This window comes from Schistocerca americana, chromosome X (assembly GCF_021461395.2).
Source record: "Schistocerca americana isolate TAMUIC-IGC-003095 chromosome X, iqSchAmer2.1, whole genome shotgun sequence".
Lineage (NCBI taxonomy): Eukaryota > Metazoa > Arthropoda > Insecta > Orthoptera > Acrididae > Schistocerca > Schistocerca americana.
The window spans coordinates 98,893,037-98,965,125 of NC_060130.1; positions in this window are offsets into that span (position 1 = coordinate 98,893,037).

Consider the following 72,089-nt stretch of genomic DNA (forward strand, 5'->3'; position numbering starts at 1 on the left):
ACAGCTGTTACAGTTCTATCATCGAGACGGTGCTTAATCGGCACATATTTTACTTGCATGTTGTGTATGTAGCAATTATCTACAGCTTCGAGTGCAACTGATACTACTGTGCAATCCAAGTTTCCAGTAATAAGTGAGAATTATTGCCTTTTAACCGAGAATATTTGCAGCTACTATTGAATACTGTTCTGAGTGTTCGCAGTTTTTACTATATTGTTCTCACGTCGAAAGATAGTACTGAAGTTTAAGAGACTCTAAAGTAACAATTTCAGGTATCTGGATTAGAACAACAGCTTCCCGTGAGTCCGCTTATCAGGGTTCAACTTACAGCCGACCATAGAGCCTTCCTCCTAAGCTCACTACCAGCAGTTAACTATGGACAAATAGAAAGCAGACCACTTAAAAGGTTCAGCTTTTGGGAGTGCTATAATCTTACAGTGTGAGGTGACGTACAAAACTGTAGCCAGAATCAAGGTGATGGCACAGGAACCTCCTAAGGAACGTTCAAGAGAATCCATTCATCATAAATCGTAGCGACTAAAGCGCGTTAGATTGTTGAGTGCAGGTTGTTGCCTTATTGCTTGTGGCATTCAGCAGTACGTCGTACCGTGGAGGTCATCAGAAGCAATTAGCTTCCAGCGTCAAGTACCCTGAGAGAGCAAAATATCTCCTATTTGAAGAAGAAGCGTGCGACTGCAGAAGGCTGAAAGTGATGAGTTGACGGAACGTGGAGGCGTACTACGCACACCTTTCTCCGCGATCGTTATGAGTTTTCTTTCACTCCCACTGCTTCCTACTTGTGTAACGCTTAACCCCGTTCACCGCTCTACTCCGCTATGACAGCTCTTTCTCGTCACTGCGCAAGCAAATGTCGCCGTATGGTCGATGGACTCTTCTTCCTGGTCAGCTGTCCGATACTCTAATCCAGGGAATGAACTGCGTTTACTACAGGGTGCCCAGCTCCTACTTCGCTTGCAAAATCAACGAAATTAGACGTGAACACTGTTGCAAGCGAGACATTGGATATGAAGAAAGGTACTGTTTCTTGCCACAGAACTGGAATTTACGTACTGGTTGATGCTGTGCTGTCATGTTGCATACTGTTTTGGTGCTATCTTAGTCTTATTAAAATGCAAATTTGTGAGAAACTAACTTCGTTATTAGGCAAGAAACTATTGCAATGGTATGCCCTTGACTTCCTCTGAGTTGATAACTGACACACGCCATCAGTCATTGGGGAACATATTTTAACGCGGAGTCCCAAGCACGGAGCAACGTGTCATTATTAACGTCCATAAAGCATAGCCACACGCGAAAGTAGCTCTGCATTACAGTAAAAATTCTAGGTGTTACTGCCGAGGGCTATTCGGAAAGTAAGGCCTGACCGTGCCCGAAATGCAAACCACAGTGAAAATCCGATGAAGCTGTGTTCAGCGGCGTCTCTAGTATGGCCGTCGATCGTGTCGCGTCGCTCTTTTCAGCGTAAAAGTGCCTGGAAAATAAGTGTCTACCGTCAAGTACGTGGGCCTGATGATCGATTTCGCCTGATGGCACGCAGCCCACATAACTAACCTGGATGCGTTTCCATCGTCATGACGATTCTTGGCCGCACTCTACAGAGGTAATGAGGATACTCCTGTAGCGTTTTCGATGGGAAGTGTTTGATCACTTACCCCTGAGTGTCATGTCTGCTCACACTTTGGCACAGACAACGAGCTGTAGACCTGCGTAGAGAATTGACGGAAAGCACAGGCGGCTGCCTTCTGTGACGAGGGTATTGGAAAGTTGGTACAACGCTACGACAGATGTCTAAGTCGAAACGGCGGCTATGTGGAGAAGTGGTTGGAAGGTGTAGCTAACTGTTGCAAGTAAAACATTTTTGATCTTCACAGTGGTTTCCATTTCGCGACCGGTTGGACCTTACTTTCTGAATAGCCCTCGTACTTCGTTTAGGATTGTACTCTGACACTTAACAAACATCTGTCGCAGAAAGTCAGTTCTACTTCACTACAGTACTGTTTAATGCAACCAAAGGTGATATACGGAACTTAGTTCCGTGCGCTGCTCTTTTAACCACACACAAAAATATCGACACAATTGTAGCTATAAGCGCGAGCGTGCATATTTTATTGCACATTGCTATTTGACCAGGAAATATAATAATATTTTTCTCACTTTCACCAACTTAATCTTTAGAGAGAGAGAGAGAGAGAGAGAGAGAGAGAGAGAGAGTAGATGTATACACATTTACTAATTTATGACTGCTGGAGCAGAACTGGATGGTAGCCAACGTGCGTCTGGAAAAAGGGCAAAGACCGAGACTTGTCGTTACGTGAAGCATTTCCGTCTGGTAACTAAAATAACATCTTACAGTTCGCCAGACCAGCTAATTTACCGCTGTTGCTACAGCACCTTTACCTGCACCTGGTGCAATCTTACTGTATCTACGTCTATGTTCTGATAAAAAGATGTAAATTATGCGGCGAACAGCCCGTTACCGGGCTACTAGTCTTACTAAAGTGCCTTTCTTCATCGCGGCATTAGGAAGGGGAGGTTGGCGAGCCCATGGCTCCGGCGGCGTTTAATCCCCAGTAATAACTAAAATAACATCTTACAGTTCGCCAGACCAGCTAATTTACCGCCGTTGCTTCCATGATGGCTTATTGGAAACAGGCTGAGTGGACCTGTGGTGGTCTGGAGGGGCTGGAATGAGGAAAAATCCCTGCCACTATATGGAACCAGTGCTGTGCCCGTCAGACGTCACGGAAACTGTGTTCGGATAATCACTGTGAATTGCATGTCAGACAATGGGTCGTACTGCATCGTAAACTACAGTTTCTTCTGTTTCATGTATAAATTGTGGTGTAGGTCCTGTATGATGTATAAGACCTACCAGGAAAGCCGTGCGTGTTAAAGCGCCGCTTCCGGGACGAGGTGGTGCGCCGGCGGAGGGTGGATGTGACGGTTGGCCTGGATGTGGTTTTAAAGCTGTTTGCCATACTCGACTAAATACCGGTCTGGACCCAAGATCCGCCTTAGTCACACGATTTGCAAACATTTAAAAAACTGTCGCTCATTTTCATATAAATAACACTGCACGCAGATAGTTGGGGTACACTCATCCCGTCCCGGGGGTAACAGAGTGGCAACAGGAAGGGCATCCGACAACCTCTTCAATAAACCGTGCCAAATCCGCTCATAACCGTACCAACCCTGCACCGATGCGGGACAAAGGCACAAGAAAAGGTAGTAGTCCTGTATAGTGTAAAAGAGCTAATTTTATAACCAGAACTCTTGCTTTGTATGGTCGACATTATTCTTCGACATATCTCCATACAGAGGGATACAAGTTATCTGTATTCTCTCTTGATTATCAGTCTACGAGTAGGACACTAGATGTCTTTAGCTTTAAGACGTTGTCTCAAGACTATTCACCGAGCGTTCATGCTTCGCACGCTGATCACTAGGCGAATACGTGTAATGGATTTTGCGCGGACTGATACAGAAACGTCAACAATTTACGCATCTCCGAACGCAATCCACTGTAGCTCTTCAGTGAAAGAGCAATTCGAGTGAATCACGGTATTAGTTCGGGACAGACAATTCCATTTATGTTTTTAGCGATTTCAGTAGTATCGCTCTGGGTGAATACCGAAATGATTCTTGGCGTTGAAGTGTAACCCAACGCCTTACGCAATCCTCGCGAACGTTCTGTGGTTGCCTCGTCTCTAGCTACTTTGTGGTATACGAGGTCACAAACATTAGCAGCTTCTATACTCAGTGTCTCTCTATATGATACGTGCCTGAGAACGTCAGGTGTGGTGCTCCTTCTAACAGTCTATATACGGGGCGTCCCAAAAAAACACCGACAAACTTTAGGGACAGGTTTCTTACACAAAGAAATCTTGTAAAAGGCCTCTAAAGCGCATACCTCAACAGATATGAACACTTGTTCGCCTTCAGTACTACGAAGCACATCTCTTCTACTGCAAGCTCATTGCTTTTCACATTTTGAGAAAAGCTAGTATGGATCAAAACAAGAACAAATTCTAGTAATCGTAGGCTCTAAAATGCGGACCTTAAGAGCTATGAGCACTTGCTCTGGAGAAGAAATGTGTTTCACACTAGTGAAGATTAGAAAGTATTGATAGCTCTTAACATATGTAGTTTGGATGCCATGTTTACTAGACTTTTTTTCTTGTTTTGGTCAATACTTCCTCCTTCAAAAATGTGGAAAGCAAAGGCCTTGCACAGGAGAGATCTGTTTCATCGTATCGAAGATAAACTAGTGCTTATACCTCTTAACGTATGCATTTTAGAGCCCACGCTTACTTCACAGTTTTTACTAATTTCTGTAAAGGAACCTGTTCCTAAGGTTAGTCGGGACACCGTGCATAGTTTCATCCTCGTTTTCGAATAGCCAATACTAATTTAGAACGATGCCTGTTAAGAAAATAAGAAGATAATATTAAACAGAATTCTTACTTCTCTGTGGAGGACACTGAGAACGAGCTGTTACACATACTATAAAAATGAAATAATTTAAAACTTTCCTTTTTTGACCATCAGCCTTCTACCAGGTTTGATGCCGCCTGCCACCACTTGCTCTCCTGGGCCAACATCATCATCTCATCCAGCGTCTCAATTATTTGTTGGATGTATTCCAATCTCTATTTTCCCGTACAAACTTTACCTTCTGCAGCTCCATTTTGTGCCATAGAAGTTATTCCTTCATTTCTAATATATGTCCTGTCATTCTGTCCCTTCTTATTGTCAATATTTTCCACATTTTTCTCTCCTCACTGATTCTGCGAAGAACCTCCTCATTCCTTAATGTTATCAGTCCACCTAATTTTCAACATTCTGCTGTATCACCACATCTCAAACGCATTGATTCTCTTCGTTTTTCCCGTTTTCCCACAGTACACGATTCACTTCGATACAACGTTGTGCTTCATATGTACATTCACAGAAATCAGTATTATAATATTTGGAACTGGGCCGACAATTCCAGATAATGCGTTAGCAAGCACATTAGTTTCAGAATAGACTCTGAAGAGTATATAGATTACCACTAAGGATAAAAAGCGTCTGCCAGAGATTCCCTATTGTAGACATGTCTTCTGTTACGGAATATACTCATTAACGCAGAAGCGATGTTGCATTTCAGTAACCATCGATTTTTGCTTTTGATGCGTTACGCGTTGCCTCACTGTTTTTGGGCAAACTTTTACAAAGGAAGCGGGTGGGATAATGACATCGGTTACGAGTTGTTTGGCAGGGTCAGTCACAATAGGAAGTTCACCTCTCTCTCTGCTCTCGTCGGACGCTGAGACCAATTTGGGAGCGATAACATCTCGAGAGGCGCTTGGCGCTTTCTCCTCGCCTGCTGGACCCACTAACTTGTGCTTCCTCCTTCATTACCATCTGACTCCTATGCTACGCGCATATGGAATTTATTATCTTAGCCTCAAGGCTGCTGAACGTAACTCAGCCGTTGAACTGAAGCTTAATTGCAACACTACAACGTCGTATTACGCATCGTGCTATTTGAAATGATGCATCAATACGTTCCTCCGACCAGTGAACTGTGTAACCCGACCACTTGCTGCGAGGAGACGGAACTTAAAATAGAATTTGGACCAACCATGGTGCCACTTAGAATTTTTCAAATAGCTGGTATGTCGCCGTTAATGATAGTGAAACGAAGTGCAGAAAGTGTACTACGTTCTACCTGGTATTTAAAAGTGAAACTTTGTATTTGGTCTCCGGTAATTATTCACAGAGTAACAAAAAAATCATTCAGCTACGTTGCGTAACTATGGGGAATAGAACAAATGGGGAGTAGAAGTCTGATGAAAAACTAAATAATAAGAAAATGAGATGATTTTCTTATCCTAGGACCAACTATCAAGTGATACAGAACCCTTCGGTTATTTTCCCGTATTTAAAAACGAGAATTCAAGTAAAAACGCACTGATGTAGACCTATATGCATCTTCAATCTTGTTTTTGAACTTATGGGAGATTGAAATGCCGCTGTATGGGAGAGAATCACGTTTGTTTGGAGCATTGTTGTACAGTTATTGATATAGTTTTGACACTGAGTCCGTAGCTAAAGACACAGCAATCGTCTACAGGAATCATAAAATATTATGAGGATTATATTGAGATCGATAAGCGAAAAGCGATCGAATCACTTATTTGAATGTACTATCTTCTATAAGTTAGTGACAAGAGACGAAGTTAGTTCCTCTCTTTCCCAGTGGCTTGGTAAAGAGCATACTTATCCTAGGACTTTTTTCGACTCGGAAATCGTATCAGCCATTATTGGGTTATTTACTGAAACTTCCTGACAGATTAAAACTGTGTGCTGGACCGAGACTCGAGACCTTTGCCTTTCGCGGGCAGATGCTCTACCATCTGAGCTACCCAAGCACGTCTCACGCCCCCTCATCACTGCTTTACTTCCGCCCGTACCTCGTCTCCTACCTTCCAAACTTCACAGAAACTCTCCTGCGAACCTAGCACTTATTGAAGAGAGGATATTGCGCAGACAGAGCTTTACCACAGCCTGGGGGATGTTTGCAGAATGAAATTTTACTCTGCAGCGGAGTGTGCGCTGATATGAAACTTGCTGACAGATTAAAACTGCACACAGTTTTAATCTGCCAAGAAGTTTCGTTTCAGCGCACACTCCGCTGCAGAGTGAAAATTTGAATCTGGTAATTATTTACTGGAACTTGCTTTAAGTAAGTACCAAACAAAGTCACTGACAAATGCGTTCAAGCAATTACAGCAAAAACCAAACAAATGTTTGCTGGACTGGCAAAATTAGGCGCAGCCGGGATGTAGAATTGTAACAGGAGTGTTGTATAATGAGATAGTACGTTTAGATATGGTGTACTGGATCCAGTAACGGATATAAGGAATTATATTTTTGTAATCTTTTAATTTTTTAATTCACTTTTAGTGCTATACTGAAACTGAGTGTCGGGTTGTGAATCCGGGTTTTGCCTGGACCCCACTGCGTACCTCGTACATTCCGTGTTCTTCAAATCCTTCCTTGCATACCAACAGGTATCATTAAGTACTAATGAGGGAGATGGAAGCTCTGCTGAATCATTGATGGCTGGAGCCCCAGTGCTGGAAGCTGGTGATGTTTGCCTGTTTTAAGTTTCCAGTACACGTAGCGTTCAAAGAAACTGCGTTGCTGAATGGTGCTACTTTCGGTTAAATACAAAACCCTATACAGTTATTTTCTCATGTGTAGTAAAACATACCCGAAAAATTATGGTATCGAAATCAGTTGTTGCTTTCACATTAATGAAAAGCAAATTCTTCGAAAATAAATATACTTCATCGTGGCGCCAACGAAAAAAAAAAGAAACAACCAGACAAAACATTCTGTTCCTGTGAAACACTATCTCATCTTGAAAGAAATGCTAAAATTTTAATAAGTTTTTCTAAGTTGGAGAAACTGTGTTTATTTGCGCAACAACTTGCTTCACAAGAAGCTGAATTACTTGACCTTCGGTATCTCAAAAATGTAGGTCAGTAGAGCTTAATAGGGTAGTGAAGAAATTGTTGAAACTATATTGGAAAGAATTTACTGTGTAATAAAACGAAAAGCGTGGTTTAAACTGGAGAGAATGAACAAGAATGCGTTTACAGGAAGAGTTTCGGAAAAAATACATGTTCTTGAAACGAGCGAAGCAGTGCAGTGATTTGGGGAAGAAGCTAAAAGTTAATTACTAAACAGACTCGAAGCATGAACTGACATAAAAGGAGACCATGAAGAATATTTGAGGAAAAATTAATGAGGAACAGGCGCAGAATAAAATAAAACGCCATTAAGGAAGTGTTAGTATTGTGTATAGGAACAGACAGTGGCAATGTCAATTACTGGTTTCCTCTGTTATATGCGAAGTCACATATTAAAGTCGATCAACAACCCCACTCTCGCTTATACAAATACTTTCAGCGCTGCTAGCTATTACTCTAACTCCAAAGGCGAACATCCATCAGCATTCGGACTTCAGTGCCCAATGTTCTGACCGCAAGGCTTTTCTTCAATTTTTGTAAACCAAAATGCGTTTGAAACGATTTGAATGTGGAGCAGACTATTCATGATGATAAAGATATATACGACAAGAATCACATTTGGCTGTTCACAGACGTTTCTTGCCCGTAAAGCGGTAAAATTTCCTCTGTCTAACGTCTCCGTGCATATAGTTGACGATAACTGTAAGGATTTATGAGAGATGGCACCATGATCAAGGCACTGCAGTCGTAATGTAACAGGGCTACGTCCCGTTTCCTACTGTTATGTGTCAATCACTTCCCGCGAATGTCGGGATTGTTAATACATACAAGTTGCGCTTAATTTTCTCTCCTGTTCTCACTCAGCAGAGCTTGTGCGCCGTATTTAAAAACCGTTATGTGAGGGCGGCGTTGAAAAATAACATTCTCATTTTGATAACGAATGCACGTTTGATATATGAGTAGTGTATAGAACAGTTATCACAAGAAGCCGTTTTCAGTCAGAAGTTTGCTTGGCTCAAACTCATTTATGCATTCATGAAATACTTTCATTTACGGAGCTCCGTGGTTCGTATATGTAACGAGCCCTCCTCCACGACAGTTATGACCAAGTAAACACTGAGATTTAACGAAAAAGACAGGCAGTTTTAGTGAGACATTGTAAGGAGGGGAGGGAATGGAGATCGCTGCAGGTGTAAATGATTCATTCTGTAGCCATCACAGTAAGGTTTTGGTGGCATATATATACATCTATAAGCCTGGGCCGACATACTGGGTGACAATTAATGAACTATATGAAATAAAATGGTCATAACTGCTGAACGGTTTGCGTTAGGACGTTCAAACTGCACGGTTGGCCACGGCGCTTAATCGGAATTAGTATGCGCGTGCACGGTTTGGCTTAGCGGCGAAGCCCACTTTCAGGGTTTGTCAATAACCAAAATTCCCGTATTTTGGGGACTGAAAATCCGCTTTTCGGGATCGAGAAGTCTCTTCACACTCAGTGGGTGACTGTGTGGTGTGGAATATTCAGTCACGGAATAGTCGAAGCGATATTCCTCGATGGAACGGTGACTAAGTAACGGTACTTGGAGGTTTTGGAAGAGGATTTCATCCCCATTATCCAAAGTGACCCTGATTTCGACAAGATGTGGTTCATGCAAGCCGGAGCTCGACCCCATCGAAACAGGAGAATGTTTGATGTCCTAGCGGAGCACTTTGGGGACCGCATTCTGGCTCTGGGGTACCCAGAGGCCTCTGTCACGGGTCTCGAGTGGCCGCCATATTCTCCGGATCTGAACACACGCGACTCCTTTTTGTGGGGCTATATTAAAGACAAGGTGTACAGCAATAACCCCAAAACCACTGCTGAGCTGAAAACAACCATTCAGGAGGTCATCGACAGCATCGATATTTCGAAACGTCAGCGTGTCACAAAGAATTTCGCTGTTCGTCTGCGCCACATCATCGTCAATTATAGCAGGCATATCGAACATGTCATAACCTAAATCAGAATATCTGTAGTGACGTTTACGTGTTGAATACAAACTCAGCCCAGGCTTATGGATGTTTCAAAAGTAAAAATAGACATAAATGTAAAACATACATAGAGATCCTGCAGTAGACTTGTGGGAAATCGAACGGTTTTCGTCGTTGATCGATTCGTCTGTGTGTGGCTCTACTGGCGCACTGACGCAGTGCCCACAACTGGCACGGAAGCGGCCCCAGCAGTGCCAAGTCGTAAGGCGGCCAACAGCATAGTCATATCAGCTTATTACTCCGCGCTACTTAATACTCTTTTTTTTTTCTTTCTGTCTCTCGTCTGCGACGATGCAGTTGTCGATTTATAGCTAATGCTCTCAGTGTATGAAACGTGCCAGCTTTTAGGAATATCCCATATCTAGTCGACACTATCGACGTGGCAGATCTTCGGAATCACCAGTCATTCCTCAAGAAGAACTGGGAGAAACAGGCTCTAGATTATTCCTGTGTGCCAATAAGTAATAGGTAGTGGTTACGCGTACAGTAGTGCATCGATAACAGCTTTCAAGGCTTTTGCGGATCATGAGGACACGTCCACCGGGAAAGCAATTCTTAAATAGCTGGACTTGAAATGTCAGACTCCACGATGCTATAATTTTGATGTTCCAAATAGGACAAATATGTTGTCGCTGTACCGAAAATAGAAAAATGCTGATTCTAATTACTGACAGTTGGATAAAATGTAAGTTATCGGCATTCATACCTGCAGCAAAAGGTGAAATCAATGTTGTATAGAGACAACACAGTCACAAATAAGAAGTACCTAATTGCGACTTCAACTATAACAGAACTAGCGTAAACACCGAGAGTATAAGATAGTAAATAAACCGACCAATAGGATAAATAGCAGCCTAATGTTTTCAGTGTCGGTTTGATACTGAAGTCGTCGGAGACAGAACGTTGTCCATAGTGCATAACCAAAAGAGAGTCAATATATTAATGATTTCTGACAAGAACCATCGCGGAATCTGTCTGAAATGATTTAGAGGAACCGTGGAAAAACTAATTCAGGAAGGCATAACGAAGATTTTGATCTCGCTCCAACCGAATACAAATTTCATGTCCTTCAATAAAAATGAATTACATTTAGATTGTAGAGTCCGTTTATTAGAGATCAACTGGTTCAAATGGCTTTAAGCACTATGGGGCTTAACATCTGAGCCGGCCGCGGTGGCCGAGCGGTACTAGGCGCTTCAGTCCGGAACCGCGCGACTGTTACGGTCGCAGGTTCGAATCCTGCCTCGGGCATGGATGTGTGTGATGTTCTTTGGTTAGTTAGGTTTAAGTAGTTCGAAGTTGTAGGGGACTGATGACCTCAAATGTTAAGTCCCATAGTGCTCAGAGCCATTTGAACCATTTGAACTTAACATCTGAGGTCATCAGTCCCCTAGACTGAGAACTACTTAAAACTAACTAACCTAAGGACATGACACACATCCATGCCCAAGGCAGGATTCGTACCTGCGACCGTAGCAGCGGCGCGGTTCCGGACTGAAGCGCCTAGAATATTAGAAGTCACTTGCTTAATTTAACAACGATGGTGGAACGAAGTCGGCCGGAGGAATCACCTCAGGATTTGCCTAAAGTAGAAGTAAGTTCTTATGTCATGGTTTGCTGGGAATCTTTCGGGAGGGGTGTTCAGCCGCGAGTTTGCCAGTTTTTTCAACCGGATGCCACTTCGACGACTTTATCTAACACGGTAATCCTACTGGAAAAAGGGACATCCGAACCACGTGTTGGCCCTGTATTATCTTAGCATCACTGAGTAGTGAAGGCTAGCCTACAGGCAGACTGAAAAATTACGGTGTCTGGTCGGGATTCGAACCCGCGAACATACAATCTTCATGCTCGCGTTTTACCGCTATACCACTCGTCCGAAGGGATTCACGGAATCGAAGGAATACCTAAATCAAACTGGCTGGTAGAGGGTTTGAACAATGTTCCTCAGAACGCGAGTCCAGTGTGTTAACAACTGCGGTACCTCGATAGGTCGTATAAACCTGCCGGGGGCCGAGGCGAAGTGTCACTTCCGATAACGGGCCGTGAAAAGGAACTTCATACATAGTAGCTTCTAATACTGGTTGACGACGAACACTACTGGACTATGGATATCGTAAACTGCAAGATTACTAGCAGCGATGTTATATTTTCATTATTCCGTGGATGTTAACATATGTAGTGACTTGATCAAGAACCTGTTATACTCATTACGGCTCTGTGCCCGCCGGTTACGAGAAACTGCTTGGAAGAGCGACTTTCTCTGTTCTCCGGAAAAGACGCGTTATGTTTTTACAGCGAGTAACGACATGCGACAAAAAGCTAATGTTGCCCGATAATTGTAGGCGTTCTACGTAACGAGTAGACGATAATGGAGCCACAAAGTACACACAGGGATATAGGCTTTTCCAGGGGTGATGGAAAACCCTGGCTGCCACGGAGTCCTGTTCCTGGTCCTCTGTTCACTTTTCCTTGGACTACCCTCATACAGGAGACACGTTACAAAAATATTGTATTTTCATATGATATAAGCGCCATTGTGGAAATTATACGATGATGTAACACAAGCGATTTAGCTAATAGAATGTGTCTGACAGAAAAAAGGCTACCTAACGCTGTGCGTAACATTATTGACACTGAACTCGTGCGAAAAACTCTAAACGAGTGTCCAAAAGGTAAACATGCTCGGAAAAAGAGAGATTAGAAGAGACATGATGAGCACTCACGATAAACAGTTATCATGGTTTCAAAAAATACAGGAATTGTACTATGAGTGCAAGGAAGGAGTACTCCATACTTCAAAAAGCCGGATTGTTACTGCATTTTCAAAAACAAAGCATTAGATTCTTGATGTCGCTACAGTATCTTTGTGAGCAGATGACTATCTCCTAGTAAAGTTTTCAACGTGATACCACAAATACGCCATTTGGTTGCAGACTTGCAGGCGAATTCCTGGAAGAAATGAATTTCGTCAAACAACGACCACATCGCGTATGATGCCAGAGCGCTTTTTCAAGGCTTTGACGGTAATTATAAGACATGAGAAACATTTTTCGTAGACAAGTACAATGTCGCCTAACTACTTCGCAACAGGACTAGCATTTGGGCTTAGCTACATAAGGAAACTGAATGAACCCTGCAAGACAAGAGTCTGCAGAGCATACAGCAACACCAACAGGGTATTATCACGAAAAACTGTCTATCGGAGAATTAGAGTGATTGATGTACACTAACCGATCAAAAGTACCCGCAAACCCCCGTGTTACGTGGAACTGACCACCAGATCGCACGAGAGGCGGATACGTCTATACAGGGTGTTACAAAAAGGTACGGCCAAACTTTCAGGAAACGTTCCTCACACACAAATAAAGAAAAGATGTTAATTTCCATGTTAGAGCTCATTTTAGTTTCTTCAGTATGTACTGTACTTCCTCGATTCACCGCCAGTTGCCCTAATTGAAGGAAGGTAATGTTGACTTCGGTGCTTGTGTTGACATGCGACTCATTGCTCTACAGTACTATCATTGTTGGTGATGTCTTGATTGGGCCCCATGTTCTTCCACCTACGCTCAATGGAGCACGTTATCATGATTTCATACGGGATACTCTACTTGTGCTGCTAGAACATGTGCCTTTACAAGTACGACACAACATGTGGTTCATGCACGATGGAGCTCCTGCACATTTCAGACGAAGTGTTCGTACGCTTCTCAACAACAGATTCGGTGACCGATGGATTGGTAGAGGCGGACCAAGTCCATGGCCTCCACGCTCTCCTGACCTCAACCCTCTTGACTTTCATTTATGGGGGCATTTGAAAGCTCTTGTCTACGCAACCCCGGTACCAAATGTAGAGACTCTTCGTGCTCGTATTGTGGACGGCTGTGATACAATACGCCATTCTCCAGGGCTGCATCAGCGCATCAGGGATTCCATGCGACGGAGAGTGGATGCATGTATTGTCGCTAACGGAGGACATTTTGAACATTTCCTGTAACAAAGAACAAAGTGTTTGAAGTCACGCTGGTACGTTCTGTTGCTGTGTGTTTCCATTCCATGATTAATGTGATTTGAAGAGAAGTAATAAAATGAGCTCTAACATGGAAAGTAAGCGTTTCCGGACACATGTCCACATAACATATTTTCTTTCTTTGTGTGTGAGGAATGTTTGCTGAAAGTTTGGCCGTACCTTTTTGTAACACCCTGTATAAAAGGAGGCGGGGAGTACTGTTATGTCAGTAGAGAAGTACTAACACCAGAATGGATAGCTCAGGAGAGCTCAGCGATTTCGAACGTGGGCTGTTCGATGGTTGTCACCTAAGTAACAGATCCATCAAGGACATTTCGATCCTCCTAAAGCTGCCCAAGTCGACGATAAGATTGTGACGTGGAAACGCGAAGAAACAACCACAGCAAAGCCGAGACCACGAAAACCTTATATACTGATGCAGAGAGACCTTCGAGCTTTACGGAAATGATGGCACGAAATCAACGGAAGGAATTACTCGAGAGCTGCAAGGTGCGACAAGCAGTCTAGCTAGCACAACAACTGTACGTAGGGAGTTAAAAAGAGTGAGGTGCAGTGGTCGTCATCTCCTCATAAGCTACACATTTCTGTAGTCGGTGCTAAAGAATGACAGAGGATGACTGGAAACGATTGATTTGTAGTGATGAATCATGTTGCCGATGGAAGGGTTTGGATTTGGCAAATGCTTGGAGAACGTATCCTGCCATTATGTGTAGGGCCACCAGTTAAGTACAAGAGAGGTGATGTTAGGTATTGGTGTGTCTTTCGCGGTTAGAGTGTAGTCCTCTCATTTCTGTTAAGGATATAAACACATTTTGCAGTATTGTGTTCTGCGTACAGTAGAGGAACAGTTTGGAGACGATGGTTGTTTGTACCAACGCACCCTGCCATAAAACAACACTGTGAGACAATGGTTTGTGGACAATAACTTCCCTGAAATGGACTGGCCTGCCTAGAGTGGCAACCTGAACCCAATGGAGCACCTTGGCCATGAGTTAGAATGTCGGCTTCGCTCCGTCCAGCATCACTACATTCTAAGGTTTCGGCTCTTGAGGAGGAATGGGCTGTTATTGGAAACGTCCTCTGCAGCCGCCTTACAGGCGAAGAATGGGTACACCGCATAATGGTGTCCACTATTAGATGTCTGGATAGTTTCCATCAGATTTTCGGCAGTATTTCTCGCGTTCACGGTAGTACACGGAGAGGCTACTGTGTACTGAAGTCAGAAACACCAACGGTGGATCGTGTCTGAAAGGAGGAATTTTTTTCATCATACATGAATCTGCTTCAGGTGTGAGAAGATTGTCGTCGCGTAGAGAGAAAGTGGCAGTGAGCTAAGTGGCAGGAACATTTTGGCGCTGGATGGGTGCCTAGTGAGAGACATCGTGTTATCTGCTCTTCCGAAGCTTTGAGTCATTGTTGTTGTTCTGAGCAACACTGTTCACGTTCAGAGACACAGTCGTGAGACACTGCACAAGTGCAATTCAAAAAGAGTTTCCTTCGTGGATAATGATGCACGTCTATGGAAAGCTGCTTTGGTGGATCAGTATTTCACAGATACCCATGACATGGACTAGCTACTGAAGTCTCCGGGTTTGAATACCGTAGGTTAGAACAGGTAGGCATTGGAGAAACAAATTGAAACAAAAAGCCAACTCCGAGGACCCTTCCAGACCTTCTCACAAGTCTTGCTCAGGAATCGGATTGATTTCTAATAAAGCTCTGGAAACGCCTCACACACAGGATGCCAAGTCGCTGTGGAAACTAGGTATAGCCACATATTCCATAATATGCTTTGGAGAGTTTTTTACCCTTTTGATCTCTTTTAAAATATGAGAATTCTGCAATTAAATATTTTGGACGTGTTGTGTCGTAAATGTCTTGTGATTAAACCTCTCCAAGTCTTGTTTAGGAAATGTACTCTCATATCTACACTACTGTTAACTTTTGGACAGTATAGTCAAATTACCATTGAAATCAAACATTTTGAGTTTCTATCACGAAAGTAGATAGGCTAACTTGCAACTTCTCCATTTTGACTGTATTATATTCAACGATATCATAATATGGGGTACCTCTGTACATTCTCACACGGTGATAATAACACGAGAAAGTGCTTCGTGGGGGTGATTTTCCACGTTTCCCGTAATTCTAAAGCTTCTTCCTAGTACATACTCTCGCTCAGTGATTTCATAAATAAAGATACGGGGATTTGCAGCATTGATTCAAATACAAGACAGGTGCACAATTTCATTTTGATAGCATGTCTTCAACAGCTGTACAGAAATAAATGGACTGCTATGCGTGCTCCACATTCAATATGCCTTAGACGTAAATAACAAATGTAGCCGATAAAACTCATATTTTTAATTATAATTGGAAAGGCTTCATTGCGGCCCTGACTCTTCAACCTGTACAGCAGATTCTGTAATGTAATACTCATCAGAACACACAACGCCGAATTTCTGGTTTTTCACGTCTTTTCAACCACCATTCTGAGAGATGCGTATCTAGCAGCACTTTTATGGCCAAGTAGTTTTGGTTCTGACGGTTTCGCCGAAAGTGAAGAAAAGCAATGAAAAAATAAAGATACAGACAACAATAGAAATAAATATGTCCTCAAACGATCATCAATTTTGTAAACCACTGAGCAAACCTTAATCAAGGGGAAGTCACAAATCATCGGCTGTCAATAATTCTTTGAAGCTTTACTTAATTCTGTAATAATTACGCAGAAATGATGCTAATATTCCCCTATTCCTTTAGCATATCTACATCTACAGCTACATCTACGTATTTACTCTTCACACTTAAGTGGTTATCGGAGAACCACTTCCAGACTATTTGCCTACCGTTCCACTCTCGAGCAGCATCTCCCTCCCCATCCTTGACACAACCCGAGCTTGTGCTCCGTCTCTAATGACCTCGATGTCGATGGGACATTAGAGCCAATTTATCTTCCTTCTTTTTAGATTACATGTTTCGATCACTCTGGATCACCTTCAGTTCTAAGTCGTTACGTCAGCAACCCGTCTTTTCCCCTCAAAACCACATAACAGAGTACTGTATCAAATATGTGGTTCTGAGTAGACAAGACGGGTTCCTGGCGCAACGAAATAGATCTGAAGATGATCTAGAGTGATCGAAACATGTAATCTTATTAAAAACGTTGAACCGAGACCGAACAATAAATCAGAATTGTGTTAATTTTCTATGTTTTTTATCCAATTTAAATTGTTCTCAGTTATAATGCCTATGTGTTTAGTTGAATCGACAACCTGAAATTTGTGTAATTTATAGTATAACCGAAATCAAACGGAATTTTTTCTTTGTATTTATGGGGCTGACCTCTCACTTTTTGTTTTCTGAGCCAACTGCCACTTTTCGCACCATACAGATATCTTGCCCAAATCATTTATTTATTTGTTTTGACCTTCTGATGGTTTTACTAGACGGTAAACGAAGGCATCATTTGCAAACAGTCAAAGAGGACTGCTCAGATTGGCTCTTGAATCGTTTATACACAGGGTGAGCACTTTAAAACTGTTTTTGGACATATCTGGAAAACCATAAATCTGATTTAAAAGGGCGTGCAATAAAACTGGTTTGCCCCAAGGGGGACGCCCAATAACACTATACTCGACTCCTCTTCACAACCCCGAGAGAGGTTCTAGGCGCTGCAGTCTGGAATCGCGAGACCACTACGGTCGCAGGTTCGAATCCTGCCTAGGGCATGGATGTGTGTGATGTCCTTAGGTTAGTTAGGTTTAACTAGTTCTGAGTTCTAGGGGACTAATGACCTCAGAAGTTGAATCCCATAGTGCTCAGAGCCATTTTGAACAACCCCGAGAGAGGGAAGGGGGGGGGGGGGTGCAACTTTGAAATCTCAGACAGGAAATACAAATGAAAGATTTTAGAACAAATGAATTTCGAATCTCTTGGATTCCTACTACGATGTGTATTTCTTGAGGAATCTTTTTCAACGATTTGTAACCCATTTTAATTTTTATCGATTACAGCGCCATCTATCATGCGAAAAAAGTGTTAAATACAAAAATTACATATTGTACACCAGAAAATTCGAATTCTCGATAGAAATGGGAGTCGAGTTTAGTGTCATTGGACGTTCTCCTTCGAGACAATCAACTTTTAATACAACCATTTTTAATCCGATTTGTAGTTTTCCATATATTTCCAAAAACAGTTTTAAATTCCTCACACTGTGGACTAAGAAAAGCAGAAGCCCTAAAACGCTCCCTCGAGGAGTCTCATATATACTTCTATTTCACTAGATGATTTTCCGTCAATTACTATGTATAATGAGTGACCTTTCTGACAGGAAATCACGAATTCAGTCATATAGCTGAGACGATACTCCATAGGCACTCAATCTCTGTAGCTGCGAAGTCATGCCCTTTCTGTTTAGTTAAAATTATTTGCATCGAGTTACTATTGTCCAAATCTTCGACGTAAAATCTCACATTCAACGAGCAAAATAGAGATAACATACGAACTTCAGTGAAATCACGGAGATGAGCAGTATCTGATGTTACGTGATGAAGACGTTCGTCGCGAGGTTCGAGCGTCTGTGGCCGGGGGCGAAAAGCAGAGCACTGGGCGGCGCGCGGGCACTGGGAAAGTGCTGGGTCGGCGTTCCCGCTGCTTCCGTTGCGACATTGCCGGCCTCGTGTGGCTGCAGGACCACTTCCTCGCCATCTCTCTCAATTCTCTCTCCATTGTTTGGGTCATAGTGTGATGTACGGCTTCAGTGATGATTAGCGATTTCTTAATCTACGTGGACAGAATTGTGAAGAAATAAACCCCAAAATTCTGTTCTGTATTTGTAGTTCTTAAGAGTCACAGTAAGCATACTTTGACAAGGAAATCCGTATAACTCGTGTTTAAAAACATATTTCGTAGCTAAAAGTTAATACCGACCGGCCCCCGTGTCATCCGCAGACAATGGCGTCAATCGGATGTGGTATGAAATAGTGTGGGGTCAACAAAGAACTCTCGAAGACGTTCTCAACTACCCAGACCTTGGAGCTGCCACTTTGCTCTCATTTACCTCCACGCTTGATATCGCGAGGCTTGGTGCACACCGTTCCATACCTCCTATCGAGGAATAGTCCGTGGCCGTACCGGCAGTCGAATCCCGATCCCCAGCGTAGTAGTCGTACACACTGACCACTGAACTACGAAGGCGGTCACATTTTTAGCGATACATGTTTGCTACAGACGGAATTTAAGGATACAGACGAATCAAATGTTGGCTTCTGGTTGATTACAGATATATTTTTCAGGCATATAAAAATACGTAACACTTTATAGTTTTGACATGTATAGTTCTTATTCCTTGTAGAAGTCAGAAAAAAAGTCCCTTTCTTTCTCGACGCATACATGAACATTACTTTTCTCGCAAACAATTGATGGACTGCTCTTGCAATTTGGCCTCTGTCTTCAGAGACAACTGGCAAATGCCCAAACTGCACTGCCGAACGATTGCACTCTGGAAGTTACAGAAAAAGTTTACAGCTTGGTGTCACTTGAAAATTATTAGTGCAAAACGACTTGTGAACAACGACCCAGCAGTAAAAGCCAAAGCCTCACTATTTCTGGAAGTACTTCCTGTAGCACTAGTCACTCTCTCTGTTGTGGACTGGCAAGACAGCCAATCCACAGTGACGGGTAGCCGAAAGGCACGCGTGCAAGCTCACGCAGGCTGGCGCGAGGTCTGGAACAGTTAAGGGAATTAATAGTAGCAAATAAAGTACGTAGTTGATGTAATACTTAACTTTAATCTATAATTGGTGTACATCGCTCTTGTTGATACATCAATAATAATCTCAATATAAACTGGTAATGGCGCCTTGCTAGGTCGTAACAAATGAAGTAGCTGAAGGCTATGCTAACTATCGTCTCGGCAAATGAGAGCGTAATTGTCAGTGAACCATTGCTATGAACGTCGGCTGTACAACTGGGGCGAGTGCCAGGACGTCTCTCTAGACCTGCCGTGTGGCGGCGCTCGGTCTGCAATCACTGACAGTGGCGACACGCGGGTCCGACGTATACTACCGGACCGCGGCCGATTTAAAGGCTACCACCTAGCAAGTGTGGTGTCTGACGGTGACACCACACTCTCCATAGGTTCTTCACCTGCCCCGCAACTGAACACACTCCGCTTCTTTCCATAAAGTGGCGCAGGAATAATTTTCTATAAAAACAACAGTTTTCTTTCGAATTATTAGGATCACAAATTTAATAACTAAAAAAGTGCTTTCATATATTTTTGGATTTTTTTTGTCCAGATACACCAAAACACGACCTACATCACTTTTTAACATCAGTACTAGTAAATATCAACAGCTAAAACAACTGCATCCACGCTATAAAGCATGCCCAAGATGCAACTGCTCAAGTGGATCGTCACAGGTCGACATCGGCCCCTGTCATTTTCACATGAAGCGTTAGAAATCTGGGAGGTGTGACAGCTGGGAGAAAATTCTTTTCGTTATACAGATACAACAATGTATTGGAAGCGTTACAAATTTGTTGAACTCGTCGGTAGAGAATAAAGAATCCGTGGTCATTAATTAGAAATTAATATATTTGACGGTAGGGCGAAAAATCTCTTGCCTGCGCAGAGACGCCGTCGACATCAATCAAAATTTGATTTTCTTATGTTGGTGTGCACGCTGTTCAATAACTGAAGTGTCAACACCATGTTGGAGATATTTTATTGTACGGCTTCTTACAGTTCTCGTGTTGTACGTATTTCGTTCAAACGCTTAAACTAGATTATCGCTTTGCCACAAAAATTTTTTTCTCATTTTATGAGTAATAGAAATTCATCAACAGCTGATGTGTTGTACTCCATTTTCAACAGTTTAGAGGTGGGCGACTGAATTAAAACGTGGCCGAATATCTCTTGCATGTGAGGAAAAAACTTTCTCAGTTCCATTTGCACCGTTCTGAAGTGCATACGACTGATTTAGTGTGCCTGTTTCTTCGTATGGAATAGACAGTAGTCTACTGTATCCGCCAGGAAACAAATAGCAATCAACCGAGTAGATAGAAGAAGTAGAGATGACAATGGACATGCCGGCCGGAGTGGACGAGCGGTTCTAGGCGCTACAGTCTGAAACCACGCGACCGCTACGTCGCAGGTTCGAATCCTGCCTCGGGAATGGATGTGTGTGATGTCCTTAGGTTAGTTAGGTTTAAGTAGTTCTAAGTTCTAGGGCAACGGACATGAATGGATGCAAGTGATTAGGCAGGATGCTTACGTACGTGTCACCTGCCAGAGTCGTATCTACACGTATCAGGGGTCGCATATCACTCCAACTGCACACGCCGCACACCATTACAGAGTCTCCACCAGCCTGAACAGTCCCTTGCTGACGTACAGGGTCCTAGGATTCATGAGATTGTCTCCATACCCGTACACGTCCATCCGCTCGATACAATTTGAAACGAGACACGTCCGACCAGGCAACATGTTTCCAGTCATCAACAGATCAACCGTCCAATGACGGTATTGACGAGCCCAGGCGGGGCGCAACGCTTTGTGTCGTGCAGTCATCAAGGGTAAACGAGTGGACCTTCGGCTCTGAAAGCCCATATCGATGATGTTTCGTTGAATGGTTCGTACGCTGACACTTGTTCATGGCTCAACATTGAAATCTGCAGTGACTTGCGAGAGGGCTGCACTTCTGTCACGTTGAACGATACTCTTCAGTCGTCGTTGGTCCCGTTCTTGCAGGATCTTTTCTGCTTTGATGCTTTACCGCGTTCCTGATATTCACGGTACATTCGTGAAATGGTCGTGCGGGAAAATCCCTACTTCGTCGCTACTTCGGAGATGTTGAGTCTCACCGTTCGTGCGCCGACTATAACAGCACGTTCAAACTCACTTAAATCTTGATAACCTGCCACTGTAGCAGCAATAACCGATCTAACAACTGCGCCAGACGCTTGTTGTCTTATATAGACGTTGCCGACCGCAGCGCCATATTCTGCCTGTTTACACATCTCTGTATTTGAATATGCATGCCTATACCAGTTCGTTTGGCGCTGTAGTGCTTCTCGGTCGACGAGCGTGCGAGGTGGCGCAGTGGTTATGACGATGCTCTCGCATTCGGAATGGCGGTAGCTCACATTGTCGTCCTACCATCTCTACAAATAGTAAGGCGAATGCCACGATGGTTTCTTTGAATGGAAATCCACATCCTTTCCCTATCTGAGCTTGTTCTCTGTCTCTAATGCTATCTTTGTCGACCGGATTTAAAACCTAATCTTCCTTTTTTCGGATGAATAAGGAATATCTAATTGACTTTTTGAAAGTAAAACAGATTTTCAGAGCAAGATTAAGCCAACTGGACGTCCAAGAGGTGTGACTAAATGCACGATTCAGAACCATTGGCGTAAATATACCCCAGTGCTCAAATGACAGATATGAATACGGAGACAACAACAAATATTTTCCGTTGAGTAGCCAAGTGTCAGAAGAACATTTTAAGTGAGTAAGGTCACTGGGTAAGACTGAAAATAAAACAATGTTAAATGTGTTTCCGTACTTTATTGTTCTGACCGGTGTTACAATAAATGTACAAAAGGAGCACAATTAACCTTTGCACAGAGACAGTATTGACATAGCAGTGAGTCCAGAGTTCGATGGAAAATGTGTGGTTCTAGGCGCTTCAGTCTGGAACCGCGCGACCGCTACGGTCGCAGGTTCGAATCCTGCCTCGGGCATGGGTGTGTGTGATGTCCTTAGGTTAGTTAGGTTTAAGTAGTTCTAAGTTCTAGGGGCCTGGTGACCTCAGATGTTAAGTCCCATAGTGCTCAGAGCCATTTGAACCATTTGAAAATGTGTGAAGTGTTCCGTATGTGAGCGGCCGATGCAAGAATTCCTTCTATGAATCCACAGTAGCAGAATGCAGTTCAGTATCCACAGAGCAGTCTAAGGGGGTGGACGTGCTCTCCAGCGCTGCATGCTATTTACTAAGCGAGTGAAAAGTTAGGACATAGCGTCGTGTGCTAGTACATTAAGCTAACTCCTAAAGCCACATCTTATCCTATACTTTGCTCCTATGAACGTTATGCAGATCTTGGAGTCACTCACGTCCATCTAGAAAGTATTTACTGAGGTTAACGAAGACGATGTTGACCTGATGTACTCGACGATGCCCTTTAGCTACACTACTGGCCATTAAAACTGCTACATCAAGAAGAAATGCAGATGAGAAACGGATATTCATTGGACAAATATATTTTACTAAAACTGACATGTGATTACATTTTCACGCAATTTGGGTGCATAGATCCTGAGAAATCAGCACCCAGAACAACCACATCTGGCCGTAATAACAGCCTTGATACACTGGGCATTGAGTCAAACAGAGCTTGGATGGCGAGTACAGGTACAGCTGACCATGCAGCTTCAACACGATACCACAGTTCATCAAGAATAGTGACTGGCGTATTGTGACGAGCTAGTTGCTCGGCCACCATTGACCAGACGTTTCCAATTGGTGAGATAGCTGGAGAATGTGCTGGCCAGGGCAGCAGTCGAACATTTTCTGTATCCACAAAGGCCCGTACAGGACCTGCAACATGCGGTCGTGCACTATCCTGCTGAAATGTAGGGTTTCGCAGGGATCGAATGATGGGTAGAGCCTCGGGTCGTAACACATCTGAACTGTAGCGTCCACTGTTCAAAGTGCCGTCAATGCGAACAAGAGGTGACCGAGGCGTGTAACCAATGGCACCCCATACCATCACGCCGGGTGATAAGCCAGTATGGCGATGACGAATACACGCTTCCAATGTGCGTTCACCGCGATGTCGCCAAACACGGATGCGACCATCATGATGCTGTAAACAGAACCTGGATTCATCCCGAAAAATGACGCTTTGCCATTCTTGCACCCAGGTTTGTCTTTGAGTACACCATCGCAGGCGCTCCTGTCTGTGATGCAGCGTCAAGGGTAACCGCAGCCATGGTATTCGAGCTGATAGTCCATGCTGCTGCAAACGTCGTCGAACTGTTCGTGCAGATGGTTGTTGTCTTGCAAACGTCCCCATCTGTTGACTCAGAGATCTAGAAGTGGCTGCACGATCTGTTACAGCCATGCGGATAAGATGCCTGTCATCTCGACTGCTAGTGATACTAGGCCGTTGGGATACAGTACGGCGTTCCGTATTACCCTCCTGAACCCACCGATTCCATATTCTACTAACAGTCATTGTATCTCGACCAACAAAAGCAGCAATGTCGCGATACGATAAACCGCAATCGCGATAGGCTACAATCCGACCTTTATCAAAGTCATAAACGTGACAGTACGCATTTCTCCTACTTGCACGAGGCATCACAACAACGTTTCACCAGGCAGCGCCGGTCAACTACTATTTGTGTATGAGAAATCGGTTGGACACTTTCCTCATGTCAGCACGTTGTAGGTGTAGCCATCGGCGCTAACCTTGTGTGAATGCTCTGAAAAGCTAATGATTTGCATATCACAGCATCTTCTTCCTGTCGGTTAAATTTCGCGTCTGTAGCACGTCATCTTCGTGGTGTAGCAATTTTAATGGCCAGTAGTGTACACTGTCTAAAACATCGTCCTAAGAAATACCAAATTAAGATCAGCCTGAAGATGCCTAAATAAGGTGAAACGCGTAGTTGATAAATAAAAAAAACTAAAATTGCAACCAAGACTGTTTTCAACTAAAACTACCAAACACTGGTTTGCTGATTCATGCCACAGATGGATTGGAAGAATTTCTATAAAAGGAAGCACCTGTACTGTATAATGATCTTAGTAAGAACCATCATATTATAACACACTAAGTAATAGTTGTGGATAACTTCATCGCGAAATGCACAATACACAATTCACTGAACTGAAACAAAAGTTTAAAGACCTATTTCACGTACCACATTCCTTACTAATGCCTGTGAAGATTCATTTTAAGAAACCAACTAACCATGATAATTTGTCAGAAGTAAGCCACTGCCCTTATTTGTTGCTACCTATATAAAAGGTATTTTGAATCCATTGGCTCCGACTATAACAATCCTTTAATCTGCATAAGCGTTAACGATATTAATAGAAGCTGGCAATGTTACTGCTTTTTATAGTGAAAGGACACGTTTCCGGTGTAACTTGGTAACGAGACCGCAGAAGTTCATGTTTGTATCTGCCTAAGTTTCCTGATCTCTCACACTAGGGGAAAGCAGTTTTCTCTAATCTGAGACTATTGCCTTCGGAGAGAAGCCCCGTTTTCCCAAAGATCACGTTATGTCCCCAAGCTGTGAGTCCCTGGGATACTTCTCATGCTGGAGCAGAAAGTGTTCACCACAGGTGTTCTCTCCAAGCGACTCACAGCAAGTCATGGACTGTGCGGCTGTTTCCGGCGGAGGTTCGAGTCCTCCCTCGGGAATGGGTGTGTGTGTTTGTCCTTAGGATAATTTAGATAAAGTAGTGTGTAAGCTTAGGGACCGATGACCTTAGCAGTTAAGTCGCATAAGATTTCACACAATTTTGAACATTTTTTTGACTCACAGCACTCGCTTCCTGCTGCGCAAACGAATGGCAGGCAACTTATTTCTCCTCGTGCCGTTAATGAATCGGCGGGGACTTAGCATCGATAATATTAATCGCACCAGTGCCCGAAAGAAGATGGCCGCTATCCACATCTCCCACACTCAGATAATTTGTGACTGAGCATCCCATGACTACGCAAATTACCATCTCCCGTTTTGATGTTTGTCTCTTCTCCGCCTTAAGGATTCATGTTTCGTGATGTAAGATGCGTAACATGGGATTAGTCAATGGAATATGAATAATGAATATCAGATGCAGAAGGCATATGACACGTCGAAAGATTTTTTCAACTTCATAAATAAATGCTTCTATGCTTTTACCGAAGAACTGCTAATTCCTCTAGATTTTAAGAGAAAAATAACAGAATTTTTTAGTCAAATAGCAAGAATGTGTCTCATTACCGTAATACTGTTAGGTAGTTGAGAGAGCGAGTTGGCTCAATGGCTATGGTATACGTCAGGAGCGGATTCTAATTCCTTTTCAGCTACTCTGATATTAGGTTTTGTTTGCTTCCAGGATATCACTTAATGCGAATGGCGACTCTGTCCTTGACCAAAGCCTCAGTCACTTACTTCACCAATCCTTGTCCAGTGGAAGTAGCATCCGGCGTTGGAAGGCCCCATTGTCAGTGGGTTGTTAGAGCATAACCCTCTCCATTTTTAATAAATGTGATACTGTCGCTCTTTTTGTCTGGAACGGCAACAACTCCCAAATAGCAACTACGGACTATTTTTCCTGTTTAACAGAGATGATATTTATGAAAAGAAAGAAGATAAGTTCAGTTGCTTAGAGACAACACACAGGTGGTATTCTGATCAATACGAGTATCATCAGCTACTACACCGGGAAAGCTTACGGAGCTACAACACACAGGTTTCCGTAGTAAGTACTACTAAAGCAATTTGTGGTGTTCTACTCTGAAGTAAGACGCACAAATAGTGCCAGTGAGTCACCAAAATCTATCGCTCAGCCGAAACGTCAGTTTAACACATATCCAGTATTAAGCACGGATTATATTGAAAAAGTAAGACAGATGCACATTACAGAAGGAGACAGTCTCGAAAAGTGATTTTTAGTAATTCGGAAATTCGTCACGCACATTACGAAAAATGCCGAGGTCATACTCAGAGGCCACTAATGCATGAGCCTCAACACTGACTTGTGACTAGTTTTCCTCGTATTCTCGCACCGTTTTCCTTGTCTGCTCCGTGTGGCATTACCAGGTCCGAAGCTGGGCCGTTATTAGTGCCTGCCAGCGTGATGCACCTGGGTAAGCCGAGCCTAGTGTGAATCGAGAAGAAAGTTGGTCCCAGCGTCAGCGATGCACAGTGTCTCTGGCAGCGTTGTGCAATTGGCGCCGAGAGCGCTTTCTTTCCTGGCAATTAGTTCGTTCCCAGCCATAAAGACGCTGGGTTTCCTTTACAAGATGGCCGTCATTGTGTGCGGCCGAACCTTATTTCCAGGCCTTTCACCCTGGCGCACCTCTCCCCGGCCACACCACGGTGTGACTCAAACAGTTCACCATTTCGTCATAGCGTTCAGCCACCGTAACTGCTACTGTCATTTTCTTGCCGAAGGGAATCTAATTAATGCTTCTTCCAGCACTATATATAACTTGGTAGGTCCAGACTAAAGGTCCTTACTGAGTTGACCTCTTCCTCTGGACTTGACCCCCGTCTGTCCAGTTGTGCACTGAGATGACAGCAGTCACCGGATACCTCCCAGCACTGTGTCGCACCTACTTTTTCCCGGCATAGCGCAGCATATCGACGTGACGTCGATGCGACAAGTCGTTTGCAGTCCCCTGCAGAAATGCGGAGCCGTACTGCCTCTATAGTCGTCCATAATTGCGAAAGTGTTTCAGGTGCAGAATTTTGTGCACGAACTGACATCTCGATTATGTCCTATAAATTTTTGATAGGAATTATGCTGGGCGACCTCGGTGCCCAAATCTTTCCCTCGCATCGTTCAGAATGTTCTTCAAATCAATCGCGAACAACTGTAGCCTAGTGAAATGGCGCATTGTCACCCATAAAAATCCTTCGCTGAATTACTGCAAATGATCTCCGAGAAGCCGAACATAGCTGTTTCCAGTCAGTGACCAGTTCAGTTTGCACAGTGCCTGAGTCCATGGCTTGGTGGGGCCTGCAGCACACTCGAACCCCAGCACCAATGAAAACAGGACTTACCTGACCGCTCACGTTGTCTGTCGTCCAAACGATAAGATCACGAGGCCAGGAGAGGTATTAGCAAAGGCACTCGCGTTCATAGTCTGCTGCCGTGGCCTATAACGCCTAATTTCGGCGCTGTGTCCTAACGGATACATTCCTCGTAGTCCCACATTGATTTATGAAGCTGTTTCGCCCATTGTTGCTTATCTCTGAGCACTGACAACTCAAAGATCAAAGAAATAGTATCGGCAGCAATTGAGAGATTTATACCAAATAAAATAACAAACGACGGAGCTGATCCCTCTTGGCACCCAAAACGGTTTAGAACACTGTTGCAGAAACAACGAAACAAACATGCCAAATTTAAACAGATGCAAAATTCCCAAGATTGGCGATCTTTTACAGAAGCTCGAAATTTAGTGCAGACTCCAATGCGAGATGCTTATAACAGTTTCCACAACGAAACTTTGTCTTGAAACCTGGCAGAAAATCCAAAGAGATTCTGGTCGTATGTGAAGTGTGTTAGCGGCAAGAAACAATCAATGCCTTCTCTGCGCGATAGCAATGGAGATACTATCGAAGACAGTGCTGCCAAAACAGAGTTACTAAACACAGCCTTCCGAAATGCCTTCACAAAAGAAGACGAAGTAAATATTCCAGAATTCGAATCGAGAACAGCTGCCAACATGAGTAACGTAGAAGTTAATATCCTCGGAGTAGTGAAGCATCTTAAATCACTTAATAAAAGCAAGTCTTCTGGTCCAGACTGTATACCAATTAGGTTCCTTTCGGAGTATGCTGATGCATTAGCTCCATACTTAACAACCACATACAACCGTTAGTTCGACGAAAGATCCCTACCCAAAGATTGGAAAGTTGCACAGGTCACACCACTAAACTATAGGCCCATATCGTTAACGCCGATATGCATCAAGTGTTGAGTGCTATTGACAAGGGATTTCAGATCGATTCCGTATTTCTCGATTTCCGGAAGGCACTGTGCCACACAAAAGGCTGGTAGTGAAATTGCGTGCTTACGGAATATCGTCTCAGTTATGTGACTGGATTTGTGATTTCCTGTCGGAGAGGTCACAGTTCGTAGTAATTGAAGGAAAGTCATCGAGTAAAATAGAAGTGATTTCTGGCGTTCCCCAAGGTAGTGTTATAGGCCCTTTGCTGTTCCTTATCTATATAAACGATTTGGGGGACAATCTGAGCAGCCGTCTTAGGTTGTTTGCAGATGACGCTGCCGTTTATAGACTAATAAAGTCAACAGAAGATCAAAACAGATTGCAAACCGATTTAGAAAAGATACCTGAATGGTGCGAAAATAGGCAGTTGACCCCAAATAACGAAAAGTCTGAGGTCATCCACATGAATGCTAAAAGGAATTTGTTAAACTTCGGTTACACGATAAATCTGTCTAATCTAAAAGCCGTAAATTCAACTAAATACCTAGGTATTACAATTACGAAAAACTTAAATTGGAAGAAATACACAGAAAATGGTGTGGGAAAGACTAACCAAAGGCTGCATTTTATTGGCAGGACACCTAGAAAATGTAACAGATCTACTATGGAGACTGCCTACACTACGCTTGTCCGTCCTCTTTTAGAATACTGCTGCACGGTGTGGGATCCTTACCAGATAGGACTGAGAAAGTACATCTAAAAATTTCAAAGAAGGATAGCACGTTTTGTATTATCGCGAAATATGGGAGAGAGTGTCACACAAATGATACAGGATCTGGGCTGAACATCATTATAAGAAAGGCGTTTTTCGTTGCGACGGAATCTTCTCACGCAATTTCAATCACCAACTTTCTCCTCCGAATGCGAAAATATTTTGTTGACACCGTCCTACATAGGGAGAAACGTTCATCACTATAAAATAAGGGTAATCAGAGCTCGTACGGAAATGTATAGGTGTTCGTTCTTTCCCGCGCGCTATACGAGATTGGAATAACAGAAAATTGTGAAAGTGGTTCGATGAACCCTCTGCCAGGCACTTAAATGTGATTTGCAGAGTATCCATGTAGATGTACGCAAACGCCTTTGCTCTCGGTGGTTAAGTGAAGGCCGTAGGCCTCTGCGTCGTCCATGGTGAGAGGTAATGCCTGAAATTTGGAATTCTCGGCACACTGTTTTCACTGTGGATCTCGTAATTCCGCAATGGAATGTCCCATGTGTTACGCTCTAATTACCACTCCACGTTCAAAGTGTTGAGGGTTGGCAGGAGAGCCAACACCGGTATGAGAGGAAGCCGAAAGGCACGCGTTTTGGCTCACGCAGGCTGGCGTGAGGTATTATTCATAATCTCAATAGTAACTGGTAATGGCGCCTTGCTAGGTCGTAGCAAATAACGCAGCTGAAGGCTATGCTAACTATCGTCTCGGCAAATGAGAGCGTAATTTGCCAGTGAACCATCGCTAGCAAAGTCGGTTGTACCACTGGGGCGAGTGCTAGGAAGTCTCTCTGGACCTGCCGTGTGGCGGCGCTCGGTCTGCAATCACTGATAGTGGCGACACGCGGGTCCGACGTATACTACCAGCAACAGGGGGTGCTGATACTACCGGACCGCGGCCGATTTAAAGGCTACCACCTAGCAAGTGTGGTGTCTGGCGGTGGCACCACACAAAGTCTGTTAATTCTCGTTGTGTAACTGTACTACCGCCGTACATATCCCTATCCCATGACTTTTGTCACCTTTGTGTATGGCAGCTGAGATAAGGTAATGCAGTTCACTGTCCGTCCACAAGAAATCTTGCAGGACAGTACACGAAATAAGACGTCTAGCGTAGCTCTCCAGACCTGCCAATGATTTCCCAGCCTAATCTCCTTAAAGCTCTGTTTCACTAACCCTAAGGTATCTGACATATATTTTAAGTGTTTGGCTAGTTTCTGAATACTTACGGCCAGAAATCCTCTCACGTAGCTCAGTTCATAAGGTAATATTTATCGAAAGAAGGAAGTGAGTTTCCGTTCATTTCGTTAACGATCTTTCATCTGGTACACCACACAGTGTAAATGTAATTTTAAGCTACTTTTATTACACATTCAGCCGAATTACGAGCTATTTTTGATTTTCATCTCACATAAAAATAACCAAATGGTTAAATACGAAAATAGAGCAGAGATGAGATGTTTCATTGATAATACACACCACTGCCGCTCTAATCCAAGGTTAACTGTTGTAACAGGAGAAAACCTACAGGTACAGAACTAAGGTGCCAGACACAAAATGAGTACGTGTAGATGGAACACGAAACCTAAAACAGAGGAGCAGCACCAATAAAATGAAAATGAAAGAGAAAATCTTCGTGCTTAACAGGAATGATGTGACAATAACTTTCAGTTAGCTTTCAATTTGGAAATTTGTGTTGGGCTGCACTTTATTTGTTTTAGAAGTCTGTTATAAATCCCTGTTTGCATTAAATACGCACGTCGTGGGTCCCTAAGTCTGATGATTTCTCGAAAAGAATTCATCGGTGCAATTCGCCAAAAAAGCCCATAAGTCGCATCTACTGCGTAAGCTTTGTTGAACTGTTCTATGCTTTCTTAGCAATGGTTCTATTGCAGATGAGATGCCCTTACTGTCCTCAGATCAGTTAACTGGTTTATCACACAATAAGAAAGCCACAGTCAACCGGTGTAGCTTATTATTTTTCAAATGCACAGAACGTTGCGAGACGTGTTAGTGGCGATAAAGTATACTTGTCCTGAAATGCGTCGCACTTAACGCGTTTGTTAATGTGTTGAATCTGTCATGAAGGTTCAGCATTCTGTAAGAATATGATTAGAAAGTTATTGCCACTAAAAGAGATTAATAATTGTTGAAACAATCGAAATTACACACTGTTGTTTCTGTAATTAAAGGAACCACAAACACGCAATTTCTGCCTTATTACTTAGTAGCCCAAAAAACAAGGCGTCTCATAAAAAATAAGGGCAGACTTTCTTCGTCTTTTATGAGTTCTAGACTCGCTTTCTTCGTCTGTTATGCAAAATTCTCGTTATATACGAAATCTCCCAGTCTCATACAAAAAGTCTATGCAGCAGGCAAAAAGAAAAACTAATTTCTCTACAGTTGCCTCCTATTTTAGAGAGCCAGTTTCGCAATGGTTGTCACTAGATCAGTATTTGGAAAGCAAAGAGTTTAAATCCACTTACAGTCATCCTGATTTAGCAGCCATGTATTTTCCTCAAATCAATTCGGGTGACTGCTGGGATGACATCCTTGAACAAAGCTACATTCGATATCCTCACTCTTCTTTGTCAAATTCAGCTAGTGTTTCATCTCTGTTTATCCAAATACTGACAAGACGTTACACTGTACTCTTCGTTTCCTCTTCCTACTCCAGAGGTGAAAATGATAATATTCCTTGTTTTCTCTCTCTCGGAAGAGAAAAAGTTGATACTAGCCTTGAAATCAGGTGGATACCAATTTTGTTTGTGATGGTTCCCTTCAAGCTGGAATCTTGTACACTTACATTACAGTTAAATATATTAGGACGTTCGTTTTTCTTTTTACTAGGGCGTACTGAAAAATAATACCCCGAATTTTTATATTAAAACTCGGAAAGCTTTTTAAATAAACAAATGTTATTAACATTGTACATCTTTATTCTTCATGTCTACATATTTATTTCTCAGCATAGTCACCTTGGCGACGAACACATGTCTCCCAATGAGAGACCAGTATGTTCATATCGTCACTCTAAAAAATTGTTCAAATGGCTCTGAGCACTATGGGACTTAACATCTGAGGTCATCAGTCCCTTAGAACTTAGAACTACTTAAACCTAACTAACCTAAGGACAGCACACACATCCATGCCCGAGGCAGGATTCGAACCTGCGACCGTAGCAGTCGCGCGGTGAACCGCTAGGCCACCGCGGCCGGCTATACCGTCACTCTAGAATGTTTCATTTGTTGATAGAATCACAGTCTCACCTCAGCTTGCACCGATTCATCACTATCAAAGTGGAGTACTCGAAGGTGCCGTTTAAATTTTTGAAGCAGATGCAGATCGGATGAGGCCAAGTCGGGACCGTGAACCCAAGGCGTGGGATTGCTGCAGATATCGCAGCGCTCTTGTGTGGTCTGTCGTTGCCGTATTGAAGGAGACGGTGCCCCATATGTGGACGAACTCTTCGAATTCGAAACTCGATTACAGCACGCTGTTTCTCACACACCGACGCAGGTTATGTTACCCACCGCCATGTTACACGCTATAATTCGCAACCCACTAGCGGCGGAGAGCTGCAAATATGTAACATGAAGAATAAAGATCCACATTGTCAATAACTTTTGTTTTATTTAAAAAGCCTTAAGAGTTTTCACACAAAAAATTCAGTCCCATTACAAACTTTTAGGACTTGTAGAAGGGAGTCAGTACGTAATATGTTGTACTGGAACCCATGTCCGGAAACGTACAGTTTCCGTTCTACGACTGTTTCTATTCAAATATTTAACTGTCCCCCTCCTGCCTGAGGAATTGAATTAAGTGTGCCGCAGTACACTTATTAGGTAACAATTCTAAAGGAAACACAACGAAACACCCATTTATCAATTAAGCTCATTTGCATGTATCAACACTTGAACACTACGTATTTAAATTATTCCAAAACAAAAAGATCCCAGCATACTGTACGTACAGAACAATACTGATGCAGTACAACAGCGGCTCGATACGGTGCTCACCAACGTTGTGACAGACATTGTACCTATTAAGCATGTTCTGGTAAACGCGCTCCATCCCACTTGGTGTCTCTTCAGCTTCTATTGCAGCGGCCAGAACTCGTGCCAGCAGTCCATCCTGTGTCTCTACAGGAATTTCGTAAATTCAACTTTGTATACGACTATACAAGAAGTAGTCCATTGGAGATAAATCCGGGGACCGTGGCGGCCACGCGGTTGGGCCGCCTCGGCCTATCCATCTTTACCGTATCGTCTGTTGTGCTGAGATGTCTCCGAAGTGAGATGGTGCACCATCATGTTGGAACCACGTTTCGTGGCAGACATTCGGTGGAACACCTTCCAAGAACGGGTATACGTCTCTGTCTAACCTATTGCATACCAGGACAAGCAAATCTGAAACTTTTCTCTTTCCCCCAGCAGATGTGACGCGTAACAAATCTGAGCTGAAACTGTCATAGAATGGAAACTGTAAGTTTCCGAACAGGGCTTCCTATATAAAATATTATGCACTCACTTCCCTCTACAAGTCTAGAAGTTTGTTATAGAGTTTTCGAACACCCTGTATATGTTCATATGGCTAGTCTTCCACACGGTATAATAGATAATTGTTTCCAACGTATCAAAGAGATGTAGAGGAAGTCGTGACGAATAATTTGATATAGGACACCCATGGTATATCAAATTGGGAAATACCCTCAAATTGGCCAACAGAAGCCACCTGAGCTACAACGCATGCACGTCGAGCGAGATTTTTCAATCTCCTCTCGCTCTCTTCGCGCAGAGTGTTGGTCCTAGAGAAAAAAATATATAGAACATCTTTTCTAAGAAATTGAACGTAATGTACTGGGATACGTTTACCCTAGAGGCCGCGGCTTACGAGATATTCGAGTAAAACTTACCAAAGTGAGCTTCAAACGCATCGCCACACTCACCCCCCCCCCCCCCCCCAGGTCAGTATTTTTACTATGTTGCTCATGACACTCCCCCTAATATTACCAAAAATTGGCGACCACACGAATTATGTCCCATAGTCTATCTTTTTTAGGCTTCATTGACTGGGCAATTTCGCCACGAGCTTACTCGTGCATTTACAAGGTTTAAAATCGACGTTTGTGTAAATTTTACCTCATAATTTTGTGAAGTTTAACAGCATAAAACTAATAATCAAGTCGTTTTGTTTGTTTGGTGTTCTTACTGCGAAACTACTATGCTTGTAAGAGAAAATTTTAGATCGAAATGTAAACATAATTTTTACATAACGTTTACAAATGTCTTTTCTTCTTTCATTACCATCATGGAAAGGGTTAAATTAATAATGTTGACGGGATAGCCGACTAAGCTAGTTGCGTAGTAGCCCATCCAATGAAGTCAAAAAAAAAGGTGGGATATGGGAAGTAAATCGTGTAGTGGAAAATATTTGTAGAGTGTTAGGGCGAAGTGCCATATACAAAATGACTTGTGAGAGGTCAGAGTGAGGCTGAGGATGCGTTTTAAGGCCACTCATGTACGTTTTTACCGAATAATTCGAAAATCGCGGGCTCTCGCGAAAATGTTTCCCAGTAAAAATTAAACTATAGAAGTTTCCTGCAAAAAGCGGCCTGTTCATTTTTCTTTTGGACCAATAGTTTGCGCGCAGAGAGCGAGAGAACGTTCGTGCCCCGCACATGCTCTATAGCTTACGTGTTTTTTTTTTGTCCAGTTTGTGGTAATTTCCCGACGTGACGGATCATAAGTGCACTATATCAACTTGTTCGTCTCCAGTTCTTCTACACCACTGTTGTACATTGTAAAAAATTATCTTTTACACTCTGTGCTAGCGGAGCAACCTAGACTCGAAATACGTGTCTTCATATTGGCCGGAATAGGTGGTGATGTTGGAGGAAGACATGAAAGAAGTGTCCTCGTTAGTTATATACGTGCTCTGCTTCAATAGCGTAACAATGAACGTGTTAGTGTCTGAGACAGGGAGATGAAACAGACACAAATAGAACTAACACGGCGATTAATGACCGTTATTATGGTATACTAACCAGAGTAGTTGGTTGCTGTTACCGCGCGCGCCTCAAAATCACTACACACAGAACACGATTTGCACTATTCATAGACGTGAGTCCTATTCCAATTTCCTCCTTCGCATCAAAGTGACGTTGTGTCATGCAAGAGCAGATCCACGATGCGCCATCAGTCATCTGATGCGGATGTAACGAAACCGAGATAAGGCCAGGAAGAAATAAACGGGCTCCTCCTAATAAAAAAATAGTTTTCGTTATACGTATGATCTCTTGCGTCGACCAGATTTTTCACCTTCCGCAGCGATATTCGCATTTTCTCCGCTGCTTAGCGTAATTCTGAAATAGTTTTTGACACAAATACCTTTAGTTTATGGTATGAATTAGTCTTGCTGCAACACCGCTGAAACAGTCGCCACCTGTGAAACGTTCAAGGCAAACCTAATTCAGGACGCTAACACCTCACTGGCACAATCAGACAGGAGAAAAATGCTTTGTGCCATTTGGTACAGCACACACTGGTCGTTAATTACTGACGTCCGTGGGATACCCTACTGCCACAAATCTCTTCTAGAAGGTCATCGCGTACGGCGGTTCTTGAACTGCGTGTAAGTCTACAGATTACAGCGGAAGGGAACTGTGCCTTACGAACATATTGCACAGACGTCGTTTATAATTTTTAACGGAACTTTACATCCTTTAGTAAATGGAGTTCTTAGAAGGGAGCACTTTTTGCGTAGAATTCTCACAACTTTGGGAAATAAGTTGATTTTCACATACTAGGCCTACTGTGTTAGAGGAATACGTGGAAAGTCGTATAAACGAAATTTTTAAAAATATATATATTTGAGCTTCATGCTACACAAATGGTATCATTGCCGGTTTCCGTTTCTTATCGAGTCATGGCTAGATGATCGATTTAAAAAGAAAGACCAAAAGTCGGATAGAAAAATATTATGAATCAAAATTAGATAATCAAGCTGACAACTGCACGAAACTGAATACATTGCACAGTAACTCATCAATCTGCAGCTGCAAAAGCCCAGAAGTGGCGCGCATGTTGTGAGCATATCTGCACTCCGATTGTTGGAAATGAAGTAAGCTACATAACAGTATAAAGGTGGTCAATTTTAAAAGATTACAATATTCATAATATGAAACTGATGTAAGATAGGCCCTTTTCAAAGTAAAGACTAGTAAGAAGTTACAAAACTACTGGTGTATGAAAGCTATAAGTACACGAAAGCGGACTTCATTTCTACAGCTACATCTAGTCGACTGCTTTGCAGTTACACTTAAGTGCCAGACAGAGGAGTCATACAACCACTTTTAAAATATTTCTCTGCCATTCCACTATCAAACAGTGCGCGGGGAAAACGAACACTTAACTCTTATGTAATTACGGTGAGAATTTCTCCCTCTGTAGTTGGGTGGCAACAAAATATTTTCACGTGTGAAGGAGAAAGTTTGTTCTTGAAATTTCGTGAAAAGACCTCGCCGCAACGAAAAAGGCCTTTATTCGTGACTCTCTCTCCCCTATTTTGCGATAATGCAAAATGAGATGCCCTCCATTGAATTTTTTCGATGCCCTCCATCATTCCCATCTGGTAAGGATCCCACACCGCACAGCGGTCTCTAGCAGAGGCCGGACAAGTTCCTTTACTGACTCTGTTGCATCTTCTATGTGTTCTGCCAATAAAACGCAGTCCTCGGTTCGCTCTACCCACAACATTTTCTAACTGATCGTTCGTATATAAGTTGTTCGTAAGTTCGTAATTTAGTTGACAGCCTTTAGATTTGTGTGATTTATCGTGTAACCGAAATTTATTGGGCTGTCTTATTACTCATGTGGATGAGCTCACACTTTTCATTACTTCCAGTTAATAGACACTTTTCGCACCATACAGATATCTAGTCTAAATCATTTTGTAATAGGTTTGATCTTCTGATGATTTTACTAGATCGCAAATGACAACATCATCTACAAACACTCTAAGGCGGTTACCCACACTGTATCTTGACTCATTTATATAGATTAGGAACAACCAAGGGTCCGTAACACTTCCTTGTAGAACACCAAATATCACTTCTCTTTTACTTTCCGTCAAATACTACAAACTATGACCTTTCTGACAGGGTATCGCGAATCCAGTCGTCCAACTGAGACGATACTCCACAGGTAAGCAATTTGTTTAGAAGCCGTTTATGAGGAACGGTGCCAAAAGCCTTCTCGTGCGCACTCTGGCAGCCACATCTGTCACGTAAACTACTGGTTACTTCGAGAAAAATGGCACTCATGTTGCCTTAGATGTTCAACGACCCGTTTTGTTGGACATGAAATGTTTGTCGTTAATGTATTTGACGAGCATATTTCTATTTTTGGAGACAGTATGTTGTTTTGACAACGTAACACGAGTCTTCGTTAACTAACTCCTGCGCAAAAATCACATCAGATAAAAGCTTGTAAGTGTTCAGTGGTGATCAGTGTGCATTATTAACCTCCATGTATATTGCTTTACTGATAATCCATCGATTTATTATTTGAAAATATAGAAAAAACTCAAACAGCTTGTCGCTTTCCAGATCCAAGGATATACGCCGAAGAGCCAACGAAAGTGGTACACCGGCCTAGTGTCGTGTAGGGCCCCCGCGAGCACGCAGAAGATCCGCAACACGACGTGGCTAAAGTAGTGCTGGAGGAAATTGACATCACGAATCTTGTAGGGCTGTCCATAAATCCCTAAGAGTACGAGGGAGTGGAGATCTCTTCAGAAAATCACGTTGCAAGGCATCCCAGATATACTCAATAATGCTCATGTCTGGGGAATTTGGTTGGCATTGGAAGTGTTTAAACTCAGAAGAGAGTTCCTAGAACCACTCTGTAGCAATGTGAGTAGTGCGTAGTGAAATTCACTACAACTTTACGAAAATGCACGTGGTTTTTTTTCATTATATTACCTCTAATATGTCATATAAGTTAAATAAAGTGACCAGTGATGAAAAAATATAGATTAAAAAAAATAGAGTTAGCAGCATTCAGACCGTCCACGACCCTCCTGCAAAGAGCGAACGCTAACCGCTTCGCCATAATGACTTCTTACGGGCGACAAGTTCGCACACATACATCAGTTACACAGTAGACACGTATAACTTCTCTTGCGATATTTTCGGACTTGCCAGAGTAGTGCACCTTACTACTTCCACATTATGTTGTTTTAATGGCTTATTAAACGTGTAAAAAAGTTTGAAGCAAAGCCCTGATCCCAAAGTCGTGAGAGAAATACGACCTATATTACAAAATTGCAAGGTGTGAACAATAACTGTTTACAAAGTACCACAGTGGCGCAGGGGAAGCTGAGACGAACAGATTGGTTGGTTCAAATGGCTCTGAGCACTATGAGACTTAACATCTGAGGTCATCAGTTCCCTCGAACTTAGAACTACTTAAACCTAACTAACCTAAGGACATCACACAAATCCATGCCCGAGGCAGGATTCGATCCGGCGATCGGAGAGGTCGCACGGTTCCAGACTGAAGCACCTAGAATGGCTCGGCCACTGCGGCCGGCGAACAGATTGGTATAAACCGGGAAACATCGTCAAATTAGGCTACAAAAGCCACTTATGCTACAGAGCATGCACGCCGCGCAGGATGTTGAATGTCCCTTCGCCCTTTTCCGCCACCGGCTTTCGTCAACTTTAGTAAGTTAACCTTTCCTGTGAGGCCAATGGAAGAAGTACAGGCTTTTGAACACGTTACCCAAAAAGTAATTACATTTCCAATTCAATCTATATTTATTTCTTACAAGCAGTAATTTAATAAGAAAGCCAGAAAAACAAATCTATGTTGTTGTTGCGGTCTTCAGTCTGAAGACTGGTCTGCTGCAGCTCTCCGTGCTACGTTATTCCGTACAAGCCTCTTCACCTCCGAATAACTACTGCAACCTATAATCTTCTAAATCTCCTTGCTGTATTCATCTCTTGGTTTCCCTCTACGATTTTTCCACCTCACACTTTCCTCAAATACTAAATTGGCGATCCCGTGATGTGTTAGAATGTGTCCTGCCAACCGTTCCCTTCTTCTAGTAAGGTTCTACCACAAACTTATTTCCTCCCAAATTCTGTTCAATACCTCCTCATTAGGCATGTCATCTGCCCATGTAATTTTCAGCATTTCTGTAGCACCACACGTCAAAATCTTCTATTCTTGTCTTGTCAGAACTGTTTATCGACCACGTTTCACCTGTATACATCGCTACACTCCATACAAATGTGTCAGAAAAGACTTCCTAACCCGTAAATCTATATTCGATGTTAACAAATTTCTTTCCTTCAGAAACATTTTTCTTGCCATTACCATCATCAGTTATTTTACTGTCAAATAGTAAAACTCATTTACCGCTTTAAATGTCTAGTTTTCTAATCTAATTCCCTCAGCATCATCTGATTTAATTCGACTAAATTCCATTATCCTTGTTTTGATTTTTTAAATATTCATCTTATATACTCCATTCAACAGTCTTCCCGCTCCTTATATTTTACCCCTGCTACCTTCAGAATTTTAAAGACGGTATTCCAGTCAACAATGTCAAAATGTTTCCGTAAGTTTACAAACGTACGTTTGCCTTTCCTTGTCCGATCTTCTAAGATAAGTCGTAGGGTCAGTATCACCTCGCGTGAGCAAACATTTCTCCGGAATCCAAACTGATCTTCCCCGATGTCGGCTTCTACCAGTTTTTCCATTCTTCTGCAAAGAATTCGTGTTAATATTTTGCAACGATGTATTAGTAAGCTGACGGTTCGGTGTATTCACACCTGCTTTCCTTGGAAATAGTGTTACTGCTTTCTTCTTGAAGTCTGAGAGTATTTCGACTTTTCAAAATTCACAAAATTGTGAACTAAAATGCACATGCCAGTTTTACATTTTTTAAGCGCTCGAATAAGACGGTGGTGCAAGAGGGCAAGAGGAATTGCAAAATCTCGCGCGGTGCGGTGGCGCCGTATCTCAGGTGGCTTTTGTAGGCCAATTTGATGTCGTTTCCCAGCTCTATAGGCCGCAAATGTTTGATATAAAACTGTCCGTCTCGACTTCCCTACAATACTGTGGTACGTTGTCAACAGTTACGGTTAAACCCTGTACAAAGTATAACTGTAACTAAATAAGGAACCGAAAACTGTTATTTCCACAGTCACCACAAAGAGCAATGTTATGACAGGTAAAGAGACGTTAATAGGTACTGTTATTGAACATAGAGATAGATGCGAGAAGGTTGGACATGTGCACGGTTTTGCCCTTAGTCTGTGGACTGCAGAAGGCTCCCCTGACATCGGCGGGTGCACTGAGAACGCACTGCTCTCCTGCTTTCTGGGCCACAAGAGCCACGGCTGACAAATGCTAATGTCTATCAAAATACCTGCAGAGCACATTCAAACGAAACGGAATCCTTGCTCTAAAATAAAAGTTGAAGAATGCCAAAACAAGCTAAAGGACAGCTACGAATAAACGTTCAGCGAATTGGAAAGCAAAATGTTAGGAGCCCGTGCAGGATATGGAGACCAATTTTCGTCCAAAGCACTGGGAGCGCTCATTCGTTTCTTCGGAAGGGGAGGTCGACAATGAAAGAATCGAGGCGCACGCCCTGTAGTCTTTCTCAAACTATTCTTCCTCAAACTATTCGGCAAAAAAAAATTTCATTTTTGCTTTAATTGTAGCTTCATATGTCGGATCCATTATGATGTGCCCATTATTTCGTTAATGGTCATAGCTATGTTACTGCGTATGAAATTTAGCTACCTACAGGAAAATTAAAGAGACCTTTGGAGAGAAGAGAACCACTTGTATGAATATCAAGAGCTCAGATGGCAACCCAGTTCTAAGCAAAGAAGGGAAGGCAGAAAGGTGGAAGGAGTATATAGAGGGTTTATACAAGGGCGATGTACTTGAGGACAATATTATGGAAATGGAAGAGGATGTAGATGAAGATGAAATGGGAGATAAGATACTGCGTGAAGAGTTTGACAGAGCACTGAAAGACCTGAGTCGAAACAAGGCCCCGGGAGTAGACAACATTCCATTAGAACTACTGATGGCCTTGGGAGAGCCAGTCATGACAAAACTCTACCATCTGGTGAGCAAGATGTATGAGACAGGCGAAATACCCACAGACTTCAAGAAGAATATAATAATTCCAATCCCAAAGAAAGCAGGTGTTGACAGATGTGAAAATTACCGAACTATCAGTATAATAAGTCACAGCTGTAAAATACTAACACGAATTCTTTACAGACGAATGGAAAAACTGGTAGAAGCGGACCTCGGGGAAGATCAGTTTGGATTCCGTAGAAATGTTGGAACACGTGAGGCAATACTAACCTTACGACTTATCTTAGAAGAAAGATTAAGAAAAGGCAAACCTACGTTTCTAGCATTTGTAGACTTAGAGAAAGCTTTTGACAACGTTAACTGGAATACTCTCTTTCAAATTCTGAAGGTGGCAGGGGTGAAATACAGGGAGCGAAAGGCTATTTACAATTTGTACAGAAACCAGATGGCAGTTATTAGAGTCGAGGGGCATGAAAGGGAAGCAGTGGTTGGGAAAGGAGTGAGACAGGGTTGTAGTCTCTCCCCGATGTTATTCAATCTGTATATTGAGCAAGCAGTAAAGGAAACAAAAGAAAAATTCGGAGTAGGTATTAAAATTCATGGAGAAGAAGTAAAAACTTTGAGGTTCGCCGATGACATTGTAATTCTGTCAGAGACAGCAGATGACTTGGAAGAGCAGTTGAACGGAATGGACAGTGTCTTGAAAGGAGGATATAAGATGAACATCAACAACAGCAAAACGAGGATAATGGAATGCAGTCAAATTAAATCGGGTGATGCTGAGGGGATTAGATTAGGAAATGAGACACTTAAAGTAGTAAAGGAGTTTTGCTATGTAGGGAGTAAATTAACTGACGATGGTCGAAGTAGAGAGGATATAAAATGTAGACTGGCAATGGCAAGGAAATCGTTTCTGAAGAAGAGAAATTTGTTAACATCGAGTATAGATTTAAGTGTCAGGAAGTCGTTTCTGAAAGTATTTGTATGGAGTGTAGCCATGTATGGAAGTGAAACATGGACGATAACCAGTTTGGACAAGAAGAGACTAGAAGCTTTCGAAATGTGGTGCTACAGAAGAATGCTGAAGATAAGGTGGGTAGATCACGTAACTAATGAGGAGGTATTGAATAGGATTGGGGAGAAGAGGAGCTTGTGGCACAACTTGACTAGAAGAAGGGATCGGTTGGTAGGACATGTTTTGAGGCATCAAGGGATCACAAATTTAGCATTGGAGGGCAGCGTGGAGGGTAAAAATCGTAGAGGGAGACCAAGAGATGAATACACTAAGCAGATTCAGGAGGATGTAGGTTGCAGTAGGTACTGGGAGATGAAGAAGCTTGCACAGGATAGAGTAGCATGGAGAGCTGCATCAAACCAGTCTCAGGACTGAAGACCACAACAACAACAACAATTGAATTTTCCTTTAGACTCGGGTAGAGGTCTCTATCTGCCACCAGCTCGAGAAAATCGATCTGACGTAGCTCATTCATTTGCGATCGCGCCGCGCCAGCGATAAAGCCAGAGCGGAATATCCGCAACATTCCTCATATTTCATAAATGGCTTGAGGTATCGAAATAAGATTTTGGCAAATGATAGCACGCAAATAGGAAAGTATTTTTCCGTATGATTATTATACAAAACTTCATTATCTATTGTGTAGTTCCGCTAACTACAGATTTTTTCGATGAAAGGACGTAATGTTTAAAGGCCATCGATAGCTGGTGAAACGCGAAACTCTGTGGGTTTTGGAACAACATAAGTTAAGACGTTACACATTTCTTTTGTATCGTGATTGTGCTTTTCATAAGATACTGACTTACATTTCCTGAATTCCTCACTTAAGAAACCACTGTTTCAGAATTCTCTCGCAGTTCCATCCGCGCAACATGTTAGTGAGCTGAGACTGTAAATTCCGCTGTTTTCGCAAAAGAAGTAAATTTTATCACGGTAACAAGAGAAATGTGTACGTTTTACTCAAAATTCGCCACTCGTGACATCTCTGAATGTTACAAATGGGTAACAAGCCAGGCGAAAATAAATCGCCGCATTTTCGGCAGAATTCTTTTTAGATACTAACCACCTTTTTGAATGGTCATTCCTCCAGCAGCACTTGACATTACCCCTACAGCGCCTGCCCACAGCCCCCACCACCATCGCTCATCCCACACATGCCCTGCCGTCTGTGCATCTACCAGCCACTGTATTCCGCGTGGACTCTACCTACTGGGTTATCAAAACACACTAAAATTTGCTCATTCTACGTGAAATGAGTCAGAGTAACAGCAGTGTCTGTCTAGAACTCTAGATAATCTTTGATCATGATGGTATCTCAACAGAAAATAAATAAAACTCAAGTTCTAAATTCAGTTTTTCGGTATTGCTGCTCTAAAAGAACTGCAGTTCAGTACACTTAGTAAAAACAGTCTCGATCACATTGTCATTTATTAAAAATACGACCGGTTTCGACCTCTAGTAGTAGGCCATCTTCAGATAACGCACATTCCGGCACACTTGGAACAGCTGTGCCGATCCCAGCAGTTCAATATCGTCCACCAACCACCGTATTGTGGTTTGTGGGCTAAAAATATATATACAGTAGAACAGATCAAGCTAAGTGACGCGTAAGATGGAATAAAGAGCGAAGCCACACTGGACAGTGGGCGACAGACAGCAAGTAACTTGGTGTGATGAATCACTCTGTACTCTGTGGCAATCCCGTGGAACAGTTTTAGTTTGGCGAACTGCCATCATGTGTAATACGGAGGAGGTTGTATTACTGTACGGGGTGTTTTTCGTTGTTAGGGTGTGGTCCCCTTATAGTGGTTAACGAAAAGTTAAATGCCGAAAGATATAAACATATTTGACATAATTAGGTATTGTTTACATTAGAGGAATAGTTCGCAGACGATGACTGATTACACCAGCATGAGAATGTAAGCAGTCACTGAATAGCATCTGTTTGACAATGGTTTGTTGACAATAATATTTCTGGCATGGACTGGTCTGCCCCGAGCCCCGATCTGATCCCACTGGGATACCTTTGGTAAGAATTAAAACGTCGACTTCGCTGCAGACGGCTGTGTCCATCACAAGTACATTCTCTGGTGTCGGCACTTGACGAAGAATGGGCTATCATTCCTTCACAGACACCGCATAGGAAGTGTCCCCAGGCGAAGGATGGACATCCCATATTAATATCCAGGATCGTTTTCATCATATAGTGTATATAATATCAACACGTTAGTAGGTATTCAGAGACTGTTACCATATATACTGCTTCCGCTTTGACCTCAAGGCAGAGCAGACGCGGAAAGTCCATATCATCGATTTACTGAACAATAGTTGTAGTTAATAAAATATTCCGTGCTATTATGCTGTGTTCGAAGGGATTCCACGCTGAAACCTGACCACGACGTAATAGCCCGGAATATTTTTGTAATTGTGACAATTCCGGCTGTGAAAGTTTACTTTTTACAAATATTTGTAGTTGAAGAACACGAACTACTCAATAAATGACAGTGGCTGACGATGAAGATAATGATGATCATGATGATGAAAAGCCGGAATGTCATCTGTGAAGCAGATCCAATGAGGTTGTTGATAGTGTCTGAGAAAAATAGGTGTTCCTGGAGCACAGACTGCAATGTTGTGGTTTTCACCTGAAGACTAATTTGATGAAGCTCTCAGCACTAGTCTGTCTAGTGTAAGCTTACCATTTTCGATTAAATACCCTAATCTAAATCCATTTGAATCTATTTACTGTAATCGTCCATTGATAACCTTCTACAACGTTTAACTCCACACATTTCCCTCTATTACCAAACTGACGATTTCTTCGTACCTGGCGTTATGTTCTATCAACCGATACCCTTTTTTTTCCAATGCTGTGCCATGAAGTTCTTGTTTCCTCAATACAATTCATTACCTACGCGTTAGCTTCTCGATTCACCCAACTAATCTTCAGCATTCTTCTGTAGCACCTCATATCAAAAGTCCCTATTCTCGTCTTGTCTGAACTGCTTATCGTGCACATTTCGCTCTCTTACAAGGCTACATTCGAGACATATATACCTTCAGAAAAAGCTTCCTAACGGATGTTACTGAATTCCTTTTTTTAAGATGTATTTTCTCTCTATAGCCAATTTTCATTTTGTATCCTCTCTACTTCGGCTGTCAACAGTTTTTTTGCTACCCATATCCCAAAACGCATCAACAACCTCAAGTGTCCCATTTCCTGATTAGGTTCCCTCCGCATCACCTCATTTAACTCGACTACATTCCATTACCCTTGTTAGCTATTTAGTTAGTTACATGTCCCACGGATCATTTGTGCAATTGTTTTATCTAATTTTGTGGAACTAGTCAGTTTCCAGGATATGTATTCATGATTGATGTTGAAATTAATGAATACATTACTTTTTGAGTCCTACTTATGCAACTACACTTAAAAGCAAGTATTTTCTTGTTCATCATTTTGAAGACACTGTCCATTCCGTTCAACTGCTCTTCGAAGGCATTTGCTCTTTCTAACAGAATTGCAATGCCATCCACAAAGTTCAAAATGTTTATTTCTTCTCCCTAAATTTTAATCCCCTCTCCGATTTTATCTTTGGTTTCGTTTAATGCTCGCACATTGCATCAACTGATTAACTTGGCTCCAACCCTGTCTCATTCCCTTCTCAACCTCCGCTTCCCTTTCGTGTCCTGCTCCTCTTATAAGTGCAGTTTGGTTTCTGTACAAGTTTGTAAATAAAATTTCGCTCCCTGTTTTTTAGCCCGGTTACCTTCAGAATTTCAAACAGTGTTTTCCAGGCAACGCCGCAATGTAGACGTGGGTCTAACTTTCTTTGATCTATATTCTAAGATAAGACTTAGGATCAATATTGATTCGCGTTTTCCTAAATTTTTCTGGAGCCTTAATCGATCACCTCCAACGTCGGCTTCTACTAGTTACGTCATTCGACTATACATAGTTCGTGTCAGTATTTTCAAATCACGACTTATTAACCTGATAGTTCGGTAGTATTCACACCTTTTTACACTTGCCTTTTTTACAGTTTATAGGATAAAAGGAATGCTATTAATAAAAATTTACAATTTTTTTACGATCTCAGTAACAGGAAACAGCGTTGTTGAGCTGTCGGGCAGCGCACTACAGTGAAGTGCAGCTGGTGTCAGGGAACTCATCAAAGAGAGAGGAGCTTGTGCGTTGCAGCTGACCCCCGATTAGCCTATGCCATTATGAAATACAGTGTGCCGCGCATTGTGCAGTAAGCGAACGTCTCCTCAGCAGGAAAAGGCTGTTAGTCGAAACCAGTTATCTACGGACTTTGATTCGACAGCCTGGGGCTGCACGTCATACCTTTTATACGTATCTGTTATTAGTTCATTAATGACGGACGCTCTATCGTGGTGGAACTCGCACGTATTAAAACTATGATCTAGTTTAAGTCGAAGCGGATCGTTTGCTCTGTTACTGTGCGAGGAATCGAAAGTCGGTAGTCAAATTGAGTAGAATTGATAACATTTTTAAAGAAAATCCGAGAAAGTGAGTCCGTTTATCCAACCAACCAGTTAATGGGTCATATACGAATCAGTTTCGTTTTGATCGTGACATCTAGTACCGAAAAACTTCGACAACGAATGGAGCAACTTAATAGAGTAGGTTTGAATACAGGCCATAAAATTAATCATAATGTCTCCTCGGCGCACTCTGAAGATGCACGGTATTCAGCCGAAATATTAGAAGAAGTTGAATTTATGTGGATGCACGCCCGAAATTTTATGGAACAAACTAGCAATGTGTTTGGAAAGGATAGTTTACAAACAGTAGGTGTTAACAGTTTTCCTTCACCGCAGTGAGAAATTAGCTTCTAATGAGAGAAACATTTAAGAACTAAGGGTAGCTCAGTGAATTATGGGTACATTCTGACAATTACTTGACAAGGCAGGTAAGCAAACAAAAGGCTCAGGCAGCAGATTTGAGTGGAAGATAGAATGAGAATGATATGGAGGAGGCTGGGACATACAGGGTGTGTCGCAGTTTCTATTACAGGTTTCTAGGGCGTCGTAGAGGGGATATAGTAGATAAATTTTTGATAAGGAAACCGTGACAGGAATTGTACTTTTTTTTTTTTTTTTTTTTTTGTTTGTGGTTTTAGGGTCAAAACTTCTATGGTCATTAGCGCCCAAGGAATTGTACTGATTGCATATAAATAAGTTTCATGATAGGTCCACTTTAAAATCTCCCGTTTCACGATATGCATACAAGCTGAGAAGAGGACACTGTCATTATTCCCTATTGTAATTATGACACTGCATAGTATTTTCGTCCGACTATAACAAAGGCTGACCGAAACAGGTATGTTTGCAATTAGGAGAGTTGACTGCGATGCTGGTTATTGGAGACAGACCAGAAACAGTGAACAAGGACGAAGCAGGTAATCTACTTATGGCAAATGCCCTTGCGAAAGTCCATAGAAATTTAGGAAGATTATGGTAAAAACTAAATCAGGATTACTGGGCAAGGAGCGCAACCTGGCACAACCCGATTGTGAATCTACACTAATCTTAAATCCCAGCAAGAACAATGAGAAAGTAAGACAAACTAAGAACTGATGATGTAATTGGTACTCGTCTATGCTCCTAAGTGAAAGTTAGTAATTGAATTTCGAAAATAAGTACTTCTAAAGCACTGAAACGGAAGTATATGAACGTTTCTCGAGCTTCATTAGCCAGAAAAGTAAATTTAAAGACATGTAATTATACCTAAAAGTACCGTTATTGTTTTATGTATTCTCTGGAGAAACATGCTCTCCCTTACAACAGTCGTGGTAATAATGGTCTCAGCATTTAAGAGTGGCAATACCTTTACTGCAACAAATTCCAAAAACTATTAATTTGTTTTATACGTCTCTACTCGTTTCTCTCTAAAAGTTCCTCGTCAGCGAATTGTTTTTCTACGACGTTCTGAAGATGGAGATTCTTCAGCTTTTACTCTGTTAACGTAACATGATTTTTGTACGTTAGGGGCATTGTCCTACGATTACAGCGCTATTTGGTTACGTCTCGTGTTCCTTCCTGTGGAATGCAGCCTTTCCTCGGCGCGGCACTAGGGGGAGAGGACTGCTGGCCCACCACCCCGGCCACCTTTCACTTCCGAGAAAAATCCCCGATACTCATTTGATAGCAGAGTGGACCTGGAGCCATACTGAAGGGACTGGAACGAGGAAAAGTCCCCAACCCTCTCCCTCACCTCCTAGTCCATATGCAGGTGTATCTAAGTTCCCTCTACAGACTTTGAGTACAGGTTCCTTTTATCAAAACAACAAAAAGTATCTAGTAAACATGGCGCTAAATCGCATACCTTAAGAGCTATGAGCACTTGTTCATCTTCGCTACTGTGAAGCACATCTCTTCAATTTAACAAGGGCTCATAGCTCTTAAGGTATGCATTTTAGAACCAATGGTTATTAGACTTATTTTTGTTTTGATGTAAGGAACCTGTCCTCGAAGTCCGTAAAAGGAATTTAGTTGCATCCTATACATATTATTTCTAGGGGCTGCGTTAGGCACGATTATGTATGATACTCGTTTATTCAAAGAATGGACTCGTTATATGTGGTGTTTGTTGTTTAAATTGCTTCACATTATCAAACATCGTGTTTTTAAAATTTATGTAGTTAATTACAGCTTGTACTTGGAGCTTGTGTTAATGAAGCGTCTATACGATTCAACGAAATCATCGGAAGTGCTCTTTCGTACGGGAAACATACGGTGATCTAAAATACTTTTTACGTTTGGAAAATGAGACTGTATTGCATAATATCAAGCGTCTGACCTAATCGATCTTAGTGAAATATGACTTAATAATGTATCACGGACCATTTATTACATTACTATGTCTGCTGAGTTATGTTACCAAAGAGATGTGGGGACACAACGCAATACTTTTAAAGAAAAAAATCCATAAAGTGACAATGTGTTTTATGCGTTTCCATTCGTTTCTCTCTAACAATTGGTCCCCAGTGGCGTGTTTTTCTATGACATTTTGCGAATGGCGAATATTCGAATTCTTTCCCTTTTGACGGCGCGTGGTTTGTGTGTTCTGTCTTCTACACTTCCTCCGGTTTTTCCCAGGTATACTTCTTTACTGTCTACATTGAATACGACCATTCAGAAGGCTAAGTAATCGTAAAGGGGTAACCGAGACTGATGGCGCAGTGATTAAGACAATGGAGTCATATTCGGGAAGTGCGCGGTTCAGTTCAGCATCCGGGTTAACAAATATTTTCTCACTTACATTACGGACGAGTCCTTCAAGAAGGTCACGGCCTATGATCGTCCCCATCCTTAACGTGGTTAAGTACAGCTCGATCTCTAATCACTTTGACGTCGATGAGACTTTAAATGGCAACTTCCCTTTTCATAATCGATCAACAGTAATTACTGAGAAGTAGAGAAAAAGATGTACTTCCAAGTTTACAGCTGATCGCTCACACTGTGATCAATACATCAGAACGACAGAAAACTAACATTTAAACAGTATTCAGAGAGAATAACATACACTGATGGAAAAGAATCGCAACACCAAAGAATAATTAATGCAATGTAACGGAGTTTCTAGAATAAATATGTCTAGGTAGCATACTTAAGTGATTAACATCGCAAGATCATAAGTTAATTTAAGCGCATGATATGACATTGCAAACATTGGTACATTAAAAACCGGTGTAACCACTAGAATGTGGATGCAAGCACGCAAGCGTGCGTGCTTTGTGTTATACAAGTGCCGGATGTCAGTTTGTGGGAAGGAGTTCCATGCCTGTTGAATTTAGTAGGTCAATACGGGGATGGTTAATGCCATTTGTGGATGACGCTGGAGTTGTCGCCCCACGAAGTCCCATACGCGCTCGATTGGAGATAGATCTCGTGATCGAGCAGGCGAAGTCAGCATATCGACAACCTGTAGAGCATGTTCGGTTACAACAGTGGTATGTCGGCGAGCGTTATCTTGTTGGAAACCACTCCCTGGAATGCTCTTCATCAATCACTAGATTGACGTACAAATTTTCAGTCAGGGTGCGTTGGGTAACCGCGAGAGTGTTCCCCGCACCATAGCTCAGGGTGTATGCTCAGCGTGTGTAGCACGTAGGTACGTTGTGTACAGGCCCTCAGCTGGCCTCCTTCTAACCAACACACATCCAACACCGGCACCGACGCAGAACCAGCTTTCATCAGAAAACACAACAGACCCCCACCCTGCCCACCAATCAACATTCGCTTGATACCGCTGATGACGCAAATGGCTGTGGTTTAGGATCGTTGCACGCTGTACAGGGCGTCTGGCTCGGAGTTGTTGCAACCAATATTAGGGTCATTGGTAAAATGTAGTCTCACAGTAAACGCGGATTTGACCTCCATAAGCTACACATTGGGTTGCTGTAAATGAAACTTTCCATCTTAAAGATGTGCCGGGATTAACAACCGCGGTGGATTTCAGTAAATGATGTCCACGCTCACTGTGCCTAGTATAACTGGGGGCAGCTTGCTTACCTCTCGTCTTGTAAAGATGTAGCTGTCGTCCCAACTGATTTCTTCTCAGCTGGCCGCTGCAATCAACATGAGATCGTGTAAATATGTTTTCCGAGGCAACTATAACAATTATTTCCGTCTTCGTGTGAAGTTGCCCCTCACACACTAGTTCGACTTTTGCAGCCTCGAAAGATTGCTTCGAATTAACATAACATCGCACAGGTACGTCATCCGAGGCAATTTTTTAACAGACTGTCCCGTCTTTACATAAGATCAGATTTTCTTCACCGTTTCATGTATTACCTCCACGAAAACCGATCGTACGCTAGTAATGAGCTGTCTTAGCAGTTTGGCGCCTGGCCTCTCAGGGCTCACTTGTGAATGATCGATCCTTCGCATCAATAAGCGCTGACAGTAGCAAAAATTTGGACCTACCATTTCCTGATGAACTGAGTGATATTGAAATTATTATTAACAAGTTCTCAGTGCAAATAACGTCATCAGCACGGTTGGAGCTGTATATTACTATTTAAACAGTAAATGTAGATAGTAAAAGATTCGCTACTTGGCGCCCAGCGTTGTAGATGAATCCCCAGAGTCTCTCTCTGCTCCAGTACGATACGGATCTTCTTCGCCTGCCCGTTCTCATACTATGTGACCATTTGGCGTATTGTTCGATAAGTCTGCTTTGTGATCCTACCTTCTTGCTAGCCTCGCGTAGCAAAATCTTCCTATACTGTGCCATAAAACACAGCAATAAAATATAGTAAACGAAGGCAGCATGGTGGCATACACGCCACACTGTCCTTGAAGTAACCGATTTGTATCAGTTCGTTGTGTCGCTGTGATGCCAACTGCTGCTCAGGTTGCTGCTGCAAATGCAGTACGATGCCCCAGATCCATACGTCGAGCACTGTGGTCTTCCCTCTCGGTAATGACACGTGGCTGTCTGAAGCCCGGTCCGGTCGTCTTGTGACAGTAAAGTCTAGTGACCACCGCTACCAGCAGTCATGTACAGAGGCTATATATTCCTGCCAAGTCTTTCTGCAGTATTGCAGAACTAACATGCAGCTTCTCGTAGCCCTATTACACGACCTCGTGCAAACTCAGTCAGGTGTTGATAATGGCGTCTTTCTCGCCTAAGAGGTATTCTTGACTAACATCAGCTCACCACGTCCAATCTCATAGGTAACTAACGTTCACGACCGTTACAGAGTGCATTTAAAGCAAACTTGATCTGCTTCCTCATAGTGGCGCTACTAGCGACACTCTCCTGTGACTAGCACGAAATATGAATAGACGTCATCTTTCAGACGTAGAAACACGCGACAATTGGAACAAGGGCGGTACCATTACAGAGTATCGTTATCCAAGATGGCGACGATGACGTCATCCAAGATGGCGGCTGTGACGTCAATCAAGATGGCGGATTTTGGCGGGAAGTTTGAATTTTGGCGGGAAAGTGCCACGCCCCGTCCCCCAGAAAAATGGCGCGAAGTTCAAATTCTAGCAGGACAATGCACCACATCACTCTTATCTCTACTAAGCATAGAAAATGGCGGGAAAAAGTGGTTGTCTTCATTATTTAACCAATTTCAAGGAGGTGTTCTCCGCTGGGTCTGGACTCCAGCTGACTTAGTTCATATCGTCGTCACCAGAGGACGCCACCGTGACGTTAGGTGATGACGCAAGTAGCGTTTTTCAAGATGGTCGCACCCAGTGTGTTCACCACGAGCTCCAGACCCCAACTGGCTTAATTCATATCGGTGCCACCAGAGGGCGCTCTCCTGACGTTAAATCGTGACACAAGTAACGGTATTCGAGATGACGGCATCCAGTGTGTTCACCGTGAGCTCCAGAGCCCAACTGACTTAGTTCCTGTCGTAGCCACCAAAGGGCGCTACCGTGAAGTCGATTGATGACACAAGATCGTCTGCTCTCTCTCTCTCTCTCTCTCTCGTGCATGTTATAACGGGACACGTGCCGCGTCAGCGGCCTGCGAGCGAGCGACCGCTTACATCGCAGCCTCAAGCCCACGCCTTTATACTAGTGCCGTACATAGTCTTCTGTAAATATGCTAACGAATTTAACTGAACACAAGTAACACCAACATCGCTCATCTAACCTATCAATTACCTAAGTACTTAATTCCATTTCACTTTTAATCTTATTCAATAAGTCAATTTACAATTTCAATATTCAATGATCAAACGAGTAGTTCCACATTTTCCCACTACCAGCGCGGTGTTCATTCACGACCTAGCACCCCCCACCCCTACAATGCTGCACTCCTATTGGCTACTGCATTAGTCACATTATTCGACTACATAGAACCTAGGACTTGGAATCAATTTTCACCAATGCCACACCCACCTGGAATTGGAATCAAATAGTTAAAGTCTCCACCACGATCCTTAGCCCAGCACCACGTCTCCTTACCAACCCATGTTGGCGGTCTAACGTGTACGCTCTTGTGTCATCACCTGACTTCACGGTAGCGCCCTTTGGTGGGCACGATATGAACTATGTCAGTTGGGCTCTAGAGCTCGCGGTTAACACACTGGGTGCCGTTGAATACCGGTACTTGCGTCACGATCTGACGTCACGAAACAGCCCTCTGGTGGCACCGATATGAACTAAGCCAGTTGGGGTCTGGAGCTCGTGGTGAACACACTGGGTACGGCCATCTTGAAAAGCGCTATTCGCGTCATCACCTGACGTCACAGTGGTGTCCTCTAGTGGCGACGATATGAGCTAAGCCAGCAGGAGTTCAGACCTAGCGGAGGACACACCTGCTTGAAATTGGTTAAATAATAAAGACAAGTACTTTTCCCGCCATTTTCTTTGCTTAGTAGAGATAAGAGTGGTGTGGTGCATTATCCTGCTGGAATTTGAACTTCATGCCTTTTTCTGGGGGAGGGAGGCGTAACAGTTTCCCGCCAAAATTCTAACTTCCCGCCAAAATCCGCCATCTTGACTGACGTCACAGCCGCCATCTTGGATGATGTCATCGCAGCCATCTTGGATAACGGTACTTTGGAATGGTACCGCCCTTGTTTCAATACTCACGCATGCCAACTTTCGTTTATGTCGCACAACTTCTTATTAGTGTTGCGATATTCTTTCCTTCAGTGTATTTGACAAAATATTTACCAAAATGTCAGTGCAAGATGAAATTGTGCCAAGAGACTAGACAGGCAGTCGTAAGAAGTGAAGACTACATACCCTTCAGGTGGTAATCATTTCATCTTTACGTTGTCCCATAAGATCACTTCAAATGTCCTAAACTAGTGCAATGGTTTTGGTGTCGTGCTGTTTTAGATCCTAACCTACGCCACAGACAGACGCATTTTAAGTCCAAAATAATGATCATATGCCTGTTACAGTGGAATAAGCAGTCTAAAAATCCGTTGAACAAAGGTAACTTCCAACAGTTGTTCAGATTGGCACTGGTTTAGCTCGAAATTAGATACGGCATTGTACGTCCCATGCGTTTTCATCAGTACCCGTGATCTGAGAAGTTATTGTAGAGATGTCAAAGGCAATTAGATCCATCTCAGGAAAGCTTATTCTGGCAATTCTTAACGACACTACAGGAAATTATTAAGTAGTGCCACGACCTTGACAAGAGAAATGAGAATCAGACGTGGGAATCATTTTCGGTAGAAATACAATCTAAAACATTCATGAACGTGTGCAAAATTAACTGCGGAAGTGGTATTCTGAAGGACATTTGTCAATGAAGATTAATTGAAGGTATTTGCAGTATCTCTGGAAGTAGCTCTCTTAATACTGTATGTTAACTGTGATAAAGTGTGTGTAGTATTGTGTAATTAATATAACTAAAGAACACAGGGGTTTGAAAAGAAATTTGTTTATCAGGAGAAATCCTATGGAATCAAATAACTCTACACTATTACCCTCAGAATGCTACGAACGTTCACCTGATTGAGAGTCGCTAGGCTACTTATAGGTGTAGTGGGAAAATAAAAATTCTACCATCACGAAAGCCGACTAGTTCCAGCCATTTCTGAAAACATTTATTCAACACATCCTACATCTGGAGTCCTACATCCATAGGGGATAAAGACTTTATTTAGTATGTACATTGATGCAGTTGAGTGACGTAGGAAATATGAGGTTGTTAATCAATAACTGATATTACTCGCCATACGATCAGTGCAAAAATTTAAGTACTCCTCTTTTGTTGGGTACATAACACAAATTTTCGTTTTTATCTTTGAGTTTCTGCGTTTAGACATCAATGTTTCTATCTCAGACAAGGCACCTAATCCTTAATTAGTTACGTATAGTATCTGTTACGAGATTCCTGATAACTTTCGAGAGCTTGTGTCTGTAACTACTCAGGGATAATACTACAAAGGGTTGTATAGAAGAACAAACATGTTAAATCAGTAGTAGGCGAATTGAATTGGGGATTCAGATTTGTTTAGTATGGTTTTGTTAAGTAAACTCCTTACAAGACGGTAGTGCAACCTATTATAGAATAGTGCTCCAGTATTTGGGATTCTTATCAAGTGGATGTGACAATGGACGTCGAAGGATGTCGAAGATGCGCAGTAGCATCGTAATAGGTCAGTATAAGCCGTACAACAGTCTAAGGCATGCATGGGAAATGAAATGGAAACCATTCAAAGAAAAGAGATGTATTTATTCACGGAATCCTGTTTGAATACATTTTGAGATCTAGTATTTGAGGTATATTATGCAACAATCACTTAAGATAACGGCTGGGATTGTTCCCATGAAAAGCACAGAGGTGATATCCATTCGTATCCTTCCTAACTCCAAGTTTATGCTCCTTCTTTATGAGCTGGTAGTTTACAGGATTAAAACTAATCTTCCTTTTTCTTCCTCGTCCTATATCAGAGAGATTCTGGCGAGTGCGGAAGCATGCATATACTTCTATTTCTCCCGGCTAGTACACGAATTAAATACGAAACGATGTGCCTCATATTGGATCCTCCATATGCACTGTACATCGTATGCTTGGATGCAGAGCGGAGACTCGCCAGATGCCAGTCCTGCAAAGAAATCGGAGTAACGACAGAAATATGGAAAAGGGAAGACATTTCAAATAATTAACACCCAAGTCAGAAAGTGTAACCGAGTGTAAAACGGGAACGAAATTTACTAATTATTTATCGTAATTACAGTGGTACGCAACAGCACCTTCCAGATCTCATTTCAAAAAATCTTTGGAGATAGGCCGTACCTCTTCGTCAATTCGTTTCTCATTACAGAGTGATGAGGTTTTGAGATAAAATGAACGAAAGGCAAAACTAACATTGTGTACAGTAGACAGAGATTGAAACGGCGAGCAGTAGTACACGAAATAACCTTCACGTATCGGGAATGAAGTGAAAGCACGGGTCAGGATCGTGCGCCTGGCGTTGCCTCAGCCACTCTTCCCAGCTAATCCACTCTTCATGCTGGCTGCCGGTAACGTTCCGCGTCGCGTGGCATTCGCAACGTATTCTCGCACGTCTCGATCCCTACTGGTTAAACGCACACATGTTCCTCAGCAATTGTGTAAAAACCTGGCTCTGCACAGCTGTCCCCTTGCAGAGGTGCGCGATATTTAACCTAACTATTAAAGTACACTGAGGCGAAAATCGTGGGATAGCTATGTGCACACATACAGACGGCGGTAGTATGGCGTACACAAGGTTTCAAAGAGCAGTACAATGGCGGAGCTGTCACCTGTACTCAGGTGATTCACGTGAAAAGGTGTCCGATCTGATTATGGCCGCTCGACAGGAATTAACAGGCTCTGAACGTGTAATTGATAGTTGGTGCTAGACGCATGGGACATTCCATTTTGGAAATTGTTAGGGAATGCAATATTACGAGATCCAAAGCATCAACAGTGTGCTGCGAAGACCAAATTTCAGACATTACCTCTCACCGACACTGTGTGAAATAACCGCACAAATCAATGTGGAACGTTCGACGAACGTATCCATTAGGACAGTGTGGAGAAATTTGGTGTTAATGGGCTACGGCAGCAGAGGATCGAAGCGAGTGACTTTACTAATAGCATGAAATCGCCTGCAGCTCATCGACTGGACGATAGACGACTGGAAAACCGTGACCTGGGCAGATGAGTCCCGATTTCAGTGGTTAAGAGCTGATGGTATTGTTCAAGCGTGGCACAGACCCCACGATGTCGTGGACCGAAGTTGTCAACAAGACACTGTGCAAACTGGTGATGGCCCTGTAATGGTGTGGGCTGAGTGTACATGGAATGGAATGGCTTCTCTGGTTATGTTCGGTTACTTGGAGACCATTTGCAGCCATTGGTGGACTTCGTATTTCGAAACAATGTTGGAATCTTTATGGATGTAAATGCGCCATGTCACCCGACACAGTTGACTGCAGACGGCTTCAAGAACATTCTGGATAATTCGAGAGAACGATTTGACCACCCAGATAGCCTGACATGAATCCCCTCGAACATTTATCGGACGTAATCGAGAATTCAGTTCGTCCACAAAATTCTGTACCGGCAACACGTTCGTAATAATGGAGGGTTATGGAGGCAGCATGCCTCAGTATTTCTTCCAACGACTTGTTAAGTCCACACCACATCGAGTTACTTCACTCTGCCGGGCAAAAGGACGTCCGACACGATATTAGGGGCTATCCTATGATTTTTGTCACCTCAGTGTAATACTTTTACTACATCGTACCAATTACGCAAACAATGCCTTCAATTCTGGACCCTACTAAATTTTAGTAGGTGAGGATGCAATAACATAAAACGAGTTTTGACCATCCACTTACGCTGAAGAGCCAACGAATCTGGTACATTTGCCGCAGATCGTTTAGGGCCCCCGTGAACACACAGAAGTGCCGCAACACGACGTGGCGCGGACTCGACTAATGTCTGAAGTAGTGCTGGAGGACACTGACACCGTGAATCCTGCAGGGCTGTCCATAAATCCCTAAGAGTACGTGGGGGTGGAGATCTCTTCTGAACAGCGCGTTGTAAGGCATCCCAGATATGCTCAATTATGTTCATGTCTCGGGAGTTTGGTGGCCATCGGAAGTGTTCAAACTTAGAAGAGTGTTCCTGGAGCCACTCTGTAGCAATTCTGGACATGCTGGGTGTCGCACTGTCCTACTGGAATTGCCCAAGTCCGTCGGAATGCACAACGGACACGAATTGATGCAGGTGATCAGACAGGAAGTTTACGTACGTCTCACCTGTCAGAGTCGTATCTACACGTACTTCAACTGCACAAGCCCCACACAATTACAGAGCCAGGATCTTTCTCCGGCTGCAGCAATGTCGGAGATTTGATGTTTTAGCGGATTCCTGATACGCACGACACACTCGTGAAATAATCGTACGAGAATATTCCCACTTCATCGCTACCTCGGAGATGCTGTGTCCTGTCGCTACCTCGGAGATGCTGTGACCCATCGCATCTGCGCCGACTATAACACCACGTACAGACTGTCTTAAATCTTGATAACCTGCTATTGTAACAGCAGTGACTGATCTAACAACTGCACCACGCACTTGTTATTTTACATAGGCGTTGCCGATCGCAGCGCCGTTTTGTGCATGTTTGCATATCTCTGTATTTGAATACGCATGCCTATACCAGTTTCTTTGGCACTTATAGGTTGTGATTACACACAAGAAAAAATTAAATTGTTATTGCAAATCCCTCTTTTCGCCATTACAATTCAAGTAATTTAAAACTAATCTCTATAATTCGTGCCTTGTCATTGTTATAGGCACCCACAAAGTCCCGCTTAACAACTTATCACTCACATATATCGACGCAGAGTGCTTTTAGCACGCTTGAAACGTATTCGTATCTTCGGAAGTGGTTACCTGTTCCATCGCAGTAGTGATTGCTCGCCGCTGTACGTATTCGTTTCGTCGTTAACATTTAACAAGTACTTCATATAGCCGAGTGCTATGTCGAATACTGTGGAAGCTCTCATTTATGCAATCGTGATACACAGTAGCTAGGTGAGGTATAGTACTTCTAAGTTCAATTTATGTGTAGGAAAGATCCCATTTGTAAATTTAATGCTCTGTTTATAGAAAGGCGCATGCATTCATTGTTTAAAATTTTAAATAAATGAAAAAAAATGACTTTCTGAATCATACAAAACGCTTATAAAACATTGCTACAGTAATGAGAAGTATTCCGCCGGTTTCAGCGTATATCACACCCCAGGGGACCCCTATTAAGTAGCTAATACGTTCTGGAAACTTTTATCTGGGTGGAACTGGAAGTTTGGAACCTATTACTCGAAATTAATAGATAAGCCCATGCCTAGTACTAACAAAGGAATTTCCCAAGCTTGGGTGGCTGAAACCAAATAAAAGCAATTTTACAATACGGATATGTACCTGGACTATTGCCCATCTAGATTATTTATTTATAAAACTCTTCATCTGCCCAAAATTGACGTCTGAGGGGTAAGAATACAGAAAAATGTCTCTATAGAAACACTGCTGTCTAACAGAAAGTTATGACCAGGAAATTCACAACAGTCATAAATAAACTATCACTCGGCAGGAAGTTAAACATTTGCGTGAAATATTATATAATAACACAGGCATAGTTTCCAAAATAGAAGCTTGTGTGATGTACATTTTCCCCTTATTGGCCATCTGTCTCAGTCAATTAGAAATGCCAGCTATCATTTTTTCATAAAAATATTCAAGGACTAAGATTTAAAATTAATGAACCACTTATCTGCATTGATTAATCCAAGTCAGTTGACATAATCTGCCTCTCTGAACGTCCTGTAACCAATGGTATATTTGTGTTTGGTGTTACAGGATTTAACAACATAAAACACTCAACAATCAATATGTATTCATATTATCATAAGAATTATAACAACTAAAGGAGTCAGTGATGATGTGTTTCCAAAAGTCGCATAGTTGTATGAAGGTGCTTTATTCCCAACGACCTGCCTCAGGTCAGTATAGACGCATCTTCAGGTTTATCTGCCAAAGATACAAAGCACCGTGTGAAATTTCATGAAATGAAAGAAACATAGAACCATGGGTAGTATTGGCATTCAACAAAAAACAGTGACAAATATACACAATGGTTCTATTTTCGTTATGTACGGAGTCCCAGCATTCGGAAAAGTATTCACTGTAAGAGTCAAACCACATTAGAGCGTTGTCATAATAAAACAGAGTACATACAAAAGATGTTTTTCAAAAGTGTATGAAGCATGACTGTGAATGAGCGATGCCTTGAGAAAAGCGGGGCAAAAATAAACAATGAATGGGACATTAATGTTAACGAGGATGAAAAGCCTAAAAATGAGCTAACGTGTGGGGGTGTATTTTTTCATTTATCTATTCGTCTTGTGCGTCAATTTATTACTAATGCAATTAGGAAGTGGCTAACATCCCAATCCGTACTCCTCGTCGTAAATGAAACAGCAACAGGGGCAGAGGGTGAAAGCAGGTCAGCCAGCGTCATGGATGGCGAAATGAATTTCTTGTCCTGTAAGGATTGTGACCAATGGTTTTGTATGCAAAAGTTTCTCTTCTGAATTTATTTCTTTGAAAATAATGTGAACATAACCGGTGAGTATTATGCAAGTCTTCTGATCCAAGCGGTTGAAAAATACTCGAAATTAGTCTTGACCAACAAATGAAGCAATATCTTGGCAGTTGCTCAAAAAGATACTTTGGTAATGGGAAAACGAGGGATTTTAAGTAAGAATTGTACTGGAGATATGTACCAGTGCACTGGTAGAGATGGACCATATAAAAATGTCTGTACATGAAGAAAAGGGGCACTTAAAACTTCATATTTTTATTTGGGGTACGTTGTAATGAATACCGAATTATACCATTAAATATGTTAGTCCAAAAAAGTTTTATCAGTTTATTATGAATCTAGTGTTGGTTTTGCTCAAGCACTAGCCTGTCTTTCCCTCACCACAGCAGTTACTGTTCTAACCAAATGTTGAACAAGATTCGTGTGACCATCGTGAACATGAAACACACTGAATCCAATCGTCATTTTTATTAGTTTCGTAATAATTTTCCGCACATCCAACACATTCATCTTCATTCCAATCATCAAAGTTATTTTCGTAATCTTCTACAATATCTGCTTCTGATGAATACAGTGAGCTATTACCAGTATTTTTAGCCTCTTCAGTCTTCACCGTAATTTCCCTTTGGTGATCTTTTTGTGCCTTTTTATTGTTTCCTTTCTTTTCTTATCGCTATTTTGCTTTACAGTTTCAATATTTTCATCAGAGTTTAGCCGTTTGATTTCCTCCTAATGTTTTGTGTGTGTTGGCTTAGACGTAGTCAGTTGTGAGGTGGTAATCTTGGAACTCTGAGGTTTGGTAGGGGCGCAGTCTACAGTTATGTTAGAGAAGGAATTCGACTTGTGCAGATAACTCTGCTCTTTTGATGTGCTCGGGATAAGTAGGTCTTTTGACGAGCAACACTTTTACACCACTTTGTTCACAAATGCGCTTCCTCGCAAATATCGCGAGGTACTCTTCAACGGCTCCAATCCGTCACACCCAGTGGTCCACCTCTCCCGCTCTTACCCTACGAGATCTATTACTTCCTCCCTAAACCTCATCAGTTCATTACGCCAAAAAAAAACCAAATTCGCTTTATAAACGTCCAGCTATTATCCTCACACGACATTTTAGGAACTAATGAACTTCTACAGCCTACGCAAACAATAACACTCTACAGAGCCACGTCTCCTGATTTTCTGCTCATCCATCACACAGACTGAAATCGAATGGGCGTAATGACCTGTGGATCTTTTACTAGTTTTATCTGATCATTGCGCTTACAAACCCACTCGAAGATGTCATCCGCAGATGGGAACTGAGTTTCTTCAGGAAATCCATTCGACCACGGTACGTAGCAACCCGGATTACTTTAAAAAGGGTGAGCCCCACAAGGCCGTAGAACGCACCGAGCTGTCCCACGCGTCTTTAGGTGGACAAGGACGCGAGATGATGCGGCGATGGAATGTCGGCAAGGCCACTGTCCGCGAGGTTTCTCATCGACCGACCGTGTACGTGTACCCCGGCTAATGAGCAACGCCGCTGTGACGGCAAGAGCAGTGGCAGAATTTAGAAAGCGGCCGCGAGTGTCGTAACGAAGATGCAGCCTTCGGACAACGGAAGCTGTTGCCTCAGTGGGTTACGTGAGGCGCGGTGGCAGGAAACAATGATATCGAAACCAGCGGCCGGCTCCGCCTCTCCGGTAAGGCCAAGGTCGGCGCTCCGCTCGCGACACGGCTGCCCGACTAGCCAGCTTCACCGCAAGGTTAACGTCCTTCACGGCTCAGCCTGTTTTCACCCACAGCGACGGATGTCTCTCCTGCTGATTTAGTATCACCGCGGCAGACCTCTCTACCAAAAAGTGAAAGCTCCCGAACGTCGCGCCCTGAGGACCGGTTCAATCACATTTCATCTCGCCTTTCTAGTCTTTCGTTCGTATCCTAAAAGCTGTAACATTTTTTCGTGGATCTTCACCGACCATACTGAACTATCTAGGTTGGGATCAAATCCGTAATCTGACACACACATTTATGTTTTAAGTGGTTTTCCAAAATAGTCTAAAGTCAGGACAATTCCTTTCAAAAGCCTTACGAGTAAGAGGTCTGATCACTGTAACAGCAGAGCACAGATTGATGGACATCAAGCGCACAGGGAAACGTTTCACATTACAATCGTAATAGCAAACACCGCCACTGAATTTTAAATTAGACAAGCTAGAAATTACATATTCCCTGCACACCGTCAGTGAAACAGCGACCAATATAATACTGCAAAAGTTTGTTTCAGTCTGTAGTCGCAGTTTATTCATTTTGACCACTGGCTGCCGGTTTCGGTATACATTACCATCCTCAGCCCATCCTTAAAATGTATGGGTAGCCTCGTACCGCAGGCACGCAGTCGTCACCCTCACTTCCTTAGCAGGCGTGCCAAATACTATAAATATTATAGAGAAAAATTACGAGGAACATTTTATGGCCAGTAAGATGCAACGAAGCCTATAACTCAAGAACTAATATTGAAATATAACAGAGTAAAGAAAAACAAAGAGAAAAAAAGAGAAGATGATTTTTTTTAGAAACTATATGGAAAGCAGACTAGTATTCCAGAATTAATTTACACTCTGCATCGGGGTGTGCCCTGATCTGAAACTTCCTGGCAGATTAAAACTGAGACTCGGAACAGGGACCCTTCCCTTCCCTTTCGCTGGCAAGTATGCTCTACCGACTCCGCCTCCCCCGCGACAGACCTTCCAAACTTCACAGAAGTTTTCCTGCATACCTTGCGGAATTAGCCCTATTAGAAGAAAGTTTATTCCGGAGACATGGCTTAGCAACAGCCTGGGGAGTGTTTCCAGAATGGAGGCAACCGTCCAAGGTTCGAGAACCGGTCCGGAGCACAGTTTGATCAAGTTCCACATATGTATATTGCTAAAATTATCTTCGAAAGCTTTTTCCGACGCTACAAAAAAGTATATAGTTCCATTATAAAAAGAATCGATGTCATAATTCGGTGAACGGCACAAAATTCGCCATTTGTCCGCAACAACTTACCAAAAACCACATTTTGATACATCTTCTCGTTCTACCTGTCCTCGCTGCCTCACCTGTACAAGACGTTTACTTCCATTGAACCAACAAAGCAGCTTTTAGTCCATGGAGACTGTGTTCGCGCTATCTGCCTTCGTACACTGCTTCACGACTGCTGAGGCAGAGAGAAAAAGATGGATAGGAATAATCACAGGCAATGACGGTGGACATGAAACACAGTACATACGTAATAGAGATGGAATGCTATTTTTACAAAGAAAAATGGTAAAGATTTCACGACATGTGAAAGCAGGATAACGAACATAAATAACGTTCATATTTGACGAAGTTCAGACTCCCGACATAAAGGTCGATATCGGACTCTCAGGAAAGAATATGCACTCCTTGGGAAATAATGCACATTTTGCACCTGTTATTCATGCTGGCTCCCAAACTGTTGAGGAGTCCCTAAGAAATATTGTTCCAGTCCTCTCTCGAGGCGCTTTTCAGTTCTTTTACAGTTCTGGGAGGGCCTGATTGTTGAGAAACTCGTCTGCCGAGACCATCCCAGGTATATATCCTGTAGGGTTTAGGTCCAGGGAGGGCGCAGGCCACGCCATTAGTTCAATATCTTCACTGTCCAGTGTGTCAGACACTTCAGTGATCCGTGTGGGCGAGAATTGTAATTCTTAAACAGAAAATCGGGACGTACCGCACCACTAAAAAACGCACTAGATCCAGAATAATCTCCTTGCGATACCGCTATGCTGTAACAGTACCTCGCGCAAAGATACGCAGCGGTGTTCGGTGCATAATGCCTGCCCACATCATAATGCCTGGCGTTCGTGAGCATCCTGTGGAGTGTAACGTATTCCCCCTTCTCTGTCCACACTAACAGGTAGCCAAACTCACTTGCCACAGTGAGGCGGGATTCGCTGGAGAACATCAATCTGGACCCCTGATTCTGACCCCAGCCAACATGCTTCCTACACCAACGAACGCTTTCTCGACGATGGCGTGGTTGAAGTTGGATGCATTTAACAGGCTTCCAGCATACAGGCTAGTCCGATATAATCACTGCGAAATGGTTGTGACAGAGACACGTGTACCGGTAGTGGTTGCAAGGTCTGCAGCGATCTGCCTAGGAGTCAGATGTCTATTCCTTTTCGGTCCTCTTGCGGTGTGGTGGTCCGTCTACGACCACCGACATACCTTCGCACAGCATTTCTACGTTCAGTGGCCGAGGTGACACTTTTGAACGTACCCATTTCTGTGACCACAATAGTGACACCAGCTTTGAGCTTCCCAGCTGTTGTCCACTATAGTAAGCACCCAAATGAAGCTTTGCAGACATGTTGTCATAGCACACGGTATGTCGCACTAAGTGGTTCTACAACAACCTTCGTCAAACACCATACTGCACGAACTGTCGCATACATAAAGAGCGTTCGTGCACAGGCTTCGCTGCAGTTCCACGTCCCGCCCTTTATATTTCCCTTTACTATCACTGGTCAGTTGCTCCGCGGCAGTAGTCGATTGTTTCGTAGCGGCTGGTAGTTTATCCTTAGCAGGCGCCGGTCGTTCCTTACCAATTGTCAAGGACTATTTTTTTTTTTTTCAACCGAGTTAGTTGCAAGAGTTTTCAGCCCTCTTCAGCAAATTACAGAATCTTTGGGGAAGAGAAATAACCGCATGTGTACAGGAGATTTCTCGCGAGTGACAAAAGCAGGTAGTGCCGCCCACCCTTAACTCATTATATAAAGAGCATTCAAAATACAATCGAATATTGCTCTAGCGGAGAAGTCTGTTGTCTCCACGTCACATACACTCCTGGAAATGGAAAAAAGAACACATTGACACCGGTGTGTCAGACCCACCATACTTGCTCCGGACACTGAGAGAGGGCTGTACAAGCAATGATCACACGCACGGCACAGCGGACACACCAGGAACCGCGGTGTTGGCCGTCGAATGGCGCTAGCTGCGCAGCATTTGTGCACCGCCGCCGTCAGTGTCAGCCAGTTTGCCGTGGCATACGGAGCTCCATCGCAGTCTTTAACACTGGTAGCATGCCGCGACAGCGTGGACGTGAACCGTATGTGCAGTTGACGGACTTTGAGCGAGGGCGTATAGTGGGCATGCGGGAGGCTGGGTGGACGTACCGCCGAATTGCTCAACACGTGGGGCGTGAGGTCTCCACAGTACATCGATGTTGTCGCCAGTGGTCGGCGGAAGGTGCACGTGCCCGTCGACCTGGGACCGGACCGCAGCGACGCACGGATGCACGCCAAGACCGTAGGATCCTACGCAGTGCCGTAGGGGACCGCACCGCCACTTCCCAGCAAATTAGGAACACTGTTGCTCCTGGGGTATCGGCGAGGACCATTCGCAACCGTCTCCATGAAGCTGGGCTACGGTCCCGCACACCGTTAGGCCGTCTTCCGCTCACGCCCCAACATCGTGCAGCCCGCCTCCAGTGGTGTCGCGACAGGCGTGAATGGAGGGACGAATGGAGACGTGTCGTCTTCAGCGATGAGAGTCGCTTCTGCCTTGGTGCCAATGATGGTCGTATGCGTGTTTGGCGCCGTGCAGGTGAGCGCCACAATCAGGACTGCATACGACCGAGGCACACAGGGCCAACACCCGGCATCATGGTGTGGGGAGCGATCTCCTACACTGGCCGTACACCACTGGTGATCGTCGAGGGGACACTGAATAGTGCACGGTACATCCAAACCGTCATCGAACCCATCGTTCTACCATTCCTAGACCGGCAAGGGAACTTGCTGTTCCAACAGGACAATGCACGTCCGCATGTATCCCGTGCCACCCAACGTGCTCTAGAAGGTGTAAGTCAACTACCCTGGCCAGCAAGATCTCCGGATCTGTCCCCCATTGAGCATGTTTGGGACTGGATGAAGCGTCGTCTCACGCGGTCTGCACGTCCAGCACGAACGCTGGTCCAACTGAGGCGCCAGGTGGAAATGGCATGGCAAGCCGTTCCACAGGACTACATCCAGCATCTCTACGATCGTCTCCATGGGAGAATAGCAGCCTGCATTGCTGCGAAAGGTGGATATACACTGTACTAGTGCCGACATTGTGCATGCTCTGTTGCCTGTGTCTATGTGCCTGTGGTTCTGTCAGTGTGATCATGTGATGTATCTGACCCCAGGAATGTGTCAATAAAGTTTCCCCTTCCTGGGACAATGAATTCACGGTGTTCTTATTTCAATTTCCAGGAGTGTATATAGATAGACTGATTTAAGTTCCAATGGTGCAGTTGTGTGCACCTACACGAAAGGTCGCTTGTAAGGGTCCTACGTCGTTATATTTATGGAGAGTCATCGCTACGATACAGCGATGCATATGAAAATCTCGCTGCTTTCTAACGGTTGCCAAATAGTGTCACATCTCTTACCTAATATTGAAATTCAAACCAATTTTGGTTCTGTATAGGGAGCACTGGTGAAGCAGTTTGTCGTCTGTTACGTTATTAAATAAGCTTTACTACAATATTCTCGACTAATAATTACCGCAATTGGTATTATTTTTCAAGTACCTTTAAATGCAGGGTCGACAAAATAAAAGTAGCCCGGAAAATACAATGACGGAAACAATCGCAACACCAATAAATTATTAATGGAGTATAATAATATTTCGGAATTAAATTTTTCTGGGTAATATATTTAAGTGATTAACATTGCAAGATCACAGGTTAATGTAAGCGCGTGATAAGCTGTCGTTCTTGTGAAATTCTGGTACATTAATAACCGTTGCAACCGTCAGAATGATGAATGCAACCATGCAAAGGTACATGCAGTGTGCTGCACAGGTACCGGCTGCCAGTTTTCGGGATGGAGTTACATGGCAGTTGCACTACGAGGACGGGTAATGCTGCTTGTGGACGGTGCTGGAGCTGTCATCCGACATGTGGTCGATTGGAGACAGATCTGGTGATCTAGCAGGCCGAGGCAACATGTCGACTCTGTAGAGCATGTTGGGTTGGAAAACAATCGCTAGAATCCTGCTCATAAATGGTAGGACAACAGATCGAATCACCAGAGTGCAGGGGTAACCACGAGAGTGTTCCTGCAGTCATAACATAAGTGCAGGTGTAGGTGGTGTGTGTCTAGCACACAGGCAGGTTGTGTACAAGCCCTCAAGTGGCCTCCTAACCAACACACGGCCATCGCTGGCACCGAGGCAGAACCAGAAAACGTAACAGACCTCCACCCTGCTCTCCAATGAGCTCTCGCTTGAGATCACTGGTAACGGTTTGGGGTCAGTGCGCCAGGGCGCCTGGCTGGGGCTGTTCTTGAAGTACCAGATTTGTAACAGTTAGTTGTGACACAGTAACGCCAAATTCTGCTCAAACTGCTGCTGCAGACGCAGTACGATGCGCCGAAGACGACGGTCTTCCCTCTCGGTAGTACCACGTGGCCTGGTCTTCTTGCGATCGTACATTCTCGTGATGTACCGACGGTCGTGTACAGTGGCTACATTCCAGCCAAGTTTTTCTGCAATATCGTAGAAGGAGCATCCAGCTTCTCGTAGCCATATTACACGACCTCGGTCAAACTCAGTGAGGTGTTCATAATCGCGCTTTAGCGCCTTAAACGCATTGTTTACTAACATCAACTCACTATGTCCAATCTCAAAGGTAACTAACGCTCACGACTGGGGCGAAACTGTGATAGACATCATCTTTCAGATAAAAAAAAACCGTCTTTCGTTTATTTTGCACAACTCCTTCTTGGTGCTGTGTTTTTTTTTTTTTTTTTTCATCTGTGTATTTTCCGAGTAAGTTCTATTTTGACCACCCTGACTCGTGTGAAGAGGTGTAACTGTCAAATGGTATTGGAATCCCATTCGGGACTGTTACGGTTCAAATTCCTGTTCGGCCTTCAAAAAAATGGCTCTGAGCACTATGAGACTTAACATCGGAGGTCGTCAGTCCCCTAGAACTTAGAACTACGTAAACCTAACTAACCTAAGGACATCACAAACATCCATGCCCGAGGCAGGATTCGAACCTGCGACCGTAGCGGTCGCGCGGTTCCAGACTGAAGTACCTAGAACCGCTCGGCCACACCGGCCGGCGTTCAGCCTTCAGTTTCAGGTTTACCGTCGTTTCACTAAATCGATTACGGCGAATTCAGGAATGCTTGCTTCGAGAAGGACAAGGTCCGTTTCTACCAGCGAAGTTTGTATGGAGTGATTATATCCGTTACCGTTACGCCGCAACTAATGGTATCACGTCTCCTCAATTTTCGAAAAGTATTGCGTTAGTTTAAGAAATGAAATTGTAAATAATTATCTGTAAACGGACGAGTAACCTATTCTGATTCTCTTGGTGTGTGGCTAAGGATCCTCATACAAACCGAAATCCTAGTTGCCAGCAGCACTGCAAGTATCTTAGAATTCCTATTACTCACGCAGTTGCTCGAACTCTCTAAAACCGTCTTTTTCAATTTCTCTATTTCGCATTTGTGAGGCGCGGAATACAAAATCACCGATAGATCCACCTCTGTTAAGTCTCCCGTGGTTTTCCTGAAACGCTGTAGGTGATTTTGTAGATAAGCAACTACCGGTTCCGTACACCAGTTCCCTTAAAACCCTTCCGTCTCTGAAGTTCTCGATATCGGTGTTATCTCTGGCCTTGCTCGCTTTCAAGTGCTCCTGGTACCCTTCAGTTTGGTCTAACGATATAATTAAAAAAAAAAAAGGACGTTGGGTCGAAGTAGGAAGACATTTATTTCAGACTCTGGTTTTGATGTTCAGTTTCATGAGAGTTGCTCAAAAGCACCTGCTGAATCTCAGGATGTTTCCTACACCTATGATATAGCTAAATTAATTGTCCATTCACATCGAATATGCGAGAATACACTTATCTCTAATGATGCCAATGTCAACAGAACATTAAACCTTTACGACACTTGATGCTGTCGGAAGAATAAAGGGCTAACCTTCAATTTAGTAATGATTAGGCTGATCGCGTTATCTATTGTACGTTATAATGCACCAAAAATTGGTAACATTTTATTTCCCAAAGAAACTCTTCTATATAAATTATATATTCTTATTGCATGTGTATTATTGTCTTCGAATTTAATCTAGACTATAACGTGCAGTATCTCAAAATACGCTTTTGTAGGTTAGCACTTTCTTTTATCGACCCATTCAGTTCTACTGGAGAAGCAACACAGCATTCGCGAACAGGATTTGGACAGGCACTGGACAAACATTTTGAACTTGCTTCACGGCGCCATAAGATCCTAATAGGCACGGATAGAGTCTGAGCGGCACAGAACCTGTTACGATGTATTTACATCTACATGTACATATATATTCCGCAAGACGGTTTACAGTGCATGCCTGATGGCACCTCGTACTAGTAATAACAAATTCCTGTCTTATTCTTCGAATATTAGTTCTCTGAATTTTCTTAGCAGGTTTCGCGAAAACTACGTCGTCTTTAATGATTCCCACTGAAGTCTCCTGAGCATTGCTGTTACATTTTCATAAGTGCTGTATAGCCTTGTTACAATCCTAGCAGCACATCGCTGAATCGCTTGGATATCTTTCGGCATGCTTACATAAGAACTCGAACGCCGAAACAACATTGTGCACTAGCGTCTTGTGTGTCATTTCCTTTACAGATACCCTGAGATTTTCTATAATCTTTCCAAGTTTTCCATTCAACTTCCTGGTTTTAGGTGATCGTCTCACTTCTTAATTTTGCGCCTAAACACGTGCTGAATATGTTGACCATTATCGCAGACACTACTTGTCTGATCTTGCCTTTGGTATGAAAGGCAGAAGAAATGAGAAGTGGAGATAGGAAATGAGATGGGTGCCCACTGGGGGCAAGGGCAGCAGACCCTCGACCTCGTAGGTCGCGGGTGAAAGGCGGCAGCGCTGTGCGCTTCGTCCGGTTTGTTTTCTTCGCTCAAACGGCGCCAGCTGGTCGCCGAATCCTCTTCCCAGTGCGATATGAGGCTCAGCTAGTAATGCGGAAACTCGGTGGTTCGTTAGTGTACAGGTTTTTGCAAATTTGTGGTAAGTTGCTACGGGACCAAACTGCTGAGGTCATCGGTCTCTAGGCTTACACTTAATCTACTTAATCTAACTTAAACTAACTTACGCTAAGGACAACACACACACCCATGCCCGAGGGAGTTCTCGAGCCTCCGACGGGGAAGCCGCGCGAACCGTGGCAAGGCGGCCTAACCGCACGGCTACCCCTCGCGGCTAGTGTACAGGCACGTGACACACCAGATACATAAATTCAATATTCGCAGCATTTAACACAAGATCATTTGAAATTAAGTCTACATTAGACATTTTTTGAACTACATCGTGCTATTTCGTTTTTTAACTGCAGACAGAGACATAAACCCCCTCCCTCCTCCCGGGGAATGACCCACGCGTCCCTCTCCCCCCAAAAATAACACCTGTTAGTAGAAGCATGTATATTTTTACATTTATCAATTTCCAAACTTCGCAGCTAGCTTTCGGAGAATAAAGTAGCACGAAAATGGTGAGGACTTGTATAAATGACAAGCTACGAGTTCGTGATTAAATGTAATGCCTCCGAGTTTACTGTTTGAAAAACCTTAAAGCTTTTTAAATAAAGCAAACGTTATTAAGACTCTAGAACTTCATTCTTCATGTCTACATCTTTGTAGCCCTCTGCCGACAGAGGGCTCCGAATTGTAGAATGTAACATGGCGTTGTGTGACGTAATTATGTCTGTGCGTGAGAAACAGAGTGCTGTAATCGAATTCAGTGTATCCACATAGTTTTCAGTCATTAGCATTCGTTTGTCCTAAATGAAGTCTGTTTGAACATTTTGTATGTACTGATAATTACGGTAACTCCGAAAAGATTAGTCATCCAGGGATTCTTACGTTCAGTTAGAACAGAATTGGTTAAAATAATAATTATAAATATTATCACAAATTATATTCTGTAATGACACATGAATTTTACTTTTTACTGTACAAAAAATAATTATCACAATTAACATTTTAATATCAATGTAAAAGCTTTGAAAGTTATCTTTGTATAATTTTTGTCTTTGGTTGTATGTTGGTGTCCAGTGTAGCAGCGAGCGTTGATCTGAGTTGTGGTTAAATTATGGACTGTGTTAGCAATACAATTGACTTATTACGAGCAGTAATAAGGCAAGTATATACGAAAAGAGCTGTGGTCTTTATGATGTGGCAGCACAGTTTATAATAAAAATTGTAGAATTCTAAGAAAGATATTTCACTGATTCCATAGCAAGCATAGACCTTATTCTTGGAGTATATGAGTGGAATTTAACTGTCGCTGGACGCTGATACCGCTGGAAATTGAAATGTCGCGGGATAGAATCCCGGTAGGACTACTAAAATTTTCTGTCTGCATTTAATCTATCCTTCGTCTATCAACAACTGGAATATTCGCCAGGAACAACACATGGTTCGGATTCCCTGGTAAACTGTAGAGCGCCTTTTCCTGGTTGGATAGCTGGGATAAATTACGGAAATGCAAATCGCTGATGCGGTGTACAGTTGAAAGACTTGCACTCGGCCATTGAGCCATACGAAGTTATTACCAGCCACTCTTCTGAAGCGGAAGCGTCAGATAAAAGTAAGCGCTATTTACAATGGATTTCGAGACACTTGATGAAAATGTTAACATTCTATCTTCCCTTGAAACTCCTTGTTATCACAATCACCGCCAACATCAGTGAATTTTACACATCGCGCAGGCAGATG